Source organism: Myotis daubentonii, chromosome 6 (assembly GCF_963259705.1).
Source record: "Myotis daubentonii chromosome 6, mMyoDau2.1, whole genome shotgun sequence".
Lineage (NCBI taxonomy): Eukaryota > Metazoa > Chordata > Mammalia > Chiroptera > Vespertilionidae > Myotis > Myotis daubentonii.
Window position 1 is genome coordinate 32,476,597 of NC_081845.1, and position 72,089 is coordinate 32,548,685.

Genomic DNA, 72,089 nt, shown 5'->3' on the forward strand with positions numbered 1-72,089 from the left:
GTATCCAAGTTCACACACCTCCGGGGCAGAAGAGGACATCTGCGCCCGGGCTGCAGGACTGAACGCCTGAAAGTGCCCTGGGGGCAGAGCCACCCGGGGCGCTCGGGCAGAATGCAGGGTGGGGGGACTGGAGATGAAGCATCGCGGAGACGAGGATAAGAGGACCCGGCAGAAAGGCTGGTGGAGGGCCGTGCGGAATGTCAGCGGAGAGGACAGTACCACCCATCCCAAACTTTCACAGACCCGGGGGCCTAGCAAGGGAGAGCCAGGCAGAAGCACCTGCCACTCCCGCAGCCCCGCGCGCCCAGCTGCAGCGAGGAGGGGCCGCACGCAGCGCCGGCTGGACGCCGGCGGTCCCCGCTTCGCTCCCACCCGCGGGGCCAAAGGGCCGCCAAAGGGCACTGAACGCCGTCCACGGGAGCAGCCAGATCTCGGGGCTCCAATCTGCACGCAGGCTGCGAGGAAGGGGGATCCGACGCGGACTGGAAAAGGAGAAGGGAACTTGACCTCACAGCCGCGCCCAGCCAGGTGGGGCGGACTGGACATGCCCTTGGGCAGCCCGAGGGCGCGCGGGCTGGAGTCAGGGAGGCTCCAGAGGAAGTGAGCGCAGAGATCTCCACCGGCTGGAGACATCGGATTAAAAAGAAATATGAAAAGCAATGCAAGCAGCCGCGAGAGCCTGGCAGTTTAGAAGACACCCCTCCCCACCAGGAGGACGACAGTGACACGCACTCGCGAAGACGAAGCGCGCCTGGGCGGCCGTGGGTCTGCGCGGAGGAGCCTCCTCCCCAGCCTGGGGCGTGCGTTCAGACGCCGACACCAACGGCCAGAAACCGAGATGCGCCGCGCAGCCCCGGGACGGCCCCTGCTGGGGAAACTCCGGGGCGGCACCGCAGGCCGCTGACCCCGCGCGGGTCCGAGGGGTGTGCCGCGGCCCCGCCCGCCTCCGCCCACTCCCGCGTCCGCCGCGCGCCCCTCCCCGCGGCGGCGGCGGCAGCGGCGCTTGCTGGGGCGGCGCGGAGCGGCTCGCCAACCGCCGGTGCCTGCGCGCTTCAGGCTGCTTGGGGAATTCACTTTGCCGCGTGTACGCTTCTGGGTCCTCAGGATTCTTCTGATGGCTTTCTGTCTCCGGCCCGATTCTTCCTTTTAAAAGGAAAACTTTACTGCCATTTCCCTCTCCCCTTGGAGGAGAGGATTAAAAGTTCCAAGAACTGGTCCGCCCGTGCCGCGCGGGCGCCGGGACGGTGTGTGCCGGCGGGGGTCTGGTCCCATCATGTGCACCAACATAGTTTACGAGTGGCTGAAAGCGCTGCAGCTCCCGCAGTACGCGGAGTCCTTCGTGGATAACGGCTACGATGACCTGGAGGTGTGCAAGCAGATCGGGGACCCGGACCTGGACGCCATCGGGGTGCTGGCGCCCGCGCACCGCCGCCGCATCCTGGAGGCCGTGCGCCGGCTTCGGGAGCAGGACGCCGCCGCCGCCGGCCTCTACTTCACGTTGGAGCCGCAGCCTCAGCCCGCGCCGCCCGGGCCCCTCGCCGCTGCCTTCTCCACCGGCCGCCGGGGGGAGCCGTACGGCGGCCCGGCCCAGGGCACCCGCGGGGACCCCCGCAGCCAGACGACCGCTCCCCTCGGCAGGGAGCTGGTGAGCTACCCCAAGCTGAAGCTGAAGATCATGATCAGGGATAAGCTGGTCCGTGACAGCATCCACCTGAGCAAGCCTCCCTACTCCCGCAAGGTAAGGAGGCGCCGCCCGGGTGGCTCTGGGCGCGCAGCGGGAGGGGGCGCGGCCCCGCCGCTCCAGCCCAGGCTTGTCAGCCCGCTCCAGGTGACTGTGGGGAGGCAGGAATGCTTTGGGTATCTGAGGTTCTCGTCTACGTTCTTTCTATATTCGCTCTTTATTCCTCCCTTCCTGGTGTCTAGCGGTTTAACTAGATCTTGGACCCAGGTGTTAATCCTAAACGAGGGCCAAGTCTCCGTGCGGTCTCCCGTGCTCACCTGTCAGGAACTGGACTCATGGTGCTTCTCCGAAAGCACAGGCAATCCTGATACCCTGTTGTAGAGTTGGCGTCTGAAGGGTACCCGGAGAATGGTTAACGTCTACCTTATTTCCCGCCTTCCGTTTCCTCTTTCTTCTCCTTACCTTTTGGAGACACTCCCAAGGCAAATTGGCGCACTCTTTTCTTGGAAGAGCGAGAATTCATGCTCTGCTGTCCTCAATCCCGTAAAACCAAATCCCAGCACTGCTGCACATTTGAAAAGTGAACAGGGACCTGGATATTCTGGTGGAAAAGTTAGCAGAACACATGTGAGTCCACTTGGGACACATTTCTTCAGTTTAAGCTTAGGGAGGTACTAGGTGCTGAAGACTGGGTGGCATGGGGCTACGGAGCGTGAGCTGTGACGACTGTGCTGAGTCACCAGTTTGGTGTAGCAGCAATCCTGAAAAGGTGAAGAAGGTCCGACTGCCACTTGTAGAAAGTCTGAGTGGCCTTGCGTTTGCGAGGGAAGGACACAGCACAAGGAGGTGTGATTTTCAGGACCCAGTGAGGAATTCCCTGAGCAGGGAGCCTCAGGGAAGGAGCCAGAAGTATTGGCAGCTGCTCTGTGCGGAAGGCAGAAATGTGGATTTGGGCGTTGAATAGTTAAGTAACAGAAGGTCTTATTTCACACCAGAGTTCTGCCTCCAGCTGAATCTGTTCCATTTGGGTTTCTCCAGCCCCCTAGGTAGAGGAGAGGAGGCAGCACAGGTGATCCAGCCTGCCAGGTGTTACCCAGGATAAGGGCACCTCAGCTGGAAAATCAAGGCAGAGCGAGCCCTCCTCCCCCCTCTGGGGGGCTCTTACATAGCACCCTCCCAGGGAAATGCCGATCATCCAAATGTGTGCTCATCCTGGGCACACACATTGCTTTTTTATAATCATGAGTACAGGTCATAATGTCTGGGATTTAAGGAAGTTCAAGCAAAAACTTTGTAAAAAGTAGGTAACAGTATCTAGGGTGGACTAGAATAAAGGGTTTAACATTATCCATGTGTTATTTTGCAAAACGGATAGGCAATTCAGATAACCTGCTTGTGTCTAAATTTGTTTTATAAAAACTAAATAGAAGACCGGTTTGGAGGACAGTTGGCCTCAAATTAGACATATGTTCCAGTTACCCACTCTGACTGTGTTACTGATGTGTGCCCAAAACAGGGGAATGGAGAGGAGAGCATAACTTTCCAGACCGGTAGAGTTAGAGTTATGTCTAAATGTGGATAGAGGGACTTGACCATCAGTGTAACAGCTCATTTCTGGAGTCAGCAGGTCAAAGGAGTTCAAGGTCAGACTGTTGTGACTTCTAGCCCAGGAAGTGAGGTAGGTTTAGGTTGAGAGAATGTGAGTGCCTGGGCTCATGGTAAGTTCAAGTCCTGGCCAGAAAAGGAGGCAGAGAACAAGGGGTGTCATTAGGACTTGCTTATTCTTCAGGAAAAGAAATATGTAATGGGACTGGGAAGGCAAAGGTTGGGGGCGGTAGTGTTGGAGGTGAGAGTGGTGTATTGGAAATAACACATTTGGATAATGATACTTAAAAAGACAAGCCTAGATATCAAACAGAAACTGAAGAAGATTCCTCAGTGGAAGAAGGTAGATTCCGAGGACATGAAATATCTGGGCATAGGCTGTGGACTGTGGATTCCTGCCCAGATCAATGCATAATATGGCCATGCATTTGAGGGAGTGCAATTTATAGAAGAAAACTTCACCTCGCATTGTGATGCCACTTATTTTCCATGTAAATAATTGTTTCAGTCAGCATCTATATAAACCTCCTAACAATAATGTTTGGAAAATAAAGATAGACTCCCATTCACGTTCTGTACATATGTAATGGGGACCAAAAAAAAAAAAATGGAGCTGACAAATTTTATTGTAAAAAATATTCTGTTAGTGCATGTTTACATATTTGTTACAAGAAAAACAAACACTGAAATTGAAACTAAAATATGATTAATGTACCCAAACTGAGCATACACGTGTATAGTATCAGATCATATTGGTCATTCTGAGTTTGCTTATTAAGTTTTGCATTTTTAATTCTTTCAGAATGTTTTCTGATGCAGCTTATGTTTTTGCAAACAATGCTAGAACTTCTTTAAAATGTGATCTATGTTATAATTTCTCCAGATTCCTTGGCTCTGTCATGATCTGAATGTGTAGAGTTCATTATACGCATTTGGAATTCTGCTTGTTAGGGAAGGCCTCACCTTTCCTTTCTTTCCTTTATGGGCATTTGCATCTTGATCCCTGTGATTTTTTGCACTTTGATGAGAATATTAGATGGCTTGAAAGTGGGTTATACAAAGGGCAATCAAGGCAGGAATAGCGAATCTTTCAGAGGAAAGAAAGTTGAGAGACTTTCCCAAGACTGTAGGATTTAGGATTTGCTAAGGTGACATTCCTGTGCTACAGTGGTATGTTTCTTAAATCTTATCATCAATTGCCACTTCCCCCTCCTGGTGTTAGTTAAAATGTAAATTAAAAGTAAGTTTCTCTTTGTTATACAAAGGAAGTCTGAAAACCAGGAGCTGGGAAATAGCACCTGGACTCTCCTCCCTCTCCTGCTCTGTATTTAGCTACTCTGCCTGTGGTGATTGCTACCTTAGTGAGATGAGGATAAAGTGTTTTCATAGCAAAGGGATTAGGCAAAGCTTTCCATACATCATTGAATTACTTTACCAAGCTTCTCTCTGCCAAAGCCTTCTGCTAGGCTCCAGCTTACTGTGGTTGGCAGGATGCAGAAGCCTTGCCCTCAAGGGACTTGGGTTCTAGCAGGAAAGACATAAAGGGAATGAATGATAATGATTGTGTGATGACTGCTTTGATGGGGAACATGCTACCATGGACACGTGCATCCAGCCTAGTTTGCAGGAAGGTGAGGTCAAGGCAGACTTTCCAGAACTGGTACTTAATCTGAGAACTGAAGGTTGTGTGGGTTTAGCCTGAAGAAGAAGAGGGTCCTAGGAGACAGGTGTTCTAGTCGGAAGGGACAGTGTTTGCAAAAGCCAGAAAGGGAGGGAGTTTAGCATGCAACAGGAATTTAAAGAAATTTAGCCTGGCTGGAGCACAGAATGCTGGGAGGAAGTGGCAAGAGATGGATAGACAGACAGTGGCTGATCTTGGATGGCCCTGTCCTAGTTAGGAGTTTGGAGTGTATCCAAGAAGGGGAGCTATTGATGAATCCTGGCCAGAGGCAAGGTAAACAATTAGGAAGTCACTGAAGTATCAGAAGAAATTTGCCCACAGCCAGGACTGTGTGGTAACAGTGGGAGAGGAACAATGGAGGTGATTGAATGACAGAATGGACAGAACCTGATGATTGTTTAGATGATAGGGGTCAGAGGGGAGAGAGGTGAGGATGACTTGCAGATTTCTGGTTTAGGATTACAATGCCATTCCCTGAGGTAGGGGACCAGGAGAAGAACAGATAGAAGAAAGATGTTGCTTTCAGTTTTAAGCATATACTCTCTGCCCGTGGAATAGAGGAACATAGTTGTGTAGGTGGCATTTGGAAATTTGGCAGTGGAGCAGACAAGAGATTCTGGGGCAGAAGGTCTAGATTTGGGAGACATCAGCACATTGCAACCATGAATATGAATGGGCTGTTGAGGGAGAAGAGAGGAAGGACCAGGACAGGATGCTGGGGAACACTGGGATTTAGGAGATGAAGCTGACAAAGAAGAACCCAGGGGGGCGCAAAGGGGAGTGGAGAGGTAGGGTAGAGGTAGGTAAAAGTGGTGTTCTGGGAGCCGGTGCAAACAGTGAGGCAATAGGAAGGGGCCGGTCAGGAAGGCACCTAGTGGTTTAGTAGGACAAGACCTAACGTGCACTCATAGGAAGTAGCATACTATTGGGGACCTCTGAAATAGCAGGTTTAGGTGATGGGACAATGAGAGGAAGTAGGAACAGGGAACACAATCTTTTTTGGTGCTTGTAAGACTTTTTTTTTTTTTTTTTTTTTAGAGCAGTTTTAGATTCACAGCAAATTGAGAGGAAGGTACAGAGAGTTACTATATACTGTCCGCCCCACACATGCATAGTCTCCCCCATTATCAGCATCCCCAATCAGAGTGGCACATTTATGACAATGGATCAGCCTGAAACCGGAAAAGCCAGTGTTCGCGCGCTGTCACTACCAGAACCAATAAGTAGAGATAAGGATTGAATCTTTATGGGCACTTTATTCAGATGGCCGGCAATCTGAGAGGACAGCATGTTACATACCCTTAAAAGACCATCTTACATCTTATCTCAAGCCAACTCTTTATAAGGAGAAGGAAAGTGTAGGTAAAGGGTGTAGAATTCAGGAAAAAGTAGGTAAGAGATTTGGATTTCAGGGGAAAGGTTAATCAGATAAAAGCTCAGTACTGTGAATTTCTGAGCACCCCTTCACCTGCTGACCGGTGAAGGCTTGCCCTCAAGGAACTGGGGCTCTTTCTCTGCATCCTGGGTAGTGGATGTCCTCTCCTTGGAACAAAATGACTCAGATACTGTCATGGTTGCTTACAGTCCTCCTGGGGCACAAAAGTTGAATTGCATTGTGTCTCCTGAAATCAGGGCAGGTCCAGTCATACATTCCAGTTCCTGAAACAATACCTTTCTACCTGCATTAATTGCCAAGCCTATCCTATACAATAAAAGAGTAATATGCAAATTGACCCTAACGAACACTGACCACCAGGGGGCAGGTGCTCAACACAGGAGCTGCCCCCTGGTGGTCAGTGCACTCCCACAGAGGGAGCTCTGCTCAGCCACAAGCCGGCCTGACAACGGTGGTGGCGGGAGCCTCTCCTGCCTCCTCGGCAGCACTAAGGATGACCGACTGCGTCTTAGGGCTCCTGGGCTGTCAGAGGGATGTCTGACTGCCAGCTTAAGAGGGCGCATTTAACTATATACCCCAGCTAAACATTTTTAATTTCTTGAGTTCCCCCATCAAACCTACATTATCGGATTATAATCACCTATAAAGTCCATAGCTTACATTAGGGCTCACTCTTGGGATTGTGCATTCTGTTGATTTGGAAAAATGTATAATGACATGTTTCTATTATGTCATCACACAGAGTATTTTCACCCTAAAATCCTCTTTGCTCTGCCCTCCCCCTCCCCCACAAATTATTTATTTATTCTCTCCATAGTTTTACCTTTTCCAGAATGATATATAGTTGGAATCACACAATATGTAGCCTTTTCAGATTGGCTAATTTTCTTGGTAATATGCACTTAAGTTTCCTCCATGTATTTCCATAGCTTGATAACTAATTTCTTTTTTTATTTTATTTTTTTCAATTACAGTTGAATAACTCATTTTTTTCGAGCTTTGAATAATATTCCATTTCCTGTATGCACCAGACAATTTTTTTTAAACAAAATTGGGCTGAGAAGATAGAACTGAGGCTACAGCTGGAGAAAGGAGGGAAGAGTTTTGTGGATTTGTATGGTTGTTTTTTTTTAAGGATAAGAGAAACTGGAATATGTCGGGGCATGTCTGGGAGGCAACTGAACAATGTTTCTATCTCCCTCTCTTTCTAAAAAAATCAATAAAAATATATCTTTGGGTGAAGATTAAATTAAAAAATATATAAACATTTCAGAATCTAGATATTCAAAATTAGCTCACTGGGTCAATGATAGTGTTTCAGTTACTCAAAACAGTTCTGAAACTGACACCTGCAGGACACTCTTTAGAGCATCTGGAGTAGTGGCAAGCCTTCCTTCTTCTAAGGTGGATCCTGTTTGGGGCAAACAGCTAAAGTAATTTGGAATCAAATCAGACAATTAAGAGTAATGACATTCAATAATATGTGAAATGGAAAACAGAATCTGACAATAAGGTGAGTATTTTTTTCTGGTTTGACAAACTGGTTTTAGATTTTATGATATTTTAAATCCTTTTCATACGTATGAACCCTTAAAAATATGCTCTTGGTGTGTATCCATGTTGCTAATATGGAATTCCTCAACAGCATTTTCAAAATAAAAAAGGCAATTCCTTATGTATTTGTAAAGAGCAAGGCACTAATCTTGGACTCTCCGAATAGATAATTAGTGTAAAGGTGACTGTGGCCCTAAAGGAGATGAATTAGGTAAATTGTGCCCAGCTATTGGTAAGCTGCAGCACTTGATGGGTTAATCTGGATCTGGGGAGTAGTCTCATGGTGTTCTTTGGCTTTTCATTGGCTTGCCCTGAGCTTTGAAAGCTCTCTTTCCTACATTGCCATCTCAGGTCTTAACAAAGTCATAGCTGTGCTCATTCTTTCATCCTTACATTTGAGTGGGGGAAAAAAAATGCTTAAAACAGAGGTAGCAGTATTAAGGATGCCCTCATTACCCTTGTCAGCTCTTAGGTAGTTGTCTAAGGTATACCATGAAAAATAAGAAATAACATTGTTTAAAAATATATTTTTATTGATTTCGAAGAGGAAAGGAGAGGGAGAGATAGAAATATCAATGATGAGAGAGAATCATTGATTGGCTGCCTCCTGCCTGCCCCCTATTGGGGATCAAGCCTGCAATTGCAACCCGTGCATGAGCCCCAACTGGGAATCAATCCCTGACCTCCTGGGTCATAGGTTGATGCTCAACCATTGGGCCACACTGGTTGGACGATTTTGGTAAAAAAAATTTTTTTAGATGATGTAAGTGCTCAGATCCTGGTTGACCAGAAATATGTTCTGAAATGAATTTTCTTGAAATAAGGTGACTCAGATGACATGGACTCAGCCAGGGCTGGTCCTTGACATAAATAAGGAGTATCCTAAGATATGTGGAAGAACATTGCTTGTGGTGAGGGGAAGTTCACTGGGAACCATGATCGTCATAGCTTCTCAAGGTCATGACGTTTGCAGAAACACTATCAAGTCATTGGGTATAACTAAGCCTTATTATTACTACTCTTAGCACTTTTGTTGAAAGGCTTTTAACAGCTATTTTCTAAGTGCTATGGAAAAAAAAATGCTATTTCAGATCAACCACTAATTTGGACTTGGAGAGGCCTGGGAAGTGGAGGAAGGGAATCCTTGTTTTCAATCAATATAAAAATGATTAAAGGCAAATAACTGTGGATCATGCCAAGAGGAATTTCATATACAATCTCTCTTATGTTGAGGCTAAGTGACATCTAATAGTTTAAAGAGTTTTCATTATTGCTTCTAATTGAAATAAATGGTCTAATGAGTTCTAATAACCTTACTGTTTTGTTTCTGTAAAGTTATAAATATAAAAAATAGATACATTTCATTTGGAACATGTCAGAAAGATAAAGAAAATAATTTATATATATTCTTTGTTTACCAAAATCATATGAGCAGATTTTTCAAGTTATAAGGTGTTTTCCTTAGAACACAGGATAACTTTATAATAAAGTTTAGAAGTGTATCTACTGTATCTCACACCAAAAGTGTATCCTTTTATAACATCCACCTCTACTTGACAAAATTATTTTAAATAATAGTCAAGGAATAATACACAGTAATTATTTTCTTGATATCTTCTTTAGTTTTAAAGCAATGAACAATTAAAATAAAGAATATATTTCAAGTTTAAAGCATTTAAATTAAGTAAAAATATTTCATCTATGAAATAGACTTTGCATTTAATCAAAGTAAAGCAGTACACCTTTCACTTTGTATTATTTCACTGTCTTGAATTTTCAACACAAATAAAACTCCAAGTGTGGTCGCATAAGAATAATAGAATTTAAGTAACTGGAGTTTTGTTTCGTTGCTTTGTTAAATCATGGTGCTGGTATTGTTTGCTTCACATCCGCTGTTAAACTTGGCAATATGTAGTACCGTGGGGGAGACATGACCACTTTGACAAACTTGTTCTTGAAAAGGACTGTTGTCACCAAGTCTGTGGGTTGATCCAACTGTATAACTTAGGAGTTTCCTGAATTAATTCTCCCGTAGATCTCAATGCTTATTCAAGGACAGGCGATAAAAAGATGCCAATTTGACGCAAATACACACACATACCATCAAAACTCAACTGTAACTGTGGCAATGAGAATTTAAGTCAGCGAAAGATTGTTTTCAGGGAGGAGTATTTTATTACTGACATTGTTTAGAGTTGTCTGTCAGCCAAGCTTATGACTTAAAGTTTTATTTTAGATGGAAGGACCCCTTTCCTATCTGCGAACCCTTTCCTTTGTCTTGTCTTTGGAAGACTTCAGAAGTGTGATCATATTAGTTTAAGAGAAGTTATTTCTTCTGTGAAATGGTGCCAGTATCTATCTCAAAGTGTTATAGTATGAATTAAGTGGAATAATGTTTATGAAGTTGCTTTGTAAATTCTAAAAGAACTTTGATTTAAGGCGTTCTTATTGAATGAACAAATCATTATGTTTGTAATAAAAAACTGAAAATATTTCTGATTGAAAAGTAACACTTAGTTGAGAAAATCTGTAGAACAATGAAGCAGATCAATTAGGAATTTAAAAAGTCTGTATCATAATTTCTAACACTACACTGTATTTCTATAAAATCACTTATAGGTACAAATATCTGTCTTGTACATTGACACAGATCTGGTATTACATTGTAAGTGGATAAGGGAAGGCTATTCCTATGCTGGCAGATTGGCAGATATCACTTAAAATGATTTTAATACTAAGACATATTCTTAGTTTAGTGTCATAATTAATTTAATTATTTTATTGGGTTGAAACCTTACCCCTGCTATTATTGATTACTAGAGTCCCAGTGCACGAAATTTGTGCACGGGTAGGGTCCCTAGGCCTGGCTGGTGATCAAGGCTGTTCTGGGCCTTCAGGCTGCTGGCTGGGGCCTTCCTTCCCTGGCTGCCAGCCACCGGCTGAGGCCTTCCTTCATTCCATGCCGCCCTCTGGTGGTCAGCACATGTCATAGCAAGCGATCGAACTGGTGTCCTGGTCAAACTCCCAAGGAGACAGTTTGCATATTAGCCTTTATATATATATATATATATATATATATATATATATATATATATATATATATATATATATAATACTTTATATTTGAAAATGTGTTTGAGAAATAGTATTTCATCATTCTTCAAGTTAGTTTTCTTAGAGTGCCAGTTGAGATAATTTCATATTAGTGGCTTTTTATATTTATGTATTATCTGTTCATGCTGCTTGCCTGTTTTTTTTCTATTGGTGTCAGACTTCTTTCAGTTGCTTAGCAAGCGTTCTTTACATGTTAAGCAAAATAATCTTTATTGCACAGAGGTTGTAGAGATGTTTTTTCCGGGGAATGTGGCTATACCTTAAGAGTTTTACGAGATTTTAGGGGGGAGGGAGGATGTCCAAAATTTAAACACTCTTACATATTCCACCTTATCAATAATCTTAGTTATTTCCTCCAAACTGAAGGAATATAGAAGGTACAGTCTCAGATAGAATTGAGCATGAATTCCTTTTTATCAATTACTTTGACAGGTTATTTAATCTTACTAAATCAGAGTTGCCTCATCTATTAAATGGGTATAATATTATCTATTTCTGAAGGCTATTGTGATGAATCAGTGAGGCAGTATATGTAAAGGGATGCATAGACTATCTGACACAAAGTAGTCACTCAAAACTTCTTGCTAATACTTGTAACATTATATATAACCTAATGATTATGAAGTTATTCACAATGCAAACACATTGTCTTAAGTTGTTAGTGCATGTCCTTGCCATTCTGTTGATATTATTTTTTCATAATTTCAAAAAGCTCTTTAAATAACAATATATAATTTTTTTCCTGGTATAACCATTGAAAATATTTTGCTGCCCTAACTGGTTTGGCTCAGTGGATAGAGCGTTGGCCTGCGGACTGAAGGGTCCCATGTTCGATTCCAGTCAAGGGCATGTACCTTGGTTGCAGGCATATCCCCAGTAGGGGGTGGGCAAGAGGCAGCTGATCGATGTTTCTCTCTCATTGATGTTCCTAACTCTCTATCCTCCCTTCCTCTCTGTAAAAAATCAGTAAAATATATTTTTTTTAAAAAAAAAAAGAAAAGAAAATATTTTGCTGAGTTTGTCATTTGCATCCTATGTTTTTCTTTTCTTTTTTTTCTTAGTAGAGAAACAGAGGTAAGCAACCTATATTTTTGTGATTACTTTTATCCTTTTAAATCCTTTCTCTAGTCCAAAATCAATTACTACTTACTTATCTCTCCTATTATTTTTTTATTTTATTTCTGCATTTAACTCTAATCCATTTCAAATTTATTTTGGCACATGATAGAAGGGAAAGCTCTGATGATATACAGAATCATATGGAAAACATAATTTTATCACCTACTTTACAGGAATTGTAGCTTTTATTTCTGTATTCTAGTCTTATTGCTTTGGCTGGAATTTTATATAGCAGTGTTAAATAATAATAGTAATGACATAGCCTTGTTTTATTCCAAATTCTAATGGCAATGCTCAGGTGGTTTGTTGTTATTCTGCTATTGCTTGCCATCTTAAGATATTCATGATGTTAAAATGGCATCTTTGATTTCCTAATTTTTAGGCATTTTTACTGGGAATAGTTGATGCTACTAATGTCTTTTTAGCAACTAAAAATAATTGAGTCTTCTTCTTACTGGGCATTTCATTGTTACGTTTTACATTAAGAGATTTTCTACTAGTAAACCATCCTTACATAGCGAGGTGAAGTAAACAATGAAATGATGTCTTGAGAAGTGAAAGGAGGAATTTGTAATCTTGCTCCCAGATCATCCTGACATTCTTTTACATTCCATGTTCTTTCTTTCATGAATAATCTTTGACATTATGTTTGATAACCACTTTGACAATTGCCATAATATATGGCAAAAGTAGGTTTACAGTTGCGACTACGCAAACCAGTTTCTTCTTACGTTATTTATTTATTAATGATTGTATTTTTATCTATATTATTTTGTATTCTTCATTATGATTTATCTTTTAGGCAATGGTGGCTGCTAATTCACCTGCTTTTGCCCACCCCTGTGTATTACAGTTGGCTCCCTGTGGACAGCTTTTTGGAAGTTGCGCTCTGTCACTATAAGCACAAAGAGGCAGTGACTGCTGTGATGTGTGGGGACTAGCATCACACCCTTGTTGCTCAAAAGGCAACAGTCACACAGTTGTGGGTCACAGTTTAGTTTTCTGGTTCGTGCAGACATTTTGGTTTTGAACCAGAGGGCAGAGACTTTGAAGGGGGTGAAGGGTTAGTTTGAATCCCTATTGATCTTACTGTTTTCACAGCGTCCTCCCACTCTTCCACTCACTGCCCTCTGCCCCCCCCCCCCCCCCCCACTCCTCATCAGCTCATCTGCTCGCTCCTGCCCCTGCCCCTTCCCAGGCCTTTCAGTGGAAAATACAGATGGGGCCAGATGCCATGCTGAGTTCAAAACCCGTATAAAAGCAATGGAAGTGGCATTCATCTTAATTTGAAGGTTTGGCTTTGCATAGAAACAACAGCCCAATGTGTAACACACATAAAACTAAAAGCCTCTGTTGAAATATAATTATAACAAATCTTTGGTTTACATTTACACATTTGTTAATAGGTCAAATGGAACGGGTTTTTTTTTTAAAGGTCACTGAAGCAAGGATTAAAGATGGGGTACAGGAATGGTACATGGCTGGAGAACATACCCACAGCAGGTGCTGAATTCAGCTGAGTTTGCAGAAATGGAGGCATCCCAAGTTCCCCAAGCTAGCCATCAATCATGCAGTAAAGATGTAGCCACTTTAAAGGAACCATGTATCAACAGGAACGGAGCGTTGCTGGATTATGAAGCGCTCCTCTGGGAAACTCCTGATTGACAAAAGTCCGTACTGCATTAAGTAGCAGCAATATTTTCATAGCCAGGATGTAATAAAACCATGGTTAATCTTTATGAAGAGAAAATATATTTTACGTTAAAAAACCAGCAAGCATTCTGGGACTCGCTTTCTGCAGGATCTGGTTAAGGTGAAAAGTCACTCTACGTAAATGTGAGAGAAAAAGTCATTAATTTGGTGAGTTGTTCATTGCATCCAAGGTCTGTGTCCTAGTCACTGTCGTTTATAAGGCATCTGACGAAAGGATGGAATTAGTTGCTCTTGGGGCTCACACAAACTCACTCTACCTCTGGCTTGTTTAGGCTTGTACAGTAGGAAAAAATTCAGAATATGCATATTGTATCCATTATAGATTAGAGTTGAGCCAGAGGGTATGCAAAGTAATTACTCTTTTGAGATCTACTTCATTACAGAGAGGTGATGGAGAGCTGGAGTTAGGTTGGTGCCATTCACTTTGAGTTTTATTGCTGTGTCATTTTAAATCAGAGATTTTACTGTCACTTCTTGGCATCGCAGCTTGAGCCAGTGTATTAATCTGATCCCTTCTATTGATATACTTACCTTGAAAACAGTGTTGGATGGAATCTTCTGATCTTCTCATGGTTGTTTATTAAAACACTGACAGTAACATGCTTGAACTGCTGAACCATATTAGTCCTATTCTGTCTCCACGCCCCCCCCCCCCCCCCCACATCGGTGTTTTGAGATTCACATGCTAAATAATATGTATTTTAAAAGTGATTTGTGGGGAAAAGGGGAGAGTGATGTTGTTCTTTTGAAAGCAGACAGATAGAAAAAGCAAGGGCTCCTAGAACAGTGAGCTCAGCCTGTTTTCTGAAAACCTTTTGTTGTGCTTTGATTTCATTAATGGTGAAAATTAGACTTATTCTTAATTCAACCAGATGCTAATTACTTAGGAATGTTTGATATTCCTCTTCACAGCTGGAGGGGACTTCTCTTCCTGCTTGCGCCATCTCCCTTGCTCTCCCTGTAGAGTTTTGAAAGCTAAAATACTATTTTCCATTCCCACCCAGATTTACTTATTTTTAGTTAGACTTGCTTCCTGCTGTTGGAGGCCTCTTCACATATAACCTAAGAAAATGGCTTTGAAATATGTAGAATAATAATAGTGGTAACAGTTTATATTATGTGTTGACTCCTTTACCACATTATTTCACTCAATTCTCATAACAGCCCCGGAGGGAGATGCTATTTTTGCCATCCTGGTTGAATAAATTAGGAAATGAAGCTCAAAGAGCTTATGTAGCTTGTCCAAAGCCACAGTTAGCAGATCTCCTTTAGAAGCCAGGTGTACTGACCCCAGAGCCCATGGAGCCCATCAGATGCAATTCTGCCTGAAAACCTTGTGTAAAGGGATTTGTCTGTCCTCCAGTTGTGAAAAATAGCTGTGGGGAGGGATGGGTGAGTTCCTAGAGATTTTAAATGGATCTGTGGATGTATTTGTGTGTGTGCACACACACATGCTCAGGATATGGAGACAGAGGGAAAACTAGAGACAGAGATAGAGGTAAAAACATCCCTTGGGTTGTTTCCAGATCCTGGCTTTTGTAAATAATCCTATATAATAAAAGCCTAATGTGAAAATTGTCCCCTCAACCAGGAGTTCAAGTGGGAGTTCAACCGCTCGCTATGACGTGTGCTGACCACTAGGGGGCGGTGCTGAACATGGCAGGCGTCTGCGACACAGTGCAACCTCTCGCTGGCTACCTGGGGGAGGGGGTGATGGGGATGGAGGTGTGGTGAGAATGCAGGGTGTCTGCCGAGCTCACTCTCACTCCCCCTGCTACCCTCCCCCAGAATGACACCTGTGCAACCTCTCCACTGGGACTGCAGGGACTGGTCGGGCTCCCCATGGGTTCGCGCAGGAGCTGGTCTGCGAGGCCGGCCAGGAGAGAGTGCGCTGCCTGCCTGGCTTCCATGTGGCACCACTGGGCGGCCCAGAGGCCCACACTGCATCCCGGCCCATGGTGTCTGGCTGAGCTCACCGCACCTCCACATGGGAACTTGGGTGTCATGACTGAGCGGAGGGGGGTGCATTAGGGCCTGGGGGCCCAGGTGCTGCCCAGGGCCCAGAGGTCAGCTGGGACCTGCCCTTTCATGTCAAATGCTCACGCTTTGATCGTCGGCCAGGCTAGGGACCGCACCTGTGCACGAATTTCATGCACCGGGCCTCTAGTGCTAGTAGAAACATAGGGATGCAGATATTCTTTCTGATTGGTGTTTAGGCATTCTTAGGATATATTCCCAGAATTGGAAAAAAGAATGCACTGAATTGGGAGAGCATATTCACCAGTGATACATACAATAAGGGGTGAATTTCCAAAAAATATAAAGAAGTTATATGACTCAACACCAGGAAGACACACAATCCAATTAAAAAATGGGCAGAGGACCTGAATAGACACTTCTTCAAAGAGGACATACAGATGGCCAATACACATATGAAAAAATGTTCAATGTCACTAATCATCAGAGAGATACAAATAAAAAGTACATGAGATATCACCTCACACCTGTCAGAAAGGCCACTATCAATAAGTCAACAAACAGCAAGTGCTGGCGAGGGTGTGGAGGAAAGGGAACCTTAGTGTACTGTTGGTGGGAATGCAGACTGGTGCAGCCACTGTGAAAAACAGTATGGAAAGGGATAGAAACATCAACGATGAGAGAGAATCATTGAGCAGCTGCCTCTTGCATGCCCCCAACTGGGAATGGAGCCTGCAACCCAGGCATGTGCCTGATCTGGAATCCAACCCTGACCTCCTGATTCATGGGTCAATGCTCAACCACTGAGCACACTGCTTGGGCTAAACACCCTGTCTTTAATACAGTCACCTTCCAAGGCACTGGAGGGTAGGATTTCAACATAGTAATTTTGGAGGGGACACAATTCAGCCCATAACACTGACCTAAGGAGCTTTATCCATGCTTTACCACCTGACATGAAGTTGTGTTGTTGAGGCTTCAGTCCGGATCACATGTGGTTGGAAACTGAGCTTCAATCTAAGACTTGAGGTGGCTAATTGCTCAGAAGCTGATGGAACTAGATTGTTGCCTAGTGACAGTGATCCCTAGTGAAGAGCTCACTTTCTAGCAAATCTAGGAGCAGTCCATATTAGTCATTTTAAGTAAGTTTGGAAACCATGACCATAAATCCATAGCACCACTGTATGGCATTTACTAGAGAATAACAAACTAAACAAGTGCTAAATCATTCAGTTAATGGGATCCCAGGCTCTCAAGTCAGATGCATGAGGCTCCCTCCCTTTTGATCTGTACGACCTCAGGCAGATGGCTTAACCTTTGTCAGCCACTCTTTCCTTATCTCTAAAGGGAAGATAATGTTTCCTTCCTCATAAGATTGCTCTGAGGATTAAATGAGAAAAATTTACGTCAAGCGCTTAGCATAGTCCCTGATATGTATGTAGTAAGTACTCAATAAGTTAATCAAATATGTATTCAATGTTAGCGATTATTAAAGATGAAAATGATAGATCTATTCACAGGCATGTTAGCAATAGAAGTGTTAGCAAAATATTAGTTTTTGCAGCCATATTTATGCAAATGGAATAAATCAGTTTTTTTAGTTGGCAATCATATGTTTCATATGTTTTAAAAATATCATGAGTATTATTTTTATAACCTTATCACATAAAGTGGACTACTTATTCTTATATTATACTGTTATTGAAGGCTAGCTTTTCTTGACTTTATTCCAATAATTTGATGAATACCAATTTACATCTAACTTAGGTAGATTTAGCTTCTGGAATTGGACATTTGATCCTGCTAGTAGTATAAACTCTAAGTGTCTTAGTTATGACGTATGCACACAAATAAGTTATTTCTTTGTGATGTTAAAATACACAGAAACATTGAATGTCATTATTGCTTCATTGTAGATAACATCATGGGAAAGTTCCAGGAGTTTTGCGTTAAGCAAAGGTAGTACTCAAAAAATGCTGGATACACTCATTAGTCATGGCTTTATTGGACCTCTTGTACTTCCTGCCTACTTTGTCTCCACGTCAGAGTAAAAGTGTACATTAATGCTTTTCATTTCACTTATTTTGCTGGTACTATGCTCATCTTAGAACATTTAAAAATATCCAACAAAAACAAGTTGGGAACTTATAAATGCTTTGTAATGTAAAGCTGTTTTGAATATTATCATGAAATAATTCTTTCAGGGTTTTTCCAGTTTATACAATGAAAATGATAACAGAGATACTTAGGATTTATATTGTGTGTTTGAAAGAATAACATTAGTAAAAAAGGTTTATTAGTTTTAGAGATGGGTTGAGAGGACATTTAAAAATATCAGCCCTGGCCGGGTGGCTCAGTTTGTTGGTCTATACACCAAGAGATGGCAGGTTTGATTCCCAGTCAGGGTGCATGCAGGAGGCAACAGATTGATGTTTCTCTCTCTTTCTCCCCCTTCCTCTCTCTAAAAAAATCAATAAAAGTAAAAATACTATATACAGTTGGGATTCTCAGAATTTTTTCTTATGGCAGGCTTTTCTTTAAAGTGGGTTAGTCTTTACCATATACAGAAAGATATTTTCCTGACATTTAGGTTCTGCTTTAAAAAAATGACAAACAGAACCATCCAACAAGCATATTAAGAGTCTTTGCCACAGGAAGGGCAATTGTTGTCTGTGTTTGAGATTTCACTTTAGTAATAATTGATTTCATATTTTCAACCACACAGAGAGGTGGCATGGGCCGGAATCGCATTAATATGAGCGCACACACGTACATTGTGCTTGTTGGCATTTACCTTGGAGCAGGGCCTGTGTGCAGTGTGCAGTGTGCAGGAGGCAGGTGCAGACAGCTTTTCCTAAGTGATAGACATGTCAGTTCTCATTTCCTTTCTGTAGAGAAGTACGAAGTGAAGCAGCCCGCAGTGCCCTCTGGAGCCATCCAACTCCTTCCTTTAGTTGGCATCTTGGAGACATGCCAGGCTGCCTCAACCCCTGCCTCCTCAGCCACAACTGGCTTGTGGTTTTGTTTTTGTTTCGTTTGGTTTTTAAATCTTTGTGGTTAGTGTTGAGGATTGTGTAACTGATTTAATAAGCAGAGCAACCTGTGAGATGCAGACCTTGCAGACAAAGGATTTGTTGTAAATGCTAAGCATCACCTACTGAAAGGAAGAGAGTGGGCGTGGAAAGTGGCTTGGGCTGGAGTTGAAGAGTTAGTGAGATGTGGGGCCAGGCCAGTGCTTCCCAAGTACTGGAAGGAGAGCCATGCTCTGGGTTCTGAGCTCTGGGCGTTTTGCATAATCAGACTTCTTTGCCATTTCTGCTGTTTAATGTCTTGATGTGTTATTCTGAGAACCACAAAATCATGGTACACATCTCCAAGTTAACCCCTGTCTGAACTTGACCTACTTTCCTTTACAATTAGCCTTATTTAAAATTGTAAACTACCATCTTTGACTACAGCCCTGTTAAAGAGTGTTCTGTTTATAAAACGTCTGCCTTTTTTTTTTTTTTTTTTTTTTTCCCTACTGTGGATCCTTTCTGGCTTGAGAAGTCTATATAACAAAACCAGAATATATATTTCAATTATCCCAGGAAATTTAAACTTTCAAAGATTTAAAAAGAATAGTTTTTTTCTGTGTTAAAAAATTTAGGGATTAGAGAGGTTCTTTGGGCTTTAAAATGCTCAATTAATTTTTGTCCTAATATTTTGGAAAAATACTTTAATCTTGTTTATGTGAGTAAAGTCCAGTCCACATGGGAAATCTACATTAAAGTCATAATAGCCAGTTATGATTATGTACCTTGTAGGAGTGAATTTGGCAAAGCATTTAAAATATTCTGCCAGAAATTGCAGTATTTAATTATAATTTCATGTTATTAGCACGATAATTGCTGCTTTATCTGCTTAGTGCCATAAGATGTGACGGTAGGCCCATGTGATACTCAGCTCTTTAGCCCCAAGGCCCCGCACCCAGCCAATAGCACCCTGAATGGAGTGCTCACTAAAAGGACACTTGCCTCCATTTGCGTCTTATTCACTAATGTATACAAACGTATCAACCACCATTCATGTCAGAACTATACTCATTATTATAATATAGAAGAATTTAGTCCATGTCAGCAGAAGCATTCTGTGGGAGGCAATTGGAAAGTGGAATTTACAATAAGGCATATTATAGAGTTTCCTATCCTTTTGTAAATGGTATGCTACATATTCTTCATGGCAGTAAAATTTATAATAAATATATGAATGTGTATGTTTACATGTATTTCCAACCCATGACCCCTGGAGAGCCAGCTGTTAAATGTTCAGCAGCATCACACTGAGGCCTTCCTATTATGATAACTTCTATGATTTGGGGAAAGACTGACGTTTTTCTCGGCCGAGATTGGAAGAACAGTTATATTTGGCTTCCCGTGGTATACAGCTGTGCGGTGCAGCATGGCCCAGGAATGGTCAGGCGTTGAGCAGGGAAGGAGTCTGGCAGCGCTGTCATTGGCAAGGTGAGCACATTTAGAGTTCAGACTCCAGTGCAGGGCCCAGATGAATCCACTGAGCCCAGGGGTGGAGCAAGGTTTTATGAGGCATGAAGCTTTTAAAATTGAGGAGGGCCATTTTTTTAAGGAACAGAATATACAATTAGGTAAAAGGCCTGAGAAAACTCATGTAAGTAGCCCTGAGGCTTCAACTTTATGGTAGACTTGCCTTTGATCAAGCAAAGGGAACATGTAAGAGATCAAATGCAGGCTTTCAGGCTGATATTGGGAAGGGAGACTACAGGATTCCCAAGAACAGAGGGGTGGCAGAAGACAGAGTCACTCCAGGTCTACCAGGAAGAGCCCTATCTGAGAGAAACAGAACAAAAGGGTGTGTGTGTGTGTGTGTGTGTGTGTGTGTGTGTGTGTGTGTGAGAGAGAGAGAGAGAGAGAGAGAGAGAGAGAGAGAGAGAGAGAGAGACATTTTAAGAAATTGACTCACACAATTGTAGGGGCTGGTGAGTCTGAAATCTGCAGGGCAGGCTGGAGACCCAGAGAAGAGTTGATGTTGCAGTCTGGAGGCAGAATTCCTTCCAGATTCCTTCTTGGTGGTGGGGGTGGGGGTGGGGGAGGCTTTAGTCTTTTCTCTTAGGGTCTTTGGCAGGTTGGAAGAGGCCCACCCATATAATTATGCAGGGTAATCGACTTTATTCAAAGTCTGCTGATTTAAATGTTAATCACATCTAAAAGATACCTGGCAGCAGCATCTAGACCAGGCACCATAGCCAAGCCAAGTAGACACATGAAATGAACCATCACACTCCCCAGGGCAAGTCCTTGGCCTGCACCAGCACGTGGGTGGGCTAGGAGGGCAGATCTCCACCTGCCACAGTGTGGAGATGGCCTGCAGGACCTAGGATTGGGGGGAATGGTTGTAAGTGAATGGGGTGATCAGATCCCTGTTCTGCCATTGGCTACTTTAGATTTGGGCTCTGAGGGAGGCAAGCCCTTCACGTTTCCAGCCTGAGTTTTCTGCTTTACGAAATGAGAGCATTTGTAGAAATGTGCCATGTCAGAAGTGAAAGGACTGGGATTTGCAATGTTTTGTGTTTTTTTTCTTGTAGAACCCTTTTTGAGGCAAAATCTCATAAGAAATCCCAAAGCCAAAAAGATCGTCAAAAGTAGCTTGTGTGTATGAGTTCTTGGGGCAAGGAACAGGAGCCCCCCTACCCCCCCACCCTCAAAGCCCCCGTAACTCTGAGGATCATGGATTGAGAATCACTGATCCGGTGTCATTCTAACCCTACTTCCTCATCCTGGTTTTTTAAACCGCTAACCCAAACTCCTGAGATCATAAAATGACAAAAGCATGATTTGAAGTCACATTCCTTCTAGCTGCAAAATTCTTTTTCTCTGTTGAAAGATGTGCCACTTGGCCTTTGCTAGTATTGATTTGCTTAAATGCATGTACGTTTTGACAAGTCCACATGAGAGCACCATGGCAGATATGACTCCACTGCTGGGGAAAATTCTAATGGTAACAAAGTCAGAATTCTGTAATTTAACTGAACTTCTATAGGCGTACAAAAATTTAATTTTTAAAGAATGTACGGAGTCTTTGTGTCAGTGTTTGTGTGCTTAAATTGCTTGGAGCCACATTGGATATAATGATCAAAATATACAATATTTAGGTCTAAATAACTTGAGTCCTAAAATTATGCAAATGTTAAGTATTTAGAATTATGGTCAATTTTTTTTAATACTTCCAATACATATCTATGCTCTTTCTTGATGAACTTCTAGTGGTTGATAAGAAAAGACAGAAATTTGTGAAATATTAAATGTATAAGGTAAGTGATAACTAAGGCAGCAAAGATGGAAAATCGCGCTAGATTTTAAATGAACCAAGAGTTTAAAATAAGGAGAATGAATTCTTCAGGATGGGCTGATCTGGGAATTTATAGCCTAAAGAATGGCATTTGAGTCCGGTCTGGATCTGGGTTGGGAGAAGGAGAAGCGGAGGCATTCCAGGAGACTGTAAAACACAAGCAGACATGTAGAGTAGGAAAGAAAGTTCCAAGGAGAGCAGGGCACTCTTTTTAAAGATAGTAGAAAAGATATATTTAAAATTATAAAGATACTCACAGGACACTAATGCCCTTAAGGTGCCATTTTACAGTGACTAGAAATTTATAATGCATTTAACTTATAAAAAGACTTCTTATAGTGGCACAGTCTTATTATAAGAAAAATAGAGGCCCGATGTACGAAAATTTGTGCAAGAGTAGGCCTTCTTTCCCCTGGCTGCCGGCACCGGCTTCCCTCTGGCACCCGGGACCCGGGCTGGCTTCCCTCTGGCCCAGGCTTTGTCTGGTCTAATTAGTATATTACCCTTTCATTATTATAGATTGTTGGTTTCATGGTTGTAGCCTCCGTTGTGGACATCAGGCAAATTAGTCATAGTAAGTATATAGAAACTTTGATTTTAATAGGATGATTACACTGCATGCTCAGCCATGTGATGTAATACATACTTTATCTACATAGATACGCTCATGTGAACTCTAATGATTACAGAATATTTTTAAGAGGCAGTTATTAAATCATTCACTATTAAACGTACACAGGAAGTTATGTTCATAGTATTGCCATTCCTTAGAATGGCTTGGAGGGCTCATCCTGTGTTCAGTTCTCATAGACACAAGTAAGAAAGTTTTCATGGTTTCTGTTTTGTAAATTTGGTGACACACCTTTGTCATTTTTAGTAAGGAGATTTAATACAGATGTTGCAGAGTCTGCTGTGATCCGAATTACATCCACTGGGTGCAGGTGGGTGTGGGAGAGATTTGGAAAGATAGGTACTATTTTAATAGTCTTCATGGGTGGTATATTCAATTTGACTTTTCCATTGTATTTATTTTTTGCATATTAACAGTTTACTGTAGAGATGTAACATCCTGAATGAATAAGAAACCAGCCACATAATTTTCCTCCAGAATCCACTCCCCAAAGTTGGCAGTGTAAAATGCTCTTTATTGCTCTCGACAAAGCAAGTGCTTTCAAAGGTAATTCTGAATAGCTGAAATTCTTTGGCAACAAGATAATTCTGAATACTAGTAGAAAATTTATGGATTTCAATTAGACTTTGTAGGGTATCCTAAGCCCAGTTTTATATGCAGTTCATTGTTTCGGATTTTTTAAAATGGGGCCAGTGCAGGAATAATAAAAGTGATTCCAAATGCAGCCAGTAATTACAGAGATCCACTATTGCCTTTGCGCTAAAAATGATGATGATTCACGCTTAGTGGAAATTGCGATCTGTGGCTCTATTTAGGGTATTCTTGCTATTAAGCTGCTTATTAGTTATGGTCAGTGATTTAAAGCTTAAGAGCTACATTAGAAGGCTGTAAAATAATTTATTCTTTAATAGATAATAGTAAATTTGAAACAGACATTAGGTTAATTATAATCTTGTACATTAAAGATACGTATTAGCCTTTGTCTCTTCTTAGGGCTTTGGAAATTCATTTCAGATAAATGGAAAAATGGGTGATTGGGTTAGACAGCCTGGTTTATAAATAGTTAACATCTTTTCTGAATATTCAGGAAAATAATTTTACTTCTCATTGTGAGTCCTTCTCTGTGTTAAACAAATGCTAGTTTTCATTTTAAATTTGTCCTTTTTCCAGGTTGGCATTGCTTAAGTTAAGCTCAACAGATCAGGGAGTTAGACCCTTTTTGTGATTTGAAAGTCAGGGTGATGGGGGACAGGGATGGAGTTAATGATAAGTACACTTTAAAATGGCATTGCAGTAACTTTAGTTTGTCATGATTCCTATTATTAATATGTACGTATGTGTAAATTTACATAGATATAGATGTGTATGTGTGTATTTTAAGATTTATATGCTCCTCGTTGTTTTATGTAAGACAGAAATCCAATGTAAATATCAGATGTGTAAGAATGTGAATTCCTGTAACAGTAATTAAATTTGATATTCAAATTTAATTACTGTGTTAATGTTCTTATGTGATGCCTGAATGTTATACTAAATTCAAAAAGTCACAGATACAGAAATTCTGCCTAAACCTGTCAAATCAAATCAAATGAGAAAATATATGTACATTATTCAGGATAAGATAGCATTATTAAGCTATGCTGTAATAAGAATATACCAACAGCCCCACCCCCCCATACACACACCTCCCTACCCCCACTCTGATCTCACAACCTCAATAAACAAAATATTTATTTCTGGCTCCTGCAAAGTCCAGTGTATGTCAGTAGAGGCTTTCTTCCATCCAGTGACTCAGAGATCGAGGCTCCCCCCATTTAGGATCCTGTCACCTGAACACATGGCCTCTTCCGGGACAAGAGAACCGCAGATCGGCTCAGGATGTTTTTTAAGAGTGTGGCCTGCAAATGACTTCTATTATTTCTACTTACATTCCATTGGCCAGAACTTCATCAAATCTCCCCAAACAATTTATAGGGGAGCTTGAGAACTATAGTCATCCTTGGTGCCAAGGAAAAGGAGATAAAAGGGAATTAGGTGAACACCCAGTGTTCCCTCTACTGCAGTACATAAATGCTTCTGAACTCTCTGCATGTAATCATGTGAATTTATAATTGGGAAAATGCCAAAGAGGCATGACATCTTTTAAACAATTTTATAATCTCCCCTCTCTGTTCCAACCTATATACCAAGAATTGGAAATAAAATCAGTTGGTTGTGCCCAAATTCCTCTCACTTGTGACTTGGCAACTCGTGGTTTATCCTAGTCACTTTGCCTCTTTCTTTCCTTTAGTGAGGTTGGTGGCCACACGCGGGCATCACACAGCCACTGGGCAGGTAACGCCACAGTGTTTCCTGTCAGTCTGTCTCACCTTGGGTCCTGCTTTTCCATCACTGACCCTCCTCCCTTATTCCTCCTGGGAAGTCCTTTCCTTTCATTAGAATTAATGTTACACATTCTGAAGGTTGGAAAGAGTCATTATTTAGCTGTTTAACAGAACACTTCAGCCGATAAGTCTGGTTACGTGTTGAATTAGTTTTCTGTTGCTGCATGACAAATTACTGTGAACGTAATGGCAAAAAATAACACCATTTATTATCTCATAGTTCAGTAGGTCAATATGCTAGGCAAGCTGTACTGGGTTTTCTGTTCAAGGTCTTAGAAGGCCAAAGTCAGCCTGGTTTCAGATCTGGAGGATTTGGGGGAAGAACCTGCTTCAAAGCTCATATAGGCTTTGGGAGAATCCATGTCATGAGAGCTGTAGATCTGAGGCCCCCATTTCTTTGTTGGCTGTTAGCTGTGGGCCACTGCCTGCATCTCGAAGCTGACTGAATTCCTTCTCATGTAGCCCCTCCATCTCCTAACCAGGAACGTGGGACAAGTCCTTCTCATGCTCCCAATCTCACTGACCTGTCTTCTAGACCGAGAAACACTATGCTTTTAAAGGATTAAATTAGATTAGGCCAACCCAAAGAATTTGTGTTTTATTTTTTGTCACATAATTTAACCTAGTCACAAGAATGCCATCCCATCATATATTATTAACAGGTTCCATCTATGCCCAAAAGAGAAGGGGTTGGGCTCATTCTTAGAATTCTGCCTCCTGTATGTGTTTCTGCCCAGGGTAAGTTAGAAAGGAAGATTTTGTTTAGTGGAACCTGTAATTTTGCCCAAATACACATTTGAACGGAAAGATTTCTTTGTACAACAGCAATTAGATGTGGGCAAGGGAAGAGAGGGTGGCTGGGATTGGTGAGGAGAGAGGATGAATTTTTTTCAAAGGCTTTGTAATATACAGTAACCCTTGGTTTTTCTCCCATGCAAATGAAGGCATGATAGATTGGATTAATGGGCTCTAAATCACTCGTCCTCATGGCGCCTCCCTGTGGGGTTCTATGTCCCTGCCCTTTGAACTAGTAGACACATGGCATGCTTTGGTCAATGAAAGGTGAGAACGGTGATGTGGATCTCCTCCAAGCAGAAGCTTTACAAAATTGTGAGTGGTTCACAAATTTAATCCTTTCCCTGAAGTCACAATGACTGGCAATGTTCTTGACTGAGACTATTTTGTCCCCTTTGGTCCTGGAGTGAATAAACTGGCACAGAACTATAATAGACCCACATTGGATTTATAGCACGAGAGAAAAAGAAAACCTTTGTTGTTGTAAGGCATTGAAATGGTGGGGTCATTTGTTACTGCAGTGTAACTGGCCCATCCTGACTAATACACATGCCTGATACTTGTGTGCACCAGTTTAAATCATCTTGGCCTTAAACTATTCCAGCCACTGATAAGCAAGCAATTCCACACAGGCTTCAACTCACAGCCTGACAGTTCACTGGCTGAAGCCCCTGCCTTTTGCTTTATGTCCAAATACACCTCTGATTTTGTCATGCACTCCTGTGAGAGCTGACTAGGTACTCACACATGTGTAAATAGGAAGTGCAGGGAGATTGACACCCAGGAGGCATATCTTGACAAATATGTAATAGATGCTGAGGTATAAATGTTTCCCTCTCTCTTCTCTTACATGCACAGTTCTGAGATGAATTTCTTAAGTCTCCTGCCGAAAGTCTTGCAAAATTGAACAGCATATCACCAAGTGGCAAACTCCATAAACATCCGCGTGTTGGCTTTCCCTGGTTTATTTCACTCTCCCCAACCCCTAAATAACCTGCCTGTACATAAATCCTTGTCTCAGGCTCTGCTTGGTGGGGGAACATGACTGTCACCAGTTGGAACCTCATTTAAATGATCCAATCGGAGCATTATCCACCACCAGAATGAATTATTTACATAATTCGGCAGCGGAAAGAATTACACTGTGCATTTATAGAAACTTGCAAGCATAAACACTTTGCCGCTCAGCCTGGAAGTTATTGTTAGATTTGCTGATCCAAAAATAAGACCTCCCCCCTCCCACGCACACAGATTAATCTGTCATAAGTTTTGGTCCACAGTTGTTGGTTGGGAGGAGCTCATGTTTTCAAGATTTAGTGATGTGTTGGATAGCCTGTTGTTAAGCAAATGTTTCCTTGTTACAGCACAACTGAGGTTGTGGTAGACCTGTAGTTCTATGGCACCTTGTTGCCCTTGAGCTCTGAGCTACCAGTCCACTGACAGTGCCATGGGGGACGTTTGTCAGGCATCATGGGAGATGCCTTGTTTAGGAACTGAATTCGTTCAGTTCCCATAGCATCTTGGCTCTGTTTCTTCTCTGCCTCCTTGTCAGTCTATTCCCTAGAAATCTTAAAATCACAGCATGATAGAACTGGAGGGTGTCTTAAGATCATCTAACCAAACTCCTGTTTTGTAGGTCAGAAAAGTCCACAGATGTTAAGGAAAATGATCCACTTGGGCGGGGTGGGGGGGGGGGGGAGGGAAAGAAATTGAAGGGGATGAAATTTATAAGAAGATATTGTGTTTGCTTTTTTAAATGTAATTATATTCTTGATTGTGATGCTCTTAAAGGAGCCACAAAATTCTAAGCACTCACAATGCAAGTGTGATTTTTAACTAAGGCTTTTCCCGCACCCGACCCCCAATCTGAATGTTAAGGTGGCAGATGCATAACTAATCTTAGCTGGATCTATATTAAGAAATCAGCAAGGTATCTTTATTTAACTTGCATAATCTGTGAATATAATGTAGTGTTAAATAGCATGACTTTGCACATTACCATATGTCCTGAAATAAAAACAACTTCTCCTTTAAAGTGATAGTAAAACGCAATAACGTGGAAGGTTATTTTACATTTGTTCTCAAAGGGAATGAGAAAAACAGAAGGAAAGAATTGAGGAACTTGTTTCTAAATGTGATTTCAGCAGATGTATGTTCCATTTTAAATTCTATTTTATCTGAGAGACAAAAGTCAGCTATTGGAATTGCATCCTATGTCATACAGGAAACGCTCCTGTCAAAGGACAGGGGGTTAAAATCCCTTGTCATGCTGGTTTTGAATTTCTGAAAATATCCAATCCATTGAGCTTCTGTGGTTTTGCTTGTGGATGTTTCCATGGATCTGTGTTAGTTCCAGGAAATTGGGGTCTGTCGTATTATCTCTGGAACCAGGCGTGGTTCCTGCAGAAACTTCATGGGATTATCAGTTTCCCTGTTTGACGTTGTTGCTGTAGTGGGTCGGTTCCTGAAGGAGAAAACAATGACAAATTGCAAGGCCCAACTGGAAGACTGTGTGGAGAGGAAAGACAGCTATTCTGATTGAAGACAGAAAAAACGTGGGCCTTTAGCTTCTTGAAGTACTGCTCTGAGGTCTTCTTGGCTGGCATACACTAACCAGTGCAAGCATGTAGCTATGACCACTCACTATTCTATTGAAGTCGGGACGCTGGGGTCTGATTTTCACTTGGTGAGCCAGTCTTTATTTGAATGTATTTGAATTTCTTCAAGAATGTGATTTTAGCCCTGACTGGTTTGGCTCAGTGGATAGAGCGTCGGCCTGCGAACTCAAGGGTCCCAGGTTCGATTCCAGTCAAGGGCATGTACCTTGGTTGAGGGCACGTCCCCAGTGGGGAGAGTGCAGGAGGCAGCTGATCGATATTTCTCTCTCATCGATGTTTCAAACTCTCTATCCCTCTCCCTTCCTCTCTGTAAAAAAATCAATAAAATATATTTAAAAAAAAAGAATGCGATTTTAGCTTCTGATGATTCTCTTCCTCTGGGAAAGTGGCTCCTAATTCAAGGGACATGGACCCTTAAGGAATTAATAGGAGGGTCCTGGAAACTATTTGGCACCAACCACTGTGAGTGGATATCTAATAGATAATGTTTTGTATACATTTACTTGAAGGTGTTCTTAAGTTCTTGGTCACTTTTAAAGCAATACTTTTTCTGGATCAAAGGGTATCAGGAAAGTAAGAAAAATAGAATAGTTACTTTTTCCTTAACATGTGGGGAGGGTGTATGTTTTTAAAGAATTAAAGAGGTCTTCATGCTTGAACAAACTGAGAACTGCTTACTATGGCGGTTATGTTCTATAGGATATGCTTCACAAAGCTAAGTGAAGTTTTTAAAAGTTAATGGCTAGACAATGCTTAAAGCATACACATTCATGATTTATTCTAATAACTTTTGTGGAAAACTAACTTAATGCTGCCACACATTTGTTATGTTTTGTCCTGGAGATGCGACTACATATCCATGCCTCTTACAGGGTGGGTTTATGTCACTCGGTGACTTAACCAGGCAATAGAATTCCATGTCTTTTATGAGGAAGAGCATAGAATAAACATCTGGATATATATATATATATATATATATATATATATATATATATATATATATAGCCAGATACTGTCCTAAACAGTTTTATGACTATTAACTGGTTTAATCCTAAAAACAACCCTGTGAGAGATGTAGGTACAATTGTTGGTTCCATTTTTTAGATGGGAAACTGAAGTATAGAGCCATTAGGTTAAGTAATGTGCTCACGGCTACCCATCCAAGAAGAAGGAAACTGGGTTTCATCCCAGTCTGAGCAGGGATCTCTGTACTGCTTGCGCTGGGGACTTTGTTTCTCTCCTGGCAGGAAGGGATTCAGTGACTGATGAGGAATACCTGGAGGATAGGCTGGTTTGAATTGAGATAGTATATACCCCACATGTCCTCCACTCCCCACCCAGCCCTAACCACACACACACACACACACACACACACACACACACACACACTACCCTGAGCTTACTCTGGACACGGTGACATTAGGCTACCCTGGTGTAACGGCAGTGCCCTTTGATCTGTTCTTTGCTCCCAAACCTTGTAGAACTGTCACTTCATAGTAGCAAGTATGTGTGGTAAAGACCTCCAGTGTATAATGGGTCTCAGTCCTATTTGCCTATTTTTCTGCTTCAGGTAATCCATTTACATGTCCTCAGAGTTCATTTGGACAAGGCCAGCATCTTGAGGATTATTCAGATGACTTTATAGGTACTGTGCCTTTAAAGGAATTAGCTATGGGTCCTTGAATCCCAGAATGATGGTGTCAGAGCATGTTACTTACTTTCCTGAGACATTTGAAAGTGCCCCTCCTTCCCCTGCCAAAACCAGAGAAGAAGTGGAATGATAGAAAACAACATAGACACTCTAGATAGTCCTTCACTCTGGCTGCCAATAAACATGCAAATGTGCTTTCCAAGGAATTGCTGAAGAGGATATGGTCATAGTTTTGCTTCCCTGCCCATTCTAATTTGGCAGGTGAAGTCAAGGCCCAGTGGAGGCCCTGCTCCAGTGATTGAGAAGCTGGGACCGGACCAAGGATTATATTGATGCTGCAGGCTGGCTGTTCTCAGAATTGCCCAAGTCATTTCAAAAGCTGTTGTAATTGTCAAGGTTGGCAAGTAGAATCCCTTAGAGAAGTATTTTTTCCTGGCCAGCTCAGCTGTCTTTGCAACCCCTCTCACCAGGCAGGTGAAGAAAATCAACTCACCTTCATGGCGGGAAGCCTCCAGAGTTTGCATGGGGCAGAGCCAGATGGAGGGGGGCAGGAGGGTGAATACAGAGCAATTGTTAGGAAGAGCTCTCATTTCAAAGCATATACTTATCTTGCAGACTAATGAGTTGATCTGAGGCGTGCTGGTGCTGATTTGGAGACCTCTACCTTGACTCTCCATCTAGAAGTGATGTAGAGCAAGGGTTCTCAAAGTGTGGTCCTCATATCATTGGAGGTCTCAGAGATCCTTTTAGGGGGTCTGCGTGGTAATAATTGTTTCATAGGAATGCTGTGACATTATTTGCCCTTTTCACCTTGTGGACACTGGCACTGGGCGCACAAAAGCAACAGTGGTTGAAAGTGCTGGCACATGAGTGCCAATCAAGGCAGTGGCACCAAGCCATATTGGCACCTATTGTAGTCTTCATCTGTACACATGCCAAAAAGAGCCACTTTCCTAAAAATATCCTTGACGAAGTAGTGGAAATTAGTAAGTTTATTAAAGGTCAACCTTTGCGTAGGTTTTTTTAAAAAAATATTCTGTGCCATAAAATGGAACTACTCATAAAGACTTCTGTTGCAAATGGAAGCGTGTGTACCTTGTCTCCTTGCAAACCACCTCTGCTATTGTTTGAGTTGCTAGCTGGATTAGCAGCTTTATTTATGGAACATCATTTTCACTTGAAAGAACAACTGAAGAACAAGCCATAGTTAGACTTGGGCATTTGGCAGATAATTTCTCAAAGATGAGTAAAGTGGACCTAATATTTCAAGGAAAACAATTGACAATATTTTTTAAAATAAAATTTAAATATTCAAGTAAAAATTTTATTTTTGGAAAATTTGTATCTGCCACAGTGAGCTTGACAGTTACTCAGTAATAGACTTGAAAGCTTTCTTTGATGAGAGGGATGGTGATATTAGTAAACATTCTTTTTTTACATTGAATAATGGGTTAACATTCGGAAGATCTGCATAACTCAGGAACCCGATATTTTTCAAATGACCAATGTATGATGTTACCAAATCATGATGGGAAGAGATCCATTTAGAATGGAAGATGGACCAATGGTTTTTATGTAGTAGACAGAGAATAAAAAACTCATTGGTATGGTTTCAGATTTCACATTGCAATTGACTTTTAAGATACTATCTGTTGTCAAGTTTTGTCATGGTATCAAAAAGCATATCTACAATTACCTCTTTTAAAAAGCTATTAAAATATTTTCTTTTTTTTAAGTGATACATCTATGGAGGACAGATTTCTTTCATATATTTCATCTAAAAAGCATATTGCCATAGAACAAATATGAACTATGTGAAAATCCAGTTGTCTATCAAGTAAAGAGATATGCAAAAATGCAAAACAATGCGATCCTTCTTATTAATTCTTTAGGAGGGGAATATATTTATTTTACATAAAGATATGTTATTTATGTTAACATATAAGGCATTTACTATTTTATATTTTAAATGAATTTAATATTTTAAACCTTTCTTAGTTGTAATTTCAAATATAGTAAATATCAATAGTTATAACCCACATAAACAGAAACTCTTTGGGATCCTTAAAGCTTTTAGAAAATGCAAATGGCTCCTGCAACTGAAAGCTTGAGAACACTAAAATAGGATAGTGAAGTGTTTGCCGGCTGGAGGTTTCTGAGCTGTCAGAGGAGTGATAAAAGTTGTCCAGGGCCGTAACTGGTTTGGCTCAGTGGATAGAGCGTCAGCCTGCAGACTCAAGGTCCCAGGTTTGATTCCAGTCAAGGGAATGTACCTTGGTTGCGGGCACATCCCCATTAGGGAGTGTGCAGGAAGCAGCTGATTGATGTTTCTCTCTCATCGATGTTTCTAACTCTCCATCCCTCTCCCTTCCTCTCTGTAAAAAATCAATAAAATATATTTTTTTAAAAAAGAGAAATGTTCTTTTCTAAAAAAAAAAAAAAAAAAAAAAAAAAAGTTGTCCAGGTTGGGAATAGTAACTGTTTAATTATATATCTTTAAACAACTTAATAAAAATTATTTAAATATTTTCTTCTTTAAAATGAAACTCTCACAGAGCTCAAATACACCTACACCGCATATTAAACTCTTCCTCATTCTTCAGTAACTGATATCAAAACAGGAAAATACTGGCAGTTATATTTATCCCTAATTTATTGGAAATAAAAATATCCATATGTCTAGTGTGTTATTTGTAGAAAAATGCTTGTAAATAGTCACTGAAATCTCTCTTGTCTTGCAATTTAAAACAAATCATAAATATTTAAGTAAATAATAAATAACAAAGTGGATATTAAGCAAAAGAAAAACAATCCTTTCACATGCTGATTTTCTATTTTTGCTGTTGTGGTACATAGTTAAATGTCATTCTGCATTTTTTTTTAAAATATATTTTATTGATTTTTTACAGAGAGGAAGGGAGAGAGATAGAGAGTTAGAAACATCGATGAGAGAGAAACATCGATCAGCTGCCTCCTGCACATCTCCTACTGGGGATATGCCCGCAACCCAGGTACATGCCCTTGACCAGAATCGAACCTGGGACCTTTCAGTCCGCAAGCCGATGCTCTATCCACCGAGCCAAACCGGTTTCGGCTGTCATTCTGCATTTTAATATACATTGAGTCCATGTATAAACACAGTGAATAGTTTTTAATGTATTTTTAAAGTTCTATTTTTCTTACATAATTAATTTAAATAGTTTGCACCATTAATTTAATAGGTGATAGTCAAAATTTTTCTTATACATTATGAATTACATTAAATATCATAGTATATCTAAGTAATCATTTTGCACATTTAATATTCTGATTAAAAACAAAATGAGGAGATTAAAAATATTCCTAAGAGCATTTGAGAAATGATATATTTATATGAAAGATATCTGTATCAGTTTCTGAGGGCTGCTAGAACAAAAGTACTATGTTCCCAGTCAAAAATGATTGGGAGTGCAGACACACTTTTATAAGGTTGGACTTTGCTGTTGGACACAAGCACTCTGTCAGGTTATCTGCACTTGAAAGTCTCAGATTTCTCATCTATAAAACTGGGTTTCATGATAGACATTACATTGGCTTGTGAGAAGTAAGGGGATTAGGTATAAAAATACACAATGTTCTCAGCACAGTGCCTGATGCAGAGGAATATCACTCAATAAATATTAGTAGTTTTTACTCTTGCCAGGTTAGACAGGTAATGACAATCACAATATGCACTATAAATACACAGTTAATGGCAATTTTATTGATGATAATTGTAATAAGAGTTAGTGTTAATTGTGATTTCAAAGTCCACTAGTACCTAATAATGGATGGTTTTACTGTGAGTAGGTGGATGAGAGAGAGACAGAGGGATACAGGGAAGGACAGAGAGATGAGAACTTTAAGTGAGCAGCCAATGAGCCATGTTTAGAGACAGACATTGCTATAGACTAAATGTTTGTGTCCTCCCCAAACTCCTAGGGTGAAACCTAATCCCCATTGTGATGGTATTTGGAGGTGGGGCCTTTGCGAGTTGATTAGGTCATGAAGGTGGAGCCCTCATGAATGGGATTAGTGCCCTTAGAAAAGAGGCCCCAGAGGGCTTCCTTCTGCCATGTGAAGACACCTCAAAAAGATGGTATCCATGAACCAGGAAGAGTCCCTCCCCAGACACTGAATCTGTGGACACTTTGATCTTGGACTCTCCAGCCTCCAGAAATATGAGAAATGAGTTTTGGTTGTTTATAATTCACCCAGTCTGTGGTATTCTGTTATAGCAGCCCGAGCAGTCATCAATAGGACTTTTTCATCAAAAGACTTATCAAATGTATTTTATTAAAGAGTTGCAATGGAGTACAGAACCTTGGTGTTCAGAATGCTCTAGCATTTATCATTATCTTGGATCTGGATTTGTGTTACAGGTTTATAGGCCTATGTCTGTCTTAATCACTATTTGGGGTGGTATTTAGAGACACTGAAGCATAATACAGGGGAATTCTAAAATCCATATCACTGTAATTCCACACAGTCCAATCCAGCTGAATCTGCCCTCTTGCAGCTGTCAAAGTGACTCCATGCAACTTCCCTTAGTGGCTATTTCAGACTTTGTCCACCACTCCCAACCTGCGCCTCTCAACAACTCTTCTTCAAATAGCCTTGGCTCCATCATTACTGAGAACCAGAAATCCCCTGTAATGAGCTCCCTCCCCTCCTCCCTCTCTCTCTCCTTCATCTCAGAATGTGTTGGCATCTTCAACCATCTGCTCTTCTTTGCCTCTATTTCAGATGAGGAATTACTAATCCCTCCCGTCATATTTACTCTTGGCCCAAGTAATAATTATGTTCATAATTATCCCTTTATTGTCTTGCACTTAGTCTCTCTTCATAGAGTCCTTCCGCTCCCTCTATACATTCCCTCTTTGTTCCCGCAATCACTGGCCCCACCAGCTACCATTTTGTCTCCTTAATTGTACTTTAAACTTCTGGAAAGAGTAGTGACCTAGCCCCAGCTTCATGTTGTGACAAGCTGTTAATTATTAAAAAATTATTGAAAGCACAGTCTAGAAATCCCAACAGTTAATCTTCCTGGTAGAGATAAGACATGGCTGTCACTGCATGGCAGTGAGGAGGTCCTGGCCTCTGAGAGCCCGGTCTCCCAGAGCTTGCCACCACGTGCAGGCCACAACCCCTGTGTGGGAATTTAGCAGGTTCAGCGTACTCAGTGATGATTATGACAAAATGCTTTTAAGAAAACGGATTTACATAGCTGTTTAGTTGGGAAGAATTATAAAATCAGTTACTGCCCTGAGGATAGCATAAACAAAGGTGCTTTTATCTTTGAACCCCTGAATTTGTTCCTGAGAATTTTCTGAATGATAAGCAGGTAGGAAAATTTCTAGCTTCTCCAGTAAACTTTGCATTTGCTGAAAACCTGTGGATAAGTCCTGAGTGAAGATTAGAACCATGTGGGTTGTGAGGAAGTAGCGAGAAGCAGTGCCTTTATTAAAACCCACTTACTTTGTTCCAGGAAGTAGGTAGTAAGTCAGTATTTGCCAAGGACACACCATAGATGAAGACAGGATGTTGGTCCATAATATGTGCATAGCATTTGGGTATTTGTGTGTAAAGTAAAAAAAAAAAGTATATATGTAGCCCTGGCCTGGGTTGCTAACTGGTTAGAACATCAGCCCAGGCACCCAAGGGTCTTGGATTTGATTCCTGGTCAGGGCAGGTACCTGGGTTTTGGGTTTATTCCCTGTCCCTGGTCAGTTCATGCAGGAGGCAACCAATCGATGGATGTGTCTCTCTCATATAGATATTTCTTTGTCGCCTTTTGCTCTCCTCTTCCCTCTTCCATTCCACTCTCTCTAAAAATCAATGGAAAAAAAAATATCCTTGTGTGAGGATAAAAAAAAAGTACATATGTAGATTATTCTGGAGGAAGTTAAACATTTTTCTAGTCTATAGAGTCCCTAAGAAATCTACCCTTAAGACTCCTCTAGCAGAAAAAAGGACCTGCATCGAGCTAGTTGTCTAACATAAGGCATCCTCCAGCCGGTTGGGGTCTGGGAGGCAGCCAGGGCCTCCCCAGTACAGCAGCTGAGAAAAAACCCTCTGAAGGTTTTTACTTGGTCCAAGTAATACATAAGCCTTCTGAGGCCTTTATGGAATTGAAAGATGGCCATTAAGATACATATGGGTTTAGTGTACATATATTGATAACTTTTTCTCCGTTGTATAGGCAAAAGAATTTATACGTCTATCTGACTTGCTTGTCTTAAATGTCCCAATAGGATCTTAGATTACTGAGAAATTCTGTGTAAAAATTGTAGTGCGGGACAAATCAATCAACCAGCAATAGTAGTGTGTGACGTTATCTGTAATGTCCCCGCGGGAGACATAAAGAAGTATAAAATGTGGTTTCTGCCCTTGGAGGAGTTTACAATTAAAATGAGGCTGTATTGAAGCTCCCTCTCTCTAAGCAGATTCCCAACCTTCCTTGGTCCCATAACGACAGGCCTTGTGCTGAATGTTGGTCAACTCAACTTGAGAAAGTCATGAGGAGGAAACATGTCCTGTCACCACGCACCCAGAGGTTCAGCTTAGTGCCCCTTTTTTGCCATCTAGGAGGAGAGGAGGGAACACTTGTGCTGTCATTCCTAATTAATTTTTTTCCTACAAGACATTTGCCCTCAATTGTAAAGAAATTGCATGGACTGTCACTGTATAGTCACCAGTTTTATTTATTTTTTACTTTTTTAAACATATATTTTTATTGATTTCAGAGAGGAAGGGAGAAGGAGAGAGATAGAAACATCAATGATGAGAGAGAATCATAGATTGACTGCCTCCTGCACGCCCCACACTGGGGATGGAGCTCTAAACCCAGGCATGTGCCCTGACCGGGAATCAAACTGTTACGTCCTGGTTCAGAGGTGGACGCTCAACAGCTGAGCCAGGCCTGCCAAGCACCGGTTTTATTTTTCATCCCAGCAACCAAATGTGGAGAATTTATGTTTGTTGGTTCTGTGTCTGCAGTGGAGCTACATCCTTAGAATAATATCACAATAGAGAAATAACTTCTAAATGGGTTAGCCCACATATAATTGTGATTGCCTTTAATTAGGGGCAAATCACAAGCTAAAAGGAGTTACATATTTGAAACCAGTTAAAAATAAAAATAATAAATAGAGAAAAAAAAGTAACCTCAGAAATCTTAATTTTTAGCTATAGAATTGCAGTTTCTTTATTCATTAAATAACGTTGTCTGCCCCGTCCTGTTTCTCTGTTTGGAACTGTAACATGGATTAGGAGAATTGCCAAATATCTATGAAATGAGAGCCTTCTCCCACCCTTCCCATCCCCCATAATAGCCCAAAACAAATTAGACTGAGAAAGTCACGCAGTTCAGCCCAAGAATTAGATTTGTGCGGCCCTAACACAAGAACTCTGTGATTGAGAGAAGTTTCCAAGGCAGAGGTAAGGGGAGAATTAGGTCAGCTGGAGTATAGACCGTTCAGTAATGTTTCCTAGAAATAGGGAGATAACATGACAAACTGCTGGCATTCATTTACAAACTCTGGCTATAAAAATAGCAAAACTTCGGGAGCATTAACAGAGCCAAAAGTAGAACTTGCTGTTTATTGTTCCAGAGGTCGGCTTTCATGAAGTTTGAGAAAGGACCAGATTTGAGGCCATTGCTCTCATGATTTTTAAGTCAACCTCCTGCTACATCCAGAGAAGACTATACACACATAAAAATAGACTGTTATTATTGCTGTTTGTGGCATGAAGAAAGAACTTTTTTCTTTGTGGGAGTATGCCAGATCATTTAGGGGGGATTGAAATATGAATAATGTGTGCTGAGGGGAGCGGCTGTGGGAAACGAGGCTGGACTACCTGTGCCTGTGTGCCCAGAAGACTTATTTTCATCAGTTGTCTCCTTCAAGTTGGTCAGAATTTTAAGCATCTGCTCATTCCTATCCCACTTGAACAGGAATGGGACCGAGTAGGAGCAGGGCTGTCCCAGTGCATGTGAGCAGCCAGAGCAAGGGGGACCGTGTGTAACAGAGAAATTACCAGCGTTTCTATGGTCATGAAGCAACATGTGCCCGGCTAATTACTGTTCTCTGTGACTGCTCTCACCTCTCGAAACTCTCCATGACCCAACCGCGGAAATCCTGTTTGTCTGCCTCCCACCCTCTCCCCCAAAGAATGAAAAACAGTAACTTGCAAGGCTGGGCTTGTTTAATGAATGCAATTTGTTTTTGTTGAGCCAAAGACTCGAGGTTTCTGAGGCTGTAAACTTGATGCTAGATTTGTGAATGACTCCATGGTCCTCATCTTTAGATAAGTTCAGTGTGGAGGGTGTGTCTACACTTGCTGGATTCTAACCGGTCCAAAGGCATTTTTCTTTATTTTTATAGGTTCCTAGAATAAAGTGACCTTTAATGGTAGGTGAGGCCATCTTCCTGGCTTCAGGCAGAGCTATATCTAGCATGTGACATCTGAGCATCTTTTATGTTAATAAGAATGTCCTTGAGATGCTGCCTCCTCCCTTGGTGATCCTGTTCTTGCCCTTAGTAACTGCTCATGTTGGAAACAGTGGCTCTTTCTGCTGCTGTTTTTTTTCTGATAGAAATAGCGAGTTATCTTGCACTCTAGGGTAACTATAGAGTTTGGTAATATCTTTTCATTTATTCATTATTAGAGCATTCAAAACCAAACAGTTTTGCTTTCTTTATAGTAAGCTGAACTTGCCCTCACCAAAAAAAACACCTTAGTTTTGTCAAGAAAGATTGAAGATCAGTTTTTCAAAGTGTGTAACAGGAGGTAATTTTAATAGCTGCATTGGCTTGGCTGTGGTTTCTTTGAGTGACTACTCGAATATATTAGTTATTAATAAATTATTACTTAGTATTATAGGAAAACGCACACACCTGAAAATAGCTTGATTCTCTGGAGAAAGAAACTTTCTGTGCATGGTTAGTAATACTTTCCATATAGATGCAATTGCTGGATAATGTTTTCCAAACTAATTAATGATGACATATTAGTTAACATATTGCCATCAGCAGGTGGCTTTCTGAGCAGAGGTGAAAATGGCATGTGCTCAAACAAATTGTTATACCCTTGAGAAATGTATACAATTGTTTTTTAAAAGAATCTTTGTAATGATGCCCGGAATATGAGTTATTTTTGTAAAGCACAAAACTGGGGGCAGGTAGGAAAGATGCAGACTAGAAAAACAAGACAAAAGAAAGCAAAATTGGTTCCACCTTTCCCAAAAGCTTTTCTAATTAAAAACAAAAACAAAAACCCAACAAGTGAACAGTTGAATCTACCAGCACAATTTGCCTGTCCTGTCAGAATCTTGGGAAAGACTCAGGTGTCCTCTTTTCCTTCCTACTCTCCTTTCTTCCTCTCCTTTGTCCATTTCAGAGCTGTCAGGGTGTCTTGGCATGGGGCATGTCTGTGACAGATGGGCAGGGAGCTGTAATCTGTTGTTGTCTTTCGATTGCAGAGGAATCATTGTGACAGTGAAGGGGTTAAAATGGTCAACACCTATCAGAGTTTGCCGATAATTAGTGTAATCTCAATCCCAGAACACTGACACAGATGACCACACAACGATGGATTCTACTCAATTCTGCTTCGGAAGAAATCCTGTCAGTCTCTTCCCAGCACTTGTGGAACCGTGCATTTTTAAAATGCATTTGTGAAAAAGTTACTGTTTCTGCATAATATGTGTGATTATGATAAAAGATGATTGTGAATCAGTTTCATTTTGGAAGGTGCATTTTGAATTAGCACTTGCAGATACAGGTTAATTGATATGCACCCTCTGAGCCTGAGGCGTGTAGCCTTTAGAAGGTTTCACAGTGTGTTGACTGTTACTCTATTAGTAAGGATGCTGAGGTATAGTATTGAGTGGTGGGTTAGGAAGGCAAATTACAAGTTAATGTAATTTTGTGTTACTATCATGTCTGACAAGCAACATAAAAGGAAAAAGAAACAGACCGCTTGAAAACAAAACTTGAGAAAAATAGGCTTGAGAAAAATAAAATATATTTTTGTTGATTAGCTTCAAAGAGAAAAATGCGTAGATAAAAAGCTGACTCTAAAGCCGTTTTTCAAAAGTCCAAGTGGTAACCAGAAAGGGATAAATATGACTTAAAAATAGGAGCAGGAATCCATGCTGAACTAGGGGAAGAATGGGAAAAGGAGAACTTCAATAACCCCCCTATGTTCAAATCCACAGGTCCCATTGGCTGGCATCCTAGAGTACTTAATGAATTGGCCGAAGTCATCACAGAACCGCTAGATATCATTTTTGAGAACTCGTGGAGGACTGATGAGGTGCCTGAAGACTGGAAAAGGGCATATTTAGGACACCTTCTTTCAAAAAGGGAAATGGATGGTGACCCTGGAAATACTCATCAGCTTAAATTTTGCTTGGAAAAATTCTGGAATAATCAGTACACTGGGTAACTAACCTACACATAGCTAGAAACGAGCAGTGAAAGATCACACATTAAGAAGTACTGAGTTCATTTTTAAAGGACACATCATTGCGAGATACAGTCTTATGCATATTTTGGGATTCTTCCCTCTATTCTATGAGCTCTTGATGAAAATAAATTAGTTTGGCTAAGGTTTTTGGAATTAATTTTAAGTGTAACACTAGACAAGAAGCAGGTTTCTGGCATTTGCTAGTAATTACATCATTTTGAAATTAACCTGTAACTTGAGAATAGTAGCTTTAATTTTGTATTTTAACATACTCTTTTCTTTTCACTTTATATAGGACCATGTTTTCATAGGTTGGGATGTTTATATAATTCTATATAGGCTAGTTTGGTGAGGGAATTCTTATTTTAAGGTGCTTTCTATGTTTATTTCATATATATAGGTACATTTATAAAGCTGACTAATTAAGGCACATCACCAAAGGAAGCCGATTTTTTCTAACTTTTTTTAAAAAAAAATTAATCTGGCTGAAGTTCAGTGTTAGGGCCCATAGGCTGTCCTGCTCTGACACACACTGAGCAAGAGCCAGCTCTGGGCCTTGGAGGCTGGTTTTCTTCATTCAGTGGACACTGCCATGGTCGGGGCCTCGCCTCACCCCACCTCACCCTGCTCCCCAGGTGTCTGACCTCAGGTCTGTGGGGGCAGGGAGGTGGGAGTTCAGAACCCGGTCTAACCGCAGCCAAGATGGAGAATAGAATCAGGTGGGAGGAGGAAATTAGGATGGCTCTGGAGTTTTTCTGATTCCTGTTGTTCTTGCCTTTGGATATTGGCAGTTTTATTTTCTGCTGAGAAAATGCAACCATGTTGATAGGACCAAAAATTTAGTTAAAAGGAGGTCATCAAAAAAGATATAGACATGCAACAAGCTCTCGAGTCAGGCAGCTCCTGAGAGGAGCTGAGCAGAATCTTCCCTCTGCTATTGAGAAGTAAGAGATGCCGGTTTACAGCAGCCTTGTGATGCTCCAGAGTTGGAAACATTCAAAGGGAAAGAAACCTACATTCATTTCTTCCTGGTATGCACCTGGTCCCCAGGAATGGGTAGGCAGGGAAGGGTGATTTTATCACAATACTGCTTTAAAAAAATCTAAGGTTTACATGGTTTAGCTACTTCTAGAGATTAATTTAGGTACTAGATAAATTCAGTCTCATTCTTCACTATAAATTCCAGGAAATTAAGATCTAAATGTTTGTACAAGTTTTCTTTTGAACATACATAGCTTGCAGTTTTATAAGAATTATACTCCAAACTTCAATCATGGTTCTTCAAGTGAACTAGAGTCTTTAAAATTAACAAGCTATATATATATTTTTTTTAATTGATTTTTAGAGAGAGAAGAAAGGAGAGGGGGAGAGAGAGAGGGAAAGAGAAATATCAATATGAGAGAGGAACATCAATCATTTGCTTTCCACACCCCCCCACCCCCCCGACCTGGGATCAAACCTGCAACTGGGTGTGTGCCCTGACCAGGAATTGAACTGGCGACCTTTTGGTGCCTGGGACTACCCGCACCGGGCAGGGCAACAAGCTATACTTTTAAAGGAGTGTGTCAGGGGATCTCTGTAGGTCACAGGTATAATTTATTATGATAATAAATGGCTTCCTGTTGGAGACCTCATTTCCAGGTGCAGCACCTGTGGCGGATTTATTTCACAGACATACATTTACATGCATTTGCTGAACTGCTGCTAGAAAGGGACCTAATTTCTGAAAAACCTATTGTTTTCACTGTGGGCATTATGGTACAATGTAATGCAACCCAAAACGGGACTTTCTGGTCATTTCAAGTTTTTTTCTATTTGTGTGATGTCCAACGTCAGTTATTTTGCCAAGTTTAAGTCTTCTCTGTGTGTTGGCTCTTAGGGTTTGAAGATAACAGTCCTCTACCTAATTGAAGAGTCACAACCTAGAACAGTGAAATAGCTGATGGATTTTAAAGATTTTTTTTACCTAAAACTTTACCTAACTTTTCACCTAAGACTTTAAAAGAAGCAGAGAAGTATTTCATTAATTCCTTTGCATTAAATCAAGATGAGGTAAGAGTTAGAATGTAAGAGAAAGGTAGTCACCTTGCCATGAACTGTTTCTGGTGATAATTGCTCTTACAAGGAGTCATTTTCTCCCCAGTGTTTTTCTTTTAAATCTAACATTTGTGATGCCCTTAAATTTTTGTTATGCAAAAGAAGTGGCTGAGGGACAAGTGTTATCAAAACTAGAGGATTATTCTAATTTGTTTTTCCTAGAATATCAAGAGAGATTAATTACTGACATTTACTTCATAATATTGAAAAATTTGGAGGATTATGGCAAAGTTTACTTCAAGTTCATTTTAAAACAAAGTTTGTGGGGTGGGGGAGAAAGATTTTATTCAAAAAAATTTTTTTTCTTGGCCTAGGGAATGCATAATTACCAAAGGACTTTTCAGCAATGCAGAATAGATGCACTCAAGCAGTTTCTCAGTCCAGAGACATTCACAGCACCTTCGTGTTGTGAAAGCAACAAGAACAATAAGAATTGGGTTTTTACTTTGGAGTTCCTCAGGTCTTAGTTCAAAATCAAGATCACATTCATAGCTTTTTTTTTTTTTTTTTTGTCTGTGGTGGATCTAAGAACATAAACTGTAGATAGCATGGGGTATGACCTTGAACAGTTATTAAATTCATCACAGCCTTTTATGCTTGTCCATAAAATGGGAAAAATAAATACATCCTGTAGTGCTTAAGAGGCTTAAGAGTCCTGCAGCCTACACCCACATAGTCCTTGCATCAGTCTGTGGCACATAGTAGGTGCTGAGTGCCTCTCTTTATTTCCTTCTTTGCTATCAGTTACCTTCTTTATTTCCTCTTCTATGAAAGACATTACCTTAAAACTGACCAGAAAACTCAAACATAAATTGACCTGTTCTTCTTGCTGCCTTTAACCCACTGAATAAGGCCCCTTTGCTTTCTTTTAGGAAGGATAAAAGAAAAAATTACAGTAGGAGTTGTGTAAATGTTTACTGATTGAACAAAAGAATGAACAAATTCATGAGCCCAGCACTTGTCAAGTCTGGGAGATAGTCATATAGACACATATGAAAGTATCTCACTGATTTTCCTCTTTCTAAAACAGCTTTAGACTTATAAGTTTGGTGTGCAAATTAGTGAGTAGTATATGTGCATTTTCCTGTAATTTTGTGACTTGATTTACGAATTAGGGGTGCAAAGGGGCAGTCCCCAATGGCTGCTTCTGGGCTAAATTCCGTCAAGATATGAAGCAGATGACGGTAAACAGCAAACCCTTCTATGTGAAGAGAAACCAGATGTGCCAGGGTCTGGGAAGCACCTGCCAGAGATGGTTCTTGTAAGAGTCGCAGTGCTGGAAACACATCCCTCGCCTGGGTGCTAAGGAATAACAAAAAGATTCAAGAAAATTAAACTTTTGGACAGAATATTTGGTTTATGTAACATTGTACAAGTAATACTTAATTAGGTGTCAAAACACCATGTCAGTGGAAGAGTTCTGAATTTTGAAATAAATAAGGAATAAAGAGTTGAATATAATATCCAGAGATATACACAAGCAATGAGCTAGAGCCTGACCTTACATCTCCAGTTCTCCATTCAGGCCAAGGGCCAAGTAACAGGGAATTCTTAGAAGAGATTAGCTGACACCTTGTGCTTGGAATAGAGCCATAGAGTTGCTGTATTAAATTACACAAAATAGATTATGCAGAGCAGAGCAAATCAACTAGGCTTTCTTTCTCTTTTAGAATTTCTAAATTTACTCTATGCAGCCTCGATGATCATCAGTTAGACATTCCTACATAGATATTTTACACTGTTCAGATTCTTTGATTAAAAAATTCTGTTCAGCTTTATATTAACTTCTATTAACTAATAAAATAACTTTCTACTCCATGATCACTATAGTAGATATTTCCTTAAAAGGCAAAAAAAAGTAGTTTAGAAACACGAACAATGTAACATTTTTACTTATCAAAATAGATGTTTCTTTTAAAATTTTTAAATTCCTAAAAATAAAGTTTTATTTGTTGTTAAAAGATAACTTTTAGAGGAAAATGGGGGGTTACATTTCACAGTATGAGCTGGGTGGTATGTTTTTGACAACTTGACCAACATTTCTTTCATTGGAACAAAAAGAAGGCACTTTTTAAGTGTTACTTAAGATGACAAATGTCTTTTCTAGATGTATTCTGTAACATGCCCTTTGTCAGACAGATTTTCCCTTATTATTCCAAAAATGAAATGCTGTGTTGCATGTGCTATGGGAAAGGTAGTATTTGATTGGGGCAAATGTTAGAAATTCTATTGTTCATTGCAGTTGTCACCCTGTTCCCCAAGCTTGACAGTTTTCTCAGATCCTTTTTGGATTTGTAAAGCCATTACTCATTGAACAGTTCTGCTTATACAGAAATGTGTGCATGGCCCTGTATAATCAACACGTGCACATCCAAGTAGCCAAGCACGGAGTCATTCCTAGTGAAAACTGCAGGTTTGGTTTTGTAAATGCCATTACAATTGACACTTTCCCCCCTTTCCGTTATTGTTTTGAGAAGGGATTGTATGCGAAGGCACTATGAAAAGCCTAATTGGAACGGCATTATGAACCATGGAATGTATGCCCGTGCAGCCCTGTGATTTGCAGACATATGTTCATTCTTCAATAAATGTTACGGCGTTCACAGCGGTTCCGCCTTGGCCTCTTTTGTGATCATTTACGTTGGATGAATGGAATACAGCCTGTGCGTTGTTTAAATTGATGATATATAAATGTTTACAGCACTGTAGCATTATGGTTAGCCTGGGAAATTAGAGTTCTAATTCAAAAGAAAGGAAAAAACAAGGCTTCCCACACTGCCTGCACAATTCGAATAAATCATTATGACGTGTACTTAGATGCTTTTATGTGATCGTTACATATGTATATGTTGTGGCTTTCTCCCTATTCCCTCCACCCCACTTCCGACTAAAATAGTACTTGTGGGTGATAGTATGAGATTCTGAACCAGTAATCGTGGCCCACCACAGTGGGAGGGAGGGCGGTGGGATATACTAGTATTAGGTGGTAGGTAGGGTCATATGCGGAGTTTCTCCACATGCAGTCCTGCTGTGGTTCCCCCAGCCCCTGATTCTCCATCTCAGGGGTCTCCATCCAGGGTCTACTAGAGTCAGTCCCAGCCTTACCACTTTCTGGCTTCAGGACCTTCAGCAAATGGAATAATTATTGTAAATGCTTAGCAAAATAATTAGCACACGATAAGCAGCCCAAAAACATTACTTCAAAGAAGTTTTATAGTAGTGTTTTGGGTGACGTAAAAATGGCATTGTGATATGTTTCAGTGATTATGAATGGCTGATTTTATTCCCATTGAATATGAGAGGAGAGTAAATTTAAAGCAAGGAGATGTAGAGTAAATATTAGAAAGAAATATGCAAAAATTTGAATTTTAGAAATGAAAAGGGACCTTAGAACAAGCAAATCTGATTCAGAAATTATGTAGGTAAGGCACCAAGGAGCCAAGAGTTTGTGACATGCTCACGATAACATGGGTTTGGTGATAAACAATTGAGATTTCCCCAGATCCTCTAATCTTTTTGTCTGATATCAGATCCTAGAACAGTGATGGCGAACCTATGACACACGTGTCAGGTGACACGCGAACTCATTTTTTTTGGTTGATTTTTCTTTGTTAAATGGCATTTAAATATATAAAATAAATATCAAAAATATAAGTCTTTGTTTTACTATGGTTTCAAATATCAAAAAATTTCTATATGTGACACGGCACCAGAGTTAAGTTAGGGTTTTTCAAAATGCTGACACGCCGAGCTCAGAAGGTTCGCCATCACTGTCCTAGAAGTATACCTAAAGGTATCTGTGGCATCTTCAAAAAACACATATCTTCTAGACTGGCCTTAATTTCACCTTAGATCCATGATTTTTCTCGATGTAGTGTTAGAACACTTTTGCTCATAAACTAAAGCCCCCAGCAACCGCAGGGCTCTGCGGGAGCTGAAAACCCAATCTTTCAGCTCTAAAATCTTAGGCTTCAAGTCTTCCTTGATCTGCAAAAAATGGGCCGAGGACATGAAGAGTCACTTCTCCAAAGAAGTCATATAGATGGTCAATAGACAAATGAAAAGATGTTCCCCATCACTAATCATCAGAGGAATTCAATCAGAACTACGATGAGATATCACCTCACACCAGTCAGAATGGCTGTTACAAAAAAGACAAGAACTAAGTGTGGATCAGGATGTGGAGAAAAGGGAACCCTTGTGCTCCACTGGTGGGACTGCTACTATGGAAAACAGTATGGAGATTCCTAAAAGAACTAAAAATAGAACTACCATACCACCCAGCAATTCCACTCCTGGGTATATATCCAAAGAGAATGAAAAACACTAATTGAAAAGACTATGTGTTCCTATGTTCATTTCACCATTATTTATAATAGCCGAGATATGGAAGCAACCCGTGTCCATCAATAGATGGATGAAGATGTGGTGCATATATACAATGGAATATTTCTCAGCAACAACAACAAAAAAATGAAATCTTGTTATTTGCAACAATATGGATGGACCTAGATGGTATGCTAAATGAAATAAGACAGGAAGACAAATACTATATGGTTTAATTTATATGTGGAATCTATAAGAAGAAACTAATGAACAAACAAAATAAAAACAGACTCATAGAAACAGATTAAACTCATAGTTCCCAGAGGAAAGGGGTTGGAGGATGGGTGCTCAAGGTGAATATAGGAAATAACATTGTTACAAGTTTGCATGGTGACAGATGATTAATAGACTTAGTGTGATGATCACATTGTATGGTATATAAATGTCAAATCATTATATTGTACAGCTGAAACTAATATAATATTGTATACCAACTATACTGAATAAAAAATTTTAAAGTCTTCCTTGATCTGTCAAGCATATTTAGAAAAGTCAGTGATTGATGAGTAGCACTAACATTTTTTTTTTTTAATCCTCACTGGAGGATATGTTTTTATTGATTTTAGAGAGAGGAAGGGGAGAGAGAGAAACATTGATGTGAGAAACATAGATTTGTTGCCTCCCATATGAACCTCTACTGGGGATTGAACCCACAACCTTTTGGTATACGGGATGATGCTCCAATCAGCTGAGTCACCTGGCCAGGGCTGAAATGTATTTTTTAAAATGGTGAAATACAATGGATGCAGTAGAGATTCCAACTAAGGAGTATTAGTTTGACAAAGAATAGGATGATAAAATATCATTAGTAAAATCACATAAGGCAGCTTTTGAAAGTCTTTCATCTGAACCTGGAAAATGAATACCTTCTAGTCTCATTCCAGGCCAGATGCTTTCCCACTGAGGATTTTTTTTAATTTAAAAGAGGAATCTTGAACAAGTTTAAATGAAAAAAATTACTCTTCCCTTTCCTAGAGTTACCCTGAGGACAGAGTGCATTCATGTAACTATGGACACTTTTTTGGCCAACTTCCTCTACTTTAAAATATATCCATGTATCTTTAACAGGATGTCTGTGGAATCTCATCTGTTTCTTGTTTGAATAATGAGCGCCGATTGTGAATTGTATATATTCAGTGTGCTTTTTTTTTTTTACATCCATTGTGCGCAATTTAACTTTATTTTAGAAATTAATCTACATAACAGCATTTGCAAAAATAACCATTTTGAGTGAAGAATATGCATTTGACTTTTTCTAAATCCTGACCTCTCAATCGGAAGCCCTGAATCCAGCCTTGGCTTTCCTGGTGAGTAGCTAAGCCACTCCTGTTTTACACCTTTACTCTCTCCTCTATAAACGGGTCCAGAGAACAGCATGACCGAACACACCCTGGGAAACAGGCAGTATTTGGATAACCTCATGTTGTTTAGGAGAAAGTCAGTGACATGGTCCAGTTTTTTTACTGTGAGCTGCAGAAACTATGAATCCACCTGGTTTGCCTCCCCCCTCCCTACTGGTATTGGTCCCCATGGTGTCTTCTATGGTTCCTTGTGTATTTTCTGACACTTTGTGGGTGCTCAATAGTATAGGGTGAGGCAAAAGTAGATTTACAGTTGTGAGTATGCAAAACACTGTTTTTCTTATATTATTATTTATTGCGTTATTTTCCATATGAACAACTGTAAACCTACCTTGGCCTCCCCTTGTGTTGTTGCTTGAAGGACTGGAGACGCTCTCACACACCGAAGGAAACTACACGCTGAAGGCTCAGTCAAAGAGTTGGTTCTACCAGGTTATTTCCTGGTTTCAGGGGACTTGCAGGACCGCTGTGACCTTGTGTTTTGAAGGAGAGAGCAGGCATTTCACCCCAAGACCCGGGAAACCAAGCTTTTCTTTATCAGAAGTTAACCTTGGAGTGCGGTTTTCTTTATTATTTAGGTCCTCTGCTGTTTTCTTTTGTATAAAACCATAAATGTAAATAATTTATAAAATAAATTTACATATTACTTTAGGTTTTCTTTGGCATAAATGTATTGAACATTGTAATTTGTGAAGGCACACAAAAATACTCAAATGACACGCTATTTGAATTGCGACTTTATTTTGGTCATATTTCCTTAATCTGAATTGGAAGAGGCATATCATCTATTCCTGTGATAAAGTTAAGTAAAGATCAATCTATTTCTGCAATTAAAACTAATCAAATTGTGATTAATGTATTTATCACATAGATGCTAGCATATAGGGTGCTGCTAGATGAAATTCAAAGATATTTTGATAATCTGCCCTACACAAACATTAACTTCCCTCTTAAATTGTATTTTACACACAATTCCTTTTAGATATGTTAAAATAAATATGTGGCCCATGATTTTGTCCCTGGAAATAATTACTTCTTCCCTGAAGTTTATTTCTACCTCTAGCAATAGGAAGGCAAAAAAAAACCAACAAAAAAACAAAAGTAGAGTAGTTAAAAATTTTCAGTCCAGGGTTGTTCAGACCCAGATTTGAATCCCACAGAGCTGCTGAGAATTATAATTGCTTGACCTAAGAGGAAACTTGCAACTGTACAGTGATTATATGATTTTTATCCCCTGATATGTGTGAATTATGTTAATAGGAGAGAAGAACATTTAAATTTAGGAGTAACAAAAACCTAGATGCAAATCTCAGCTCCCCACACCTGGCTGAATGACTCTAGGCTGGTTACAAAATTCTTTGTTTGTTTTGCCACCTGAAAATTCAGGTTAATAATACCCCCTTCCAGAGATCTTGTGGGAATTGAACAAAATAACATGTAAGATAACCTTGGAGGGGGGTCTTGTGTTGGAGGAACATGAGTTCTTACTGCATATCAGTTAGGCAGTATTGGTAGGTAGGGCTGGGATTTGTGACTCATGAACTAAAATTGTTTCCAAGATATGTTAAGAAAAAAGCTTACATTCTTGAATTGATTATAGAACAACACTAAAAAGTATAGCAATACATGCCCAGTACTGTCGAAAGCACATTACGTGTATTTAATTTTCACAACAACCCTGTGAGGTAGATGTGATCATTGTGCCCATTCTACAGATGAGGACATTGAGGTAAAGACAGATTTTTGGTAATTTACCCCAAGTCACACAACTAGTAACCAGAAAAGCTGGAATTTGAATCTCAACAGTATGCCTTTTAACAGTCCTTTTAACCTTTATATTTTATGGGGGCAAGTTTAATACAGGACCAAATAAAATGAGCATGACTTAAGAAATGAGAGAAGCAGATTAATGAGAGTGGGGTTTGTGATAAAAGAGGGGATACTTGAGGGGTCAGGAGACTACGCAAAAAAGGCATTAAGCATATGGCATTCCACAAGTCTAAGATGCCCTAGGGCCGTGGTCGGCAAACTGTGGCTCGTGAACCACATGTGGTTCTTTGGCCCCTTCAGTGCGGGTCTTCCACATTATACCGCCACACTCAAGGGGCCAAAGAGCCGCATGTGGCTCGCGAGCTGCGGTTTGCTAAGCCGCAAGTTTGCCGACCACAACCCTAGGGCAAGACACCAGTATGTGTCCAGTACGACTATTGCACAACACTGCTTTTTAACTAAGATGTTTATTTTCAACCTATTGACAGCTATCTTAGACTTTTTATACATAGATATTCATGATTTATTTTTACACATAAAAATAAAATTAAGTAAACATGAGGTAACCCTTCAACATTTTTTAGGCAGACATTTTTATTTTATTTTATTATTTTACTTTACCCATCACCATGCCCTCTATGCCAGTGATGGCGAACCTTTTGAGCTCGGCGTGTCAGCATTTTGAAAAACCCTAACTTAACTCTGGTGCCGTATCACATATAGAAATTTTTTGATATTTGAAACCATAGTAAAACAAAGACTTATATTTTTGATATTTATTTTATATATTTAAATGCCATTTAACAAAGAAAAATCAACCCAAAAAATGAGTTCATAGGTTCGCCGTCACTGCTCTATGCCCTCTTCCACCTCCACCCCCACCCCCAACCCCAGCAATCACCACGCTGTTGTCCATGTCCATGAGTTCTCTCTCTTATTTTCCCTTTTTTTGCTCAACACCCCCAACACCCCTTCCCTCTACTGTAGTTGACTAGGCAGACTTTTCTGAATTACTTCTCAACTTGGATCCTCCAGTGCCCGTCATCCTCACCATTAAAAAATAGCACACCTGAGAGTACCTTGCTCATCTCTGGGTTTCACCCAAACTGTTCTACACGTTTAGATGCTGGTATTTTTCTGATCTTACTTGCGGTTGTCTGCAGAAGGTTTTCTTGATCTTACCTGAGGTTGTCTGCAGAAGGTGGCTCATTTTTTCTCTGAAGGCTTCTTAAGTGGTTTGTTAGCTGAAATGTCCTGGGCTTACACTCTGCAGGTGTGCCACCAGGAATGGGCACCACATTAGCGCATGTGCACACGGTGGCAATGGCACCACTAGCTGCCAATCAGAATTGACTATAGTTCTCCATCTGTGGTCCTCCACCCTGATTTCACACATGATTTAATATGAAAATGTGTGCATTTGATTCCATGAAATATGCTTGTCTATGAAATTACAAGGAAGTTTCAACAGCCCATCTCACTTCATCTTCTGTCCTCTAGTTTGTTGATAATTATGTATTAGTAATTTTACCTGTAGCTGCCTTGGACTCAGAGTAAGAGTTCCTTTTGATTCTCCTTCTAGTTAAGTCTGTGACAACATCATTCTCCACTGGAGAGTAGTCTCTGACATAATTTTCCCCATAGACAAATAATACAAACTGCTTATGTTTGGCTTACTGTTTCCTATGTTTCATGGAGATTTCTGACTCATGAAGACTGAATTAATTTTATAAAATACTATTGAAATGATTTAAATATTACTTAACACTTTCCCTCATGGAATGATAATAATTTACTTGGGTATTTGAATTTTTAAATATATGTTTTTTATTGATTTTAGAGAGAGAGAGGAAAGGAGAGGGAGAGAGAAACATCAGCTGCCTACTGGGGATCAAGCCCGAAACCCAGGCATGTGCCTTGACCTGGAATTGAACTACCAACCTCTTGGTCCACTGGACGATGCTCAACTAACTGAGCTGCCGGGAGCCGGTCCATCCTTGCTGTTTCAAGGGACCTGGCATATATGGCATACTGTTCTTAATATGTTTGCTCCCCTTAGTGCTATATGTTTTAACCAAGGTCACCTCTCTGAGAAAGGTTGTTTCCCCAGGTAGGGATTTTCCCCTGAAGTTTAAAACCCCTTAACTAAGTGCCAGGTGGGTAATTAATCACTTTAACTATGAACAATCATGCTTAAGCTACATAATCTTTACTCCCTGGAATGGAGATAAGAAATGCCCTAACCTTTGGAATAGAGATTGATAGGATTGAATCAACTGGTATAAATACAGATGTAACAAGACAGCAAGACACAGAACTTAGAACACAGAACTAAGAAGACAGAACCTAGACAGAACTTAGAAGACAGAACCAAGAGAGACAGAACCTAGGCACAGAACCTACACAGAACGTTCTCTAGAGACAGAAGAACTTCGCTGGAGAGAACATGGCAAAAGATCCTGGACAGAAACTGGCCTCAGAACCTAGAGACAGAACCTAGCGAGAGAACATGGCAAAAGATCCTGGACTGAACCTGACTACAGAAATTGGCAAGAGAACCTGACTAGAACCTGGTGACTGAACCTGGCTGGAGAACCTGGACAGAACCTGTCTGGAGAACCTAGTGAGGGAACATGGCTACAGAACCTGGCTGGAGAACCTGGAGAACCTAGCAAGAGAACATGGACACAGAACCTGGCTGGAGATCCTAACCAGAACTTCGCTGGAGATCCAGACCTGAACTTCGCTGGAGATCCAGACCAGAACTTGGCTGGAGATCCTGGCTAGAGATCCTGGCTAGGCTGCTGATCAACTGAACGCTGTCTCCGTGTCGTTCCTTCTTCGCCGACTCCGTCCACGCCTTTGGGAACCCCTGGACCTGCTGGGGTTGGACCCTGGCACTGAGCCACACCAGCCAGGGCTGGGTATTTTAATTTTTAATAATTCTTCCAATTAAAAAGTATCAATACATCTGCCTAGCCTTGGAAGCAAGTGTTTGTTCTCACTGATGCTTCAGCATAAGAAATACTACATATTGTAATTAGAATTCCAAGTGTCAGTTCAAAATTTTCTAATTGGCCTTTAAATATTAGAACTCTGTTACAGTATTTGAAGTTTTTAAATGTCTTTGGGGGCTTTTAAGGCTCCTATTTCTTGTGATCCAAGTATGTGTGGTATACCGGAAAGAGGGTGACCTTGGGGCTAGGGAGAAGGGATCCCCAAACTCCTCATTACTAGATGGGCTTGGTAAAAAAAATACCAAGGGTGGGAGCATATTATGTGCAAATTCCATTTCATCCTTATCATAACCCAATAAAGTAATTGCTGTTGCTGATCCATTTCATAGGCAAGAAAAGCAAGGCTCAGGGAATTTAAGTGCCTTAGAAATTCACTTCACTTCTGTTATCCTGGGTGTCCTTAGATTTATAAAATGTTGATTTGTTGTGAGCCTTAGCGGTACCACATATTAAGCACACTGCAGATATTAGGTGCTTAACTGCAAACATTTTATTACACTGATTTTAATTGCTTTTGTTCTATAAAGAGTATTAAATTGTCATTTGAAATTACCTTATAGATTCTGATAGAAAAATTAACATTTTGAGATTTTGAACCCAATAAAAATAATTTTCTATTGCATACATTATGATTCTTTTTGTCTTAAGTTATTGATGAACTTAAAATTTTTAAATTAGAAAATCCAGTAGGCAGCATCATATTCATGTCCAGGGCTTCCTATTGACTATGAATATTCTTCATAACGCCTAAGTTGGGGAATTCAGGGACAAAGTATCTTTTATAGTGGACATTTGAGTGAGACAACCTAGTATCATGTGTACATTTAATGAATCAATAACCAAAGTCAGATACATAACAAACTATAATTTTCAATAGTTCTTATCTTGATAAAATCCCAATGTCTTTATTAGAAATATTCCCTGTAGAAAATTATTTCATTGTCCCTACCAAATGCAAAACAAGGTAGTGTTTCTATACATGCTAAGATAAATAAGGTCATTCAATAATTTGATAGATATAATTGATTATGGCATAGTTTTGAGAAACATTAAAATCATTGCCTCAAATTATTGATCTTGTATCTTTCCCTTCCTCTCTTCTTCCCTCCCTCCTTCATCCCTCCCTTTCGTTTTCTCTTTCCCTTTCTTGGAACTGACAGCAAAATGAATCGAATATATATCTCTTTTAGCCCACAAGTCCTACTCATCTGCTTTTATTTTTCTAGGCTTTAATCTTCTTCCAAGTACATTTGAAGAATAAGTAAATATGTGTTATGAAAATCTTGGCACATTTCCTGGATTTTGGAGGTATAAGTAAAGGGTTGACAAAAAAGTGATTTTGACTGAAAAATTAAGTCTATATTTACATTTGAAATCTCCAGAGACATCATTAATATGAGTCATAGTAGTCATTTTCAGTAAGGAAAATAGGAAGGTTGTATTTGATCTTGATGAATTATTTTTTAAAAAGCATGTAGTAACAATATATATGTAAATCTAGTATCTAGTACTTAATATTTTTATAGCAAGAGCCATAGTGTAATCTTAACCAATAATAGGGAAAGAATAAATGGATGAGGGTTCTATTCTGGCATCACATACACTATGGCAGAAGTCCAATCTAGCAGAATAATAGCTCTGTTAAATGCAATGTAAGGCAAAGCCTCCTACTGTGTCATACGATGGAGAGCAGTTGGAAGACATTGACAAAGCCTGTTTCATGGAGTCGTGTATAGCTGAGAGAATAAGGAAGGACAGGAAAGTGCTGTGCACTTAGTTTATTGCACATCAGAAGAAGTTTGTTGCTCCTCTGCTTTATAAATTTTTTAAAATTGATTTTTAGAGAGAGAGGGATAGAGAGATAGAAATATCAATGATGAGAATCATTGATTGGCTGCTTCCTGCATGCCCCCTACTGGGGATCGGGCCCACAATCCTGGCGTGTGCCCTGACTGGGAATCCAACCATGACCTCTTGGTTCCTGGGTCTACGTTCAACCATTGAGCCACACAGCCAGGCTGTTTTATAAATTTTTGAATCTTACCTTTGGATCTTTTGACTCTAATAACAGTTACTTAAGGTTTAATTATTTTGTTACTCTACTGCTTAGATGTGGCATTAGTAGGATGTTGTGGTTCTATCTATCTACACTAATAAAAGACAAACATGCAAATTGACTGTACCCTCCCTATGCCTTAAGCCACACCCACCAGCCAATCAGAGCAACTATATGCAAATTAACCCAACCAAGATGGCAGCCACAGAGCTGGAGCGAGTGGGAGGCTTAGGTTGCCCCTTGCGATGGAGGAAGCCAAGCTTCCCTCCCACCTGCCCTGGCTGGCTCTGAGCTCCTCTCAAAGCTACAAAGTTTCAATTATAGAAGGTAAATAAATCCCAGAATAAAAAATTAAAAAGGAGAAGTTGGGAGCTTCCCTCGCTGGGGGGGCTTGGCCAGCCTGAAAATGGCCCTCAGCCCCTCACCCAGGCTGGCCAAACCTCCATGGGGTGAGGGTCCCCACTGGGGGGGGGGGGGCTTGACCAGCCTGCAAACAGCCCTCAGCCCCTCACCCAGACTGGCCAGGCACCCCAGCGGGACCCCCACCCTGATCCGGGACACCCTTCAGGGCAAACCAGTCAGCCCACACCCGTGCACCAGGCCTCTATTCTATATAATAAAAGGGTAATATGCAAACTGACCCTAACAGCAGAATGACTGGGAATGACTGGTCACTATGACACACACTGACCACCAGGGGCCAGACGCTCAATGCAGGAGCTGCCCCCTGGTGGTCAGTGCTTTCCCACAGGGGGAGCTTTGCTCAGCTACAAGCCAGGCTGATGCCTGCCAGTACAATGGTGGTGGTGGGACCCTCTCCCGCCTCCTCAGCAGTGCTAAGTATGTACAGCTTAGGCCTGCTCCCTGCTGGCAAGTGGACATCCCCCGAGGGCTCTCAGGCTGCTAGAAGCATGTCTGACTGCCAGCTTAGGCCCAATCCCCCAGGGAGTGGGCCTAAGCCAGCAGGTGGTCATCCCCCAAGGGGTCCCAGACTACGAGAGGGCACAGGCCAGGCAGACGGACCCCCCCCCCCGAGTGCACAAATTTTTGTGCACCGGGCCTCTAGTATATATATAAAAGCCTGAACAATTGTTACAACTGAACGACTTAAATGACCAGACAATTGGTTGACCAGTCGCTATGATTCGCACTGACCACCAGGGGGCAGACACTCAATGCAGGAGTTGCCCTCTGATGGTCAGTGCGCTCCCACAGCCAACATCCCACGGCCGGCCTGCAGCGTCTACATCCGGTGCCTGTTCCTTCCGTGCCCGGCCCAGTGACCATCGCCTCCTCTCCTGGGGCCTTCATGCCCTGGGCTGGGACAGGGAATTAGGGGTGGGTGGTGGCAGACATGGCCCCTTTCCCATGGGGTCTGGCAGCCAACTTCCCATGCCTAGTCCCTCCCCCTGGCTGGCAGGCCCCAATCAGCCTGGCCCTGATCATCAGCCAGGTCTAGGGACCCCACCCATGCATGACTTCATGCACTGGGCCTCTAGTCCTATATAATAAAAGGCAAATATGCAAATAGACTGAACAGCTGAATGACCAGTTGCTATGACGTGCACTGACCACAAGGGGAGTGCCGCTCAGCCAGAAGCTGTGCTCATGGCTGGTGAGTGCAGCGATAGTGGTGGAAGCCTCTCTCACCTCCATGGCAGCACTAAGGATGTCTGACTGCCGGCCTTGGCCCACTCCTAAGACAGCAGTAGGACATCTCCTGAGGGCTCCCAGACTGAGATGCATGAATTTCGTGCACCAGCCCTCTAGTTTATATATAATTTACTTGGCTTCGTAAATAGTGAATGATAAGGAGCAACTAAAGTATGATGCTCTTTTCATTCCCACCTCCCCAAAGAAGAGTGCCCTTAAGTTAGGAGGGTACCCTGCTCTGGGTAATGCTCCTCTCTGCTCACCTTGGAGACACTGAGGGAGCTTTTAAATCACATTAGTTATAAGACACTATATGAGAATAAGTATGTCCTTTGTAAGGATGAGTTCATTCTTTGCATGATTCAAAAGTAATTCTAAGGCATTTATAGAAAAAGCTTAAGCCTAATTTCCTGCTTGATGGTAAAGTTGGTTATAGTAGACATGGAGAATGATAAATACAGGGTCGGGCAAAAATAGGTTTACAGTTGTTCATATGGAAAATAATACAATAATTAATAAATAATAATATAAGAATAAAATCTGTGTTTCACATACTGCAAACTGTAAACCTACCTTTGCCATACCCTGTATTAATAGGTTATGACCCACACTCTGTAGTTTAAAATACTTTCAGAAAATTTGGAGCTAATAGCCAAAGGAAAACTTCAGTGAGAACAGGTGGCATGGCTTTGAAGGAAGAGTGGGAAGTGAGGAACCAGGGCAGCCAAGAGTAGTCAACTTCTTAAAAGATGAGGATGGGGGAACTGGGTTAGCTATCACTTGAGGGGGTGAGAGATGAGTGGAGAAGTTTGTGGGGGGGGTGTCTTGTTTTCTTTTGAAGGCAGGTTAGGGTTGGATCAAGTAGAGGAGTCATAGAGAATGGTTGAAGATATGATGTGGGAGAGGGAATGAGCAGATCGATAGATCGTCCAGAGACGGGGCTCCTAAAAAGGGGGGGTGGATGGAGTCCAAGAACAGGTGGAGGGAGAGACATCAACCTTAGGCTGAATGAGAGATGACTTTTAGTTTAAGGAAAGGAGCCGTGTGGTCGCAGCTAAGTGAATAGGCTCAGTAGGTGGCAGTTGAGAGAGGTCCTGTCTGAGTGCTGGGTTGGCCAAAATTAGTTTTATGTCTAAGATTCTAAAGTGACTGTTATATAAGCATTGAGCACATATAAATGTGCTCACAAAATCCTCACAAGCCCAATCAGCTGTGTTTCTGAAGGTGGTACAGGGCTTTAGGAAAGTGCCTGGTCCTCTGTCCTCCCCAGGACTTCTCAGCAGCAAGCAGCTGTGATGCTCTACAAAGAAGAGGGGCCCGGATGGCGTGGCTCAGGGGTTGAGCATCAGCCTAGGAACCAGGAGGTCACAGTTCGATTCCCAGTCAGGGCACATACCTGGGTTGCAGGCTTGATCCCCAGTGTGGACGTGTAAGAGACAGCCGATCAGTGATTCTCTCTCATCATTGATGTTTCCATCTCTCTCTCCCTCTCCCTTCATCTCTGAAATCAATAAAAATATATTTCAAAAATAATAAATGAAAAGAAGAGGGGCCTTAGGTATCCCCCTGGACTAAACTCAAAGCAGGAGTGAGCACAGTGACTGTTCTGGCTTCTCCTCGCTGCAGTGGGTATTGCAAGTGTATGGTTTTAATTTTTAAAACTCTATGAAAGTGCACCCTCGAATGTCTAAGGTGCGGAGCCCTAAGCTGGTAGTGAGGCTTTGGATTGGATCAGCGCTGCGTCCAGAGGCCCAGTGTCAGCAGCACCTGTTTGTGTGAAACGGGTCCTGGTGCCGGCTGCCTGGGCGGCGGTGTGCGCAGCTGCACTGCTACTGTGGCAGGTGCTAGAAAACCCAGTTGCTGCAGGCGTACAGGGTGTGCTGGGATCTGGGTGGTACCCGCCTCAAAGAAAATCTTGTTATGCAAAATGAAAATATGAGTAAACATTAAAATACTTAATGATTTCTTAAAGTAACATACCCATTCATTAAATAAAAACAGGATGTATAAAATTGATATCTAGTTTTAAACATAAACATTTCATTACATGAATATTTCTCCAACGTGAAGCTGAGCAGCTGTTTCTCCAGATGCCTCAACAGGGCTCTGAAAGGAGTAGTTTCTACATCCAATGCCATAGTTAGCTAGATATTGAAGAAAGAAATACTGCAAGATGTCTCTGGTCTTAATCAGTAAGGCTCAATGAACTAAAATTTAAACACAGAGCATGGAATTAATGTGAGAATTCAGATTACATTCTAAACAAGGGAAATGTAATTGCTATGCTTTTGCGCTTCTCTGGTTCTGATTTTTATTATTTAAAACCTATTAAGGATCCATCACAAGAAACCCCTCTTTGTTTTTCCTACAATCAGTTGTCATTGTGGGCCAATTGTATTGAAAGAGAAAGTCCAGCATTAGTATTTATGAGAAAGAGCTGACACACACAGTGCATGTATTTAGCTGAGTCTAATATGCCTGGGCCAGCACATTAAATCATATGCATAATGACTTGGAAGATAGGTCCTTAAGGTCACAGGTCATTTTTATGCAGGAACCATCAGCTCTATACTGAAATAAAAACCTGTTCATAAAGTAGTTCATAACCCATTGCCATTCTGCACCGCAGAGTGGTAAAATGAAGAGCAGGAGAAATTTATGGAAGGATTCCATTGCTCTAGCATGAGCTACCTGATAATTATGTAAGAAAGTGGAGTTTTAAAAAACCCATGGAACATTGGCAATTTACCAGAAAAAAATTTATTAGAAAAAAGACTAGTTGATTTTTTTTGACAAATGAAAAATAAGCCTCTTTTATGTTCAATTATTTTCACAAGTTAAAAAAAAAATTCTTTAAAATATTCTAAAATACTTCAAGGAGTAAATAATGTTAGTGCAAATTTATATAGTGTATACATGTAGGGAAATTCTTTTTGGTTTGATTATAGGCATTTTTATTATTTTTCTTAATTAATGCACGTTAATTAATGCACGTTATTAATTAATGCACCTTAGTACTGAGCATGTATTACTGCCATGATTACTGAGACACAACCCACCCCAAACCCCTGAGGTGTTTCAGCACACTTTTATGGAGGGTTCATAGGCATCATTCAGACATTGCTGAGTATGTCCTTTTGTTTATCCAAGAACCATTCTTTGTCTTTAAGTTATATTATATTGATAAAGGAATTCCTTAACCTATGTAATTTGACCCACTGCTTCTTTAACTCTTCACAGCTCATGTTTCTTATCCAAAGATGCACTAGTCTTAGAGAGTGGTCACAGAAGCTGCCTGAGCCCTTTTCCTCCACCTGCTTTTCCAGGGGCCTGGCCCAGCCTCACAGGCCCTGCCCTGGCCAGTTCCTGGCCCACACTCCTTCTCCTTATTGCTGGGCAATGAGGCTTATTGCTGGCTAATGAGTACCGTGCCAGGCAATGTGAGAACATCTTTGTTTGGCATTTGTTCCCCTGATTCTACACAGAATCTTATCACTGATGAATTACTACATGCATTACAATTATATACATAGTATGTTAGTGCAATATACCTTCTTGGAATAAGTAAATGAGGACACATATTTTCCTTTGGACTGTTTCAGACATCTAATTAGATTAGCCGTGTTAGGGCCTAGAAAAATGTAACTTGTATGTTATCTTTTTTTTAAAAAAAAATCTTTCTCGTTCAAAGTATTACATATGTTCCCCTCCTTCCCCCCATTGACCCCTTCTGGCCTGCCCCTGCCCCTGCTCCTGCCCCTCGCCACATGCCTTCACCACTCTATTACCTGTGTCCATGGGTTATGCATATATGCATACAAGTTCTTTGGTTGATCACTTCTCACCCACCCCCCTTCCCTGCCTTCCCTCTGAGATTCCAGTTCTATGCTTCTATGTCTCTGGATCTATTTTGTTCATCAGTTTATTTTGTTCATTAGATTCCACATAAGAGTGAGATTATGTGATACCTGTCTTTCTCTGACTGGCTTATTTCACTTAGCATAATACTCTCCAGGTCCATCCATGTTGTCCCAAAAGGTAAGAGATCCTTCTTTTTTATGGCCAAGTAGTAGTCCATTGTGTAAATGTACCACAGCATTTTTATTCGCTCATCTACTGATGGGCACTTGGGCTGCTTCAACATTTTGGCTAAATAATGCTGCTGTGAACATAGGGACACATATATTCATTCGAATTAGTGTTTCAGGATTTTTAAAAAATATATATATATTATTGATTTTTTTACAGAGAGGAAGGGAGAGGGATAGAGAGTTAGAAACATCGACGAGAGAGAAACATTGATCAGCTGCCTCCTGCACACTCCCTACTGGGGATGTGTCTGCAACCAAGGTACATGCCCTTGACCAGAATTGAACCTGGGACCTTTCAGTCCGCAGGCCAGTGCTCTAGCCACTGAGCCAAACCGGTTAGGGCATGTTTCAGGATTTTTAGGATATATTCCCACAAGTGGAATTGCTGGGTGATAACAGCAGTTCCTTTTTTAAATTTTTTTGAGGAGCCTCTAGACTGTTTTCCATGGTGGCTGCACCAATCGACTGTACCAGCAGTACAGGAAGTTTCCCTTTTCTCCACATTCTCTCCAACAGTGATTTGTTGATTAACTGATGACAGCCATTCTGACAGGTGTGATGTGATATCTCATTGTGGCTTTCATTTGCATTTCTCTGATGATTAGTGACAATGAACATCTTTTTATATGTCTATTGTCTGTATGTCCTCTTTGGAGAAGTGTCACTCAGGTCCTTTGCCCATTTTTAATTGGATTGTTTGCTTTTGTTGTTGTTGAGTTGTGTAAGTTATTTATAAATCTTGGGGATTAACCCCTTATCAGATGTATAATTGGCTAATATGTTCTCCTGTTCAGTGGGTTATCATTTATTTTGTTGATGGTTCCCTTTGCTGTGTAACAACTTTTTAGTTTGATATAGACCAATTTGTTTATTTTTTCTTCTGTTTCCCTTGAGAACTTTGATTTTCTTAAATCCTAATGCTATCTCAGTTTGAACATATACATATATATGTTCACACCATGGATGCTAAAAACAGCTAATGAAAAGGTAACATTTCAGTGTTAAAATAAATCCTGTCAAAGGACTATAAAAAGAAAGGTAATTTAAATCAAATTTTCTTGCTGTCTCAATTCTGAACGATGTGTTCATGACAAAAAGAAATGGGTCACCTCAGAGAACCTGGTGGGAAGAGATTAGCTCGGAGCTGAGATCGCAGTCATCCTTAAGGATGGCCATCGCGGGGCGCCAGGATTAATTAAGGTATCTGCCAGTTATGTGGGCTTGCATCACGCCTTGGAAAGGGCAGAAAGCAGCGATATTTACATAGGGATCATGCGTTCATACTCAGAGCACTGTCACCGCTTCTTCTGGCAGCCTCTGACTTGTTGGCAAACTGTCTTCAATTATGGGCAAACTGCCTAGTCTCATCTCATCACAAACCAACTTGTCAGCATGTGTGTATTTGGAAAGCTTTGGAAACAAAAATATTTTACTTATCGTAAAAGAGTGGAGGAAAACTCTTGTGGACATACATTTAAAATGATCAAATCTTATGAAATTTCCCTATACATAAATATTTAATAAAAATTCTCATGTCTTTTGCAAGGGAAACCATCTAGAGAAGAAATACCTTTGTTGATGGTGATGTTAAATAGTTCTGTAACTGTTTATAGAGAGATTGAGGAATGGAGATGCTAAAATATTTCTGCCTGATTTCTAAAAAGTAATTTCCTCCACACTCTGATATGATGGCTAAAGTATTAGCTATTAGCCTGGCCTGTGGCTCAGTGGTTGAGAATCAACCTATGAACCAGGAGGTCATGGTTCCATTCCTGGTCAGGGCGCAGGTCAGGGGCCTGATCCCTAGTAGGGGGCATGCTGGAGGCAGCCAATCAATGATCCCCTCTCATCATTGATGTTTCTATCTCTCCCTCTTCCTTCCTCTCTGAAATCAATAATATATATCTATATAATAAAGAGCCAGGGTCCTAAGCACCAAAGTCTCCACCAGACCTGAAGTCAGTGCTGGGTTGCCATGGCGACCCAGCACTGACAGGGGCCTCTTCAAGAGCCCTGACCCAGCACTGACTGCCTAGAAGGCTGCAGATCAGGCCTGGAGAGAGGCCTGTAGAGACAGAGGCAGGGTCTGATTCGTAGCCTCTGTGGCAGCTGTTGATCAGAACTTGCCTCTCTCTCCCAGCCTGGCCAACAGCCACGCCTCCATTTCTCTCCAGGCCTCTGCTGGGGCTGCTGATCAGTCCCGCCTTTCTGATCAGGCCCCCGTTGATAGTCCCAGAGACGCTGACTGGCATAGAAACAGACCAATCAGAACCAAATCTGGGTCAACTGTGAGGAGCCAATGGCTGCCTAGGAGGTGGAGCTTTTGATGCTGACTGGCATAGAAATTGACCAATCAGAAACAAATTGTCAGGCAGAGGAGGGCAGTTGGGGGCCAGATTAGGCCTGCAGGGGAGGGCAGTTGGGAGTGAGATCAGGCCAGCAGGGGAGAGCAGTTAGGGGTGAGATCAGGATGGCAGGGAAAGGCAGTTAGGGGCAATCAGGCAGGCAGGCAGGTGAGTGGTTAGGAGCCAGCAGTCCCAAATTGTGAGAGGGGTGTCTGACCGCCAGTTTAGGCCTGATCCCTGTGGGTTCCCCAATTGGAGTGGGTGCAGTCTGGGCTGAGGAAACCTTCCCCCTTCATGCATGAATTTTGTGCACTGGGCCTCTAAAATATATATATATATATATATATATATATATATATATATATATATATATATATATATAGTATTAGCTTTTATAATTTATATTATAATAACATAAATAGGTAAATTAGATAAATATAATGATACAGGGAGTGTACAAAAAAACCTACAGTGACAAAACTAATGAAATAAAAGCCCAAATGAAGAAATACATAAGCATTCTGCCATTTTTCTTGCTCCTTGTCTTTTCCTTTCCCTTATAGGTTGTAAGAAAAAAAATTCAAAAGGATGGGAACTAATAAACAATTATTAGTACATGAATTTTGTTAACACATTCCATGGCTTTTCACCTACACTTTATATGTTATTGTAAACTTTGAAAATAACTGCTTTCCTGCAAAGCAGATTGTAAAGCTAATGCTTATAAAATGAATGTTATTCTTGTACTAGATTTAGTCGTGGAGTTTTAGAGTATTTATCTATTTGTGCATTTACTTGCTTAATGCTTGCCTTCCATGCTAGACTGTGAGCTTCAGAAAGGTAAGGCTTCTGTCTTTTTCACCACTGTGTTTGCAGTTCATGCAGCAACTCAAATTCTTGCTAAAAATATTTTTTAATAACTCTTAAAGATATGCTGTTCTGGGAAAATATCGTGCAGTGTAATACATCTAAAATTTTATAAAATAAGTTGAGTTAGAAGATGGTTGGCACTCATGTCATAATGAATATATTTCTATACCAATGGCGGTACATCTGCGGGCCACTGAATTTAACGTACATTTGGTAATTTTTCTATGGTAGCATTTTATAAACTCAGTAGGACTTTTCCTCTTCTGGCTCATCCTTCCACTATCTGACATAGTTTGCCCCTCCCATGCACCAGAGCAATTACTTATTTTGTCCTTTAAGTTCCTAGAACTTACCCCCGCCTCTGTTTTACCTCTGACTTTATAGTAACAAATACAGCTGGACCCTGAGGCTTCATTTCCCTGAAGGATGTTCTACTACCTGGAAACTTTGAAAGTTTGAAGCTTTGTATTTTTCAAAATAAACTGTGGGTCTACTCTTTCCACTCTTTAAGTTTAAACCTGTCTCTATAAACTTCTTACAATGGGAGGTACTTGGGCTTATAGGGTTTATAAACAGAAACAAAGAAATTAAGGTGACATAAACAATAATGTGAGGAAATAGAAGAAGAGGAGCAAAGACCAGAATCAAGTTGCTTTAAATTTCCCTAATCTATTAAGAGGCATCATTATATGCTAATTAATAAATCTTGGTAGGATCTTGGAACATAGATAGGTATCTAATTTGTTTTCAATTATTTTGGATAAATATACAATGTAAATAACATTGGTTTCAGGCAATAATTTCAGTTCCCTTAATAAAATGTCATGTAGTCTTATTCTGTGATGTGATTTTGAAATAGATTTTGGAAGATCTATAGTTTGCTTATCAAGAGAATATACTTTGCTTACTTGTAAGGATCAATCACTTAACGTATAGAATGTGGCATGTGGGTATTTTTTCCTTATATGTCTTTATGCTCATTTCAGCTAGTATGTCGATTCATGATTCTCTCAGAGCCCTGTTGGGTGATCACACCTTCTGTTTTGTTCCTGTTATCTTGACATTAGTATTAACAGCACCAATTGCACTTTGAAAAATTTGGGCAGTAACTTATCCAGTCAGTCAATCTATAAGGACTTTGATAATATGATTCTCATACTTTGAACATTTCCCACTTTTCTCCACCTCTGCTTCTCTAAGACCAAGCTTTCCTTTCTCACATATGCCATGGAGATACATCTAGTGTGGCCATTATACCACAAGACATAAAGATTTGGGAGCTGGAGCCACATGACCTGGGTCTGTGCCCGCCTTGGCCGATTGTGCACTGTGTGAACTTGGGCCAGCTAGCCATCCTCTCCAAGTCCCCTAGTTCTCATCTGTGCCTGGGGTAACAGTCGCACTTCTTAGAAGGGCAGTTAAGTGTATCAGTTACAAGCCTAGACTTTGGTGCCCAACTACCTGGGTATGAATTTCAGAGCTGCCACAGCGTAAAGCTATGAGAGCATAAATGACTTGACATATACAGTATAACAATTCTGAAAATAAAGCCAGGCACAGGGAAAGTGCCAAGTAGATATTAGCAATTGTTATTAGTGCTCTGATAATTAAATATGCTATAAATGCAAGTGTGTAGAAAAATATGTGTTTTCCGAGAAACCAAGATGGCAGCATAGGTAAACACTGGAAATTGCTGCCTCACACAACCACTTCAAAAAATACAACTAAAAGACAAAACGGACATCATCCAGAACCACAGGAAGGCTGGCTGAGTGGAAATTCTACAACTAGAAGGAAAGAGAAAAGCACACTGAGACTCAGAGGAGGTGCAGAAGTAAAGTGCAGAGGTACGGAGGCACATGTGGAAAGGGCTGGCAGCTGAGAACACGGTTGTCTTTCTCAATCAGGAGGGAGTCTCAAGCTCCTGACTGGTCTGAACTCCAGTTCTGGGCGAGCCTCTGGGGACCCAGACTCATACGGGGAGAAACTGGACTGTCTGGCATCGGTCGGAACTCGAGGGAGGCTTTCTCTCAGAGGTGCTTGCAGCGATTACTGCTGGACACTGAGACCCGGGGCCTCTTAGGGCAGGACTGAGGATCTGCCATAGCTGTTTGCTCCGCCCTGTTGATTCCCTGAGACCCCGCCCCACCCAAGCTGTGCGCAGAGGCTTTTGCATATGAAAGGCCTGGCCCTTTGCAATCTGAAAATTACCTAACAAACTGCAGCTGGGTCAGAGAGACCCAGAACTTCCAAAAGAAGGCCGAAGGCCCCACAGCAGCTTGCATTGCTTCACAGCTGGGACTCATCTGGGCACCTCCAAATCCCAAAAAAAGAAGAGGAATCTGCAGATCTCTCCATAGCTCCTGCTGAGTAGCCTCAGGCAGAGGCTAAATTAGCACCTCCTTAGAGATCCAAGAGCCAGTGTACCCAGTGGTCAGAGTGGGACCATCTAGATTACAACTCCTCAGATCCATAAGGGACACACTCAGGGGGAAGACTCAGTGATCACCAAAGCCCCACTGAAGCAAGTCTTGCCCCAGAAGGGTGTCTCCAGCACAGAAGTTTTCCCACTGCATACACAGCTGATTCTCACAGCCAATTGGCCTGGAGGTCAATTCCTCCCAGTGATACCTACAACAATCAAGGCATTATTTGACATACACAGTATAACAATTCTGAAAATAAAGCCAGGCACAGGGAAAGTGCCAAATAGATATTACAATTGTTATTAGTGCTCTGATAATTAAATATGCTATAAATGCAAGTGTGTAGAAAAATATGTGTTTTCTGAGAAACCAAGACTGTGCACAACAAAACTGTGCACAAAGCCCACAAAGGGGTGCACCAAGAGTGTCCACCTCAGGTAATTGGGGAGGCTGAGCCACTGGGCCCTATAGGACACCTAGCACAGAAAGCCATTCTATCAACACAGGGAAGCATAAAAAATGCGGAGACAAAGAAACAGGTCACAAATGCAGAAATGGAGGAAAGCAAACTACTGGATATAGAGTTCAAAACCAAACTTATAAGGTTTTTCAAGAATTTTCTAGAAACTTCCAGTAAATTTAGTGAGACCCTCAAGAAATCTAGGGAGACCCTTGAGGATATGAACAAGGACCAACTAGAAATTAAGTATACACTGACTGAAATAAAGAATATTATACAGAGTTCCAAAAGCAGACTAGAGGATCGCAAGAATCAAGTCAAAGATTTGAGATACGAAGAAGCAAAAATCACCCAACTGGAAAAACAAAAAGAAAAAAGAATCCAAAAATATGAAGATAGTGCAAGGAGCCTCTGGGACAACTTCAAGTGTACCAATATCCGAATTATGGGGGTTCCAGAAGAAGAGAGAGAGCAAGATATTGAAAACCTATTTGAAGAAATAATGACAGAAAACTTCCCCTACCTGGTGAAAAAAATAGGCTTACAAGTCAAGGAAGTGCAGAGAACCCCAAACAAAAGAAATCCAAAGAGGACCACACCAAGACACATCATAATTAAAATGCCAAGAGCAAAAGACAAAGAGAGAATCTTAAAAGCAGCAAGAGAAAGAAACTCAGTTACCTACAAGGGAATACCCATACGACTGTCAGCTGATTTCTCAACAGAAACTATGCAGGCCAGAAGGGAATGGCAAGAAATATTCAGTGATGAATAGCAAGAACCTACAACCTAGATTACTTTACCCAGCAAAGCTATCATTCAGAATTGAATGTCAGATAAAGAGCTTCACAGATAAGAAAAAGCTAAAGGAGTTCATCACCACCAAACCAGTATTATATGAAATGCTGAAAGGTATCCTTTAAGAAGAGGAAGAAAAAGAAAAAGGTAAAGATACAAATTATGAACACCAAACACACATCTATCAACAAGTGAATCTAAAAATCAAGTGAATAAATAATCTGATGAGCATAATAAACTGGTGAATATAATGGAATCAGGGGCATAGAAAGGGAGTGGACTGACTAATCTCCGCGGGGGGGGGGGGGGGGGGAGGGGTGTGAGGGATGCGGGAAGAGCCTAGACAAAAATCGTACACCTATGGATGAGGACAGTGAGGGGGTGTGGGGGTAAGGGCAGAGGGTGGGGTGGGAACCAGGTGGAGGGGAGCTATGGGGAGAAATAAGAGGAACAACTAATAATCTGAACAATAAAGATTTAATTTAAAAAATAAAATAAATGCAAGTGTCTAAAACACAGCACTCAGTAAATAAGACCTAGTGATGTTACTGGATACTGACCTGCCGTTGTCTCGGGCCCCTACCCTTGGCTAATCCCAGCAATAATATATTCATCAGTGGTACTTTACATGTGTGCATACATATGCATGTGTATATGGGCCTGGAATTAGAAACTCAGAGCAGATACTGCTTCCATCTCCAAATAGACGGTTCAGGGCTGCCAAACTGCAGTTAAAAAATCAAGCAGAATGCCAGCACATTTCAAATAAGATGCAAATGTGAGATTCGCTTGCTCTGAGAGGGTGTATAAAGGCTTTGCTAAATTAAAAATGCAGAGAAGGGAGGGTTTATTTATCCTGTTTATTTGAAGTCAGAGCCAGAACCGTGATGGCTTAATGGTCCTAAATATTTCGTTAGGATTTTCCAGGAGAAAGAGATTGCACTTATCTCTTAAATGGCCCTTAGCTATTTCCACATATGAACTGTGGGGAAGGGGGGGGCGGGGGGGGAGGGGTGGCGGTGGGGGGATTCTATTTCTTTAACATTCCTCGGGGACGGTGTACTAGTAACTCAGTAGAACGTGAGCTCCTTTGATGAATGGAGTACTTGGCTGTCCTATGCCTGTCTTGTGCCTGGTTTGGGCCTGGTTTGGGCCCAGCGTGGGCTCGGCACTGGACAGAGCTCAGTGTTTGCTGAACTGAAGGGCGTCACACCCCATAGGAGGGGTCAGCCACTGTTTGATTTCACAGTTGTTGTTTTTTTCTTTTTAATTTTTCTTTACCAAGAACAAAATTCAGTAATCAGAAGTCTATTTGAGCTCACGGAGTGACACTTTAATGCAACGTTTTGGACACATTCTTTGTGACCAGCTTACATTTTACAGCTCACAGTATAGCAATCAGCATTCTAGCACATATTCAATTCAGTCATATACCTGGGGGAATGTGTTGCGCACTTTCCATAGAAAGGGGGATTTTTATTAAGCAGAAATAGGAGATTCTTACTAATTTGACTTTAGAATAAGGGGATAAGGATCCCTGTAACAATTTTGGAAAATGACAGGCTGTGACAAGCATGCAGCACCCATATTTAGAGGCCCCCTTTCCCACCCAGGGCAGCACTTGTTCAGGAGCAGGAAGCTCAGAAGCTGAGCCACCGCAGAGGAAGACTCTGGAGTTCGGCCTGCAAGCTGCTCTTCTGTCTCCAGGTTCTCCAGCCTGGGGGGAGGGGCTGCCGTAGGGGCTTGGGAAAAGCCAGGGTTAGGACTGGAGGTAGGAGAGTCTTGCTCTCTCTTTAGGCTCTGTAGTGCCTCACCTTTTATGTTCAAGGAGATGTTAGTTATGCCCTAAACAAAGCCCTACCTTGGCTGATAGGAATTGTTTGATTTCCCGGTGGCTTTCTTTTGTTCTTGTTTAAAGGGAAAATGTTTTTCTCCCACCATGCAAATGAAGAGGCAGCTATAATAGTGTAGGGTTAGTGCTAGGAAAGGGGTGCCAGGTCGCCATGGGAACAGAGGAAGGGCACCTGATATGTTCTCAGGGGTTCAGGGAAGACTTCCCAGAGGAGGAGGCACACAAATTAAGTTGCCAGCACATCCCCAAACGGAAGAGTGGTTCCTGATGATTTAAATAATGAAGTCCAGATATTAAAGTTCTACTCAATTCCTTTCCCATCCACATTCTAGGCTTCTTCCTCACTCTGGACCTACTCAACCTACCGGGTCCATCACCACTCCCCAGGTCCTCAAACACTTTGGGTCCCATGGATGTCTGCTCTCCCTCTTCTCTGATTCATAAAGTCCTTGCCCTCACTCAGGTCCAAGGTTGCTGAGATATATATTCTTGTCACAATGAATAGAGCAAACAGAAGTTACCTCTTTTGTAATTTTTTATCAAATAAACTCTAAGCTTCTAAAAGACTGGGTCCATGTGTTAATAATATCCACCACCGTGGTACTGAGTGACATTAATGATTATAAACTTAGTTATAGCTGGGAAGCATTGGGCAACATGCATTTGTAAAGCAGAGATAGTGATATCTGTAGTGAAAGGTTGCTTAAGGAATAGTGAGAGAACATATGTGAGGTGGCCAGCCTGGTACCTGGCATATAGTAGGCATTCATAGATGGCTGTAACAGCTGTTACCATGATTTGTTTTTCTCATGCTGTGTTCAGGATCTGTAACATCCATTGAAGGTTGAGGTCTTGAACCTCCTTCAAGCAGAAATGTAATAATAGACTCCTGAAGCCAGATGAGGCTTATAATATCCTTTGGTCTGGAGGGTTTATTTTTTTTTAAAATTATGTAATAAAGTCCTAGGCTATGACCCAGGCATGTGTGGTGTTTTTGTGTTTGTGTTCATGTGACAGGGAAAGAAGTTGTGGTAGATGAGAGTAACTTTGCCAGGTCACACCAGAACTTTGGGTTCAAAACTGAAATCCCATGCATTTCCCATTCATTCATTCATTCATTCATTCATTTTATTGAACATTGAGAGCCTACTTCATATCATGCACTAGGACACTATCTGGATTTAGAGTAGCAAATAAAACAGACCTGGCTCCTTGTCCTAACAAAGCCTACAGTCTAGTGGAGAGGCAGACAACGTACAAATAAATATTAAAACAAATATATGATCAAGATGTTGAACCTAAAGGACAGGGGAGCTAAGGAGAAGGGTGGCGAACCTCCTTTATGTTGGTAGACTAAGATAGGCCTTCTATACACAAAGTTATCAATTTAATAGAGCCTGTATTAGTTCCTAAAAATGTTTAGTCAATAAATCTGGTGTGTTCTTTAGAGTTAATATGCTTGAAATAGTAGCTAACACCCCAGCTTTGTACAGAGGGGCTGGGTACCAGGCATTTGCAGCTGGCTGAATGTACCACTGTTCAGGCTGCCTGTTTTGGAAGATTTCTCACAGACACTGACATGACTCGAACATGGATTTCAAAAGAATTAAAATTGCAAAATCATGCATCAATGTCTGACTCCATCATGCTTTCTGTAATTACTTCCTTTCCTTCTCCAGGTCTGAAGACTTAGAGAACACATCCATTGTAAAAGGTCTACTTAGACCTTTTGCAGACTCATCCCCAAGAAAGTAAAGAAAAAAGCAACAGGAGCCAAAGAGTACAGTGCAAGCATGAGTGCTGCCATCTCCTAGCCTTAATTAGTTCGTTTGTGCACGACCTCTGAGCACTTTGATCTTTTTTTTCCTCCCCTCCCTTGCTCATCTTTTGCTCATTTCTTTACTTGTTAAGACTTGGTCAGAGGTTAGGTAAGAGAAGAAAGAGGAGAATGCAATACTCTCCTTTTCATCAACAACTCTTGTAGGAAGTTTTTGGTGGCAGAGAAGATTGGCGGTTCAGTGAGATTATAAAGATGTTTATGGATGACATTGATTTTAATTCTGCCAAGTTCTGAGCAGCAGAGATCACTGAGACTGAGTTTATTCTACAAGTTTTCATCTAGTCCATTATGTTA

At 41.0% G+C, this 72,089-nt stretch overlaps 1 protein-coding gene across 1 annotated transcript; it reads left to right on the forward strand.

Annotated features, from left to right (window-relative positions):
* The first annotated feature begins 456 nt into the window (after positions 1-456).
* SAMD5 (sterile alpha motif domain containing 5) lies at positions 457-45,477 on the forward strand. The gene is made up of 2 exons (XM_059700631.1): positions 457-1,738; positions 40,523-45,477. Exons 1-2 carry the CDS (start codon positions 1,274-1,276, stop codon positions 40,583-40,585), a joined length of 528 nt encoding a protein of 175 aa, XP_059556614.1. The 5' UTR covers positions 457-1,273; the 3' UTR covers positions 40,586-45,477.
* The last annotated feature ends 26,612 nt before the right edge of the window (positions 45,478-72,089 follow it).

Coding starts and splice junctions, on each gene's coding strand:
- SAMD5 (XM_059700631.1), top strand. CDS start 1,274: ATGTGCACCAACATAGTTTACGAGTGGCTGAAAGCGCTGCAGCTCCCG. Junction 1,739..40,522: donor AGCCTCCCTACTCCCGCAAG/GTAAGGAGGCGC, acceptor TCAAATCCACAG/GTCCCATTGGCTGGCATCCT.